Here is a 72,089-nt window from a genome sequence, read left to right as displayed (position 1 = left end):
AGGAAACTGAGGCAGATGGGGGTTAAGAGTCTTGCCCATGGTTATACAACTAGTAAGTGTTTGATGCTGGATTTGAACTCATTTCTTCCTGATTGCATGGGCAATGCTCTATCCACGGTTCCATCTAACTACTTAGGGGATTATGTGAGTAATTTTGTGAAGGTAGAAATGACAAGATTTTGGAGTAGATTGATATGTGAGGTGAGACTGAGGAGTTGAGGGTGGCACCACGGTTGTGAGTTTGAGTGATTGGGAAGATGGTAATACGCTCCATAGTAATAGGAAAGTTGGGAAGAAGGAAAGGTTTTGGGGAAAAGGTACCGAGCTCTGCTTTAGACACAGTGAGTTTGAGATGCCTATGGGAATCCAATTCAAAATGTCTACATGACAGCTGGAGATCTATGACTATAACTCAGTAGAGAAACTAAGACCATATAAATAGAGCTAAAAATTCTGAATAGAGATGATGATTAAACCCAAGGGAGTTGTAAAGAAAGAATATTGTGAAAAGTGACGAAGACCCAGGACAGAACCTTTAGGGACACCCGTGGTTGGTAGGCACAGTATGAGTGGAGAGCCAGCATAAGTCCAACACTCTCAGTCCCCTGCTCATGAAGCCCATTGAAGGCAGGGGTGTTCTGTTTTTATCTTTGTATGTCTAGCACCTAGCTTAAAACCCATACATAGTTGTTGGTTGTCCTTTGTTTTCTAAGAGGATCAGTGACATCATAGAGTGATGCCTTGATTCATGTGTGGATTTAATTGAGGCAGAGTTGCATAAAGTCATCAGCCTCAATCTCTCTTCTACAGTCATCAAAGTCTAGTGGCAAGACAAAATCAAGATGACTGGCAATGGCCTATGCAGTGGATGACCTCGGCATCCTCGATGTCTGACTAAGCTCTAAGGGCTTCACAGCACCTGCTTCGGCTACCTCCATGGCCATTAGAACAAATTGTTCTTATCCACCCAGTCTCCAGGGAGAAGTTGTCGTATACTTGGGGCAGATGTTCCCCTAGCTCACCAAACAGGTTGGAAACCCATTAGTTACCTTCAACCTGGTTTAGCTCATCTGCCAAGATGGTTTACCATGCACATGCTAAAGCTTCTTGGACCCCCAGGCAGGAGTTGGGTGGCAGGTAGACACCAAAGGTAGATGAAAGGGCTCCCGCAAGGTCATACTACAGAGGTGCTAGTCCTGTCTGTTGAATGAATGAATGAATGATGATGAGGCAAGACCCAAACGTACAGTGGCTAGCATGCAGCCAGTTGATTAGATCAGGTAAATGGGAGCACCAGAATGAAGCGAATGTGGGTAAGGGAAGCAAAAGCTTCCATAGGGGCACTGCTGATGCCCTGAATGGAACTCTCTTCGGTGTAGCTCTGGAACCAGAGTTTTCCATTGTTGGTTTATGACTCTCTTAACTCACTTGCTGTGATAATGCAGCTGCTCTCCAGTAATAAAACCGTCAAGCACTGAGTCTTAGCGGGGAGCTGAGTGAGGAGCAAGGAGAGTGCAGGTACACACACACACACACACACACACACACACACACAACTTGTTTGGTCTCTAAATAATGGTTTTAATGTGAATCCAATTTGTTTATGCATACTTCATCCATGTTATTTGGTTGGTATACATATGCATACATGGTGGGAGGGGTGGGGAAGTAGGGACATATTTTTGGGTAATGCTAGACTAGTCTTTCTCATGAACTTGGGAGCCATAGGATGTGACAAGAGTTAATAAAATTTGATCAGTGACTTTCATTTCTTCCAGCAATAATGATAAGGTTAAGATTTCTCTCTCCTTCCCTTCTCTCTCTCTCTCTCTCTCTCTCTCTCTCTCTCCCCCCTCCCATTTCCCTTTCCTAACCATCTCCCTCATTTACCCCCTCTCTCCCTATCTTCTCTGGTTTCCTTCCCCCATTCCTTTTCTCTCTCTAATCATTTCCTATTTATCATAGCTTTGTATATATTTGTTTGAATGTTATTTCCCCCATTAGATTGCAAGCTCCTTGAGGCCAAGGACCATCTTTTGCCTCCTTTTTGTATCTCCAATGCTTAGCACAGTGCCTGGAACATAGTAGGCACTTAAATATTTGATTGATTAATTTTTCTCCCTCTCTCTCCCCTTTTATTTCTCCCTTGCTTCTTCTGTCTCTTCCTCCTTTACTTTGTAAGGACTCTTTCACTGGAATTGAGCAATGACATTATTCCCACCTACCAGAATTTAAGAGGTTAGTCTGCTTTATACCCCAACTGATGGGATTTAGTCCCTGGATATCTTGGTGGCACAGTGCATAGAGTGATGGATCTGGAGTTAGGAAGACCTGAGTTCAAATCCAGCCTCAGACATTTACTAGTTGTATGACCCTGGACAAATCTCTTAACCCTGTTTGCCTCCGTTTCCTTATCTACAAAATGAACTTGAAAAGGAAATAGCCAACACTCTAACATCTTCACCAAGAAACCCCCAAAGTGGGTCACAAAGAGTTGGAAACAAGTCTACATGATGAAATAACAACAAAAATCAGACTCCAGAGAGCCAAAGGAGAAAGGATCTTTTAATTCCCTGACTCACAGGGCCAGAAGAATTAAACTCCTGCTTTAAAAACAAGGTGGAGACAAGTAAATTGCCAAGACCACCCAAAGTAATTTCTTCCCTCAAACCCTAAATGATCTGCGGGCTTTCTAACTTGGCTTTGATACATGTACCCAGCTTTGGCTTCTCCCAGTAATATGTCAGCTATTGACTTTGATCTTTGGCTCATGGCCTTGTGATTGTGAGTGCATGCTGTGGGGTGTTGAGCTTGTGTGGGCTCAGAATCCCTCCTTGCTGCTGCCATATACAGAATTGGTCCCTTCCCTAGTCTGATACCTTGGTTGTCCCCAGTACACAGCTGGAGTCAAGTACAGAATCAAGTTACCTGTTCCTGGCTCTTGGCTACCCCCAAGTGTTCACTTCCCATATTACCCCACCTGGGCCACAGATGATTCCACCCCACCCCCCCTCCCCCCGCCATTTTGCTCAGGAGTGATGCTGAACCAAGAACATCCTGGTAAGGCAATCTTACTACCACTGAGGTGGCTAAACAGTATGGGCCCCTCCCAAATCTAGCACTATAGCAAGTCGCCTGTGCCTTAGTCTGATCATTCGTTTTCTTCCTTTGATAGATTTTTCTTTTTCTTCATAAGCTGTAAGTAGGGTTTTTAATGAATAGATCAAGAGATAGACTGGAAGAATGGAAAGAACATTGGAATGGGAGGTTCAGTCCTGTCTTCATTGCCTGCTAGATGTGGTTATAAGTCCTTAGAAAATGTCAAGGGCTGGTTATGGTGGCCCGTGTCTTTAGTACCTGCTCCCAGAGAGGCTGAGGCTGCTGATTGCTTAAATTTGGGAGTTATGAGCCTTAATAGGGCTAATGCCAATCAGATATTCTAAGTCTGAGACTAATATAGAGAACTTCCTAAGAATGCAGAGCCACTAAGCTCTCTGAAGAAGGAGGAACTGGCCCAGGTTGGATCAGGTCAAAGACAGCTAAGAAGTATTTATAAAATGTCTATTATGTGTCAGGAACTGCACTAAGCACTTTCCAAATCTTATCTCAGTTGATCCTCACAAAAACCCTGTGAGGGTTTTTATAGATGAGGAAAATGAGGTATGTAAAGGTTAAGTGACTCGTCCAGGGTCACCCAGTGAAGAAATATCTAAGGCTGGATTTGAATTTGGGTCTTCCTGACTCCAGGTCCAGTTCTCTGTCCACTGTGCTGTCTCAGGGCTTCGAGGCTGATGAGCAATGCAATCGGTCCACGAGGTGCATTTCCAGTCCGGGCCAGATAAGAAGACTCATTCTCAAAAATCTGCAAACCAAACCAAAACAAAGTTTTAAAAAATTGCAAAAAACATTTTATATTTTGACAGCATTTTAATGTTTACAAAATACTACTCGTGAAATAGGTCATATAATATATTTGTTGCTATTCTTTTCAGATGAGGAAATTGTGGCTCAGAAAGGCCCCAGTGATAGGGATTAGGGGTCCAGAGGTGGAGAGGACCTAAGCAGCCCCTAATCACACGCAAGATCGTAGAAGGATATAGCTCCGAAGACCCGGCTTCAAATCCTACCCTTGAAACTAAATGTATTACTTGGGGAAAATCACTTAATTTCTCTGAGTCACAAGTTTCCTTACCTGTAAAATAATAATAGGGCATACCAGGAAGGATGGAGGAACATCATTATAAATCTAGAGCTAAAAGGAATCTCAGAGGCCATCTAATCCATCCTCTTCTTCCCTACAGATGAGGAAACTGGGTTTGATTTAAGTGACTTGCCCAAGGTAGCACAGCTACTAAATGTCTGAGGCTGGATTTGAACCCAGATCCAGAGACGTTGTTCTTCCCGCTCAGCGTACTATCCTGTCAGTGTTTGAACTGAGTTTGTTCTTGTTGTTCAGTCGTGTCCAAATCTTTGTGATCCCATTTGAGGTTTTCTTGGCAAAGACATTGGAGTAGTGCACTATTTCCTTCTCCAGTTCCTTTTACAGATGAGAAAACTGAGGCAAACAGGGTTAAGTGACTTGCCCAGGGTCATACAGCTAGCGAGTGTCTGAGTCTGGATTTGGACCAGAACGATAAAGGCTTCTTGATTTCAGGCCCAGCACTCTATCCACGGTGCCATCCAGCTGCCCCCGTCAGAACTGAGACTGGATCTCAAATCCCTTGACACTATGTCTGGGGCTCTTTCCCCACCAAAGCTTTGTGAGGAGGGCAGCACGGATATTTGCTGGCTTATGTTACAGAAGTCATCAAATGAGGTCTTCTGACTCCTGGTTAAATATTCTACTCTGCTTCCCTTAGGTTCTACAGCCTACAGTGTCCTCTTGTTATGAGCTGTTGTCATATGTTAATAGCTTTAACACATATATGTGTGTGTGTGTGTGTGTGTGTGTGTGTGTGTGTGTGTGTGCATATGTATGTATGTATACACACATATACATATATGTTGTATGTGTGGGTATATAAGTGTATGTGTATATGCATATACGAGAGAGAGAGAGAGAGAGAGATACTGCACTTCAAGTTTTGCAAAGCACTTAATGAATATTTTAATATTTCCTTATTTGATTCTCACAACAAGCCTCGGAGCTAGGTCCTATCATTATTTCTGTTTTATAGATAATGAAACTGAGGCAGGCAGAAGTTAAGAAACTTGCCCAGGGTCACACAATTAGTTAAGTGCCTGAGGCAAGATTTGAACTTCAGTTTTCCTTGGTCTAAGCCTAGCTCTCTATCTACTGCCCCACCAGGCTGCCATGTTCAGTCCCAAACACAACTGGATTCAGTTTCCAATTTTTATATAGTTAAAAAGCAAAGTAACTTATGTACTAAAAGGTACTTGTTATTTCTTTTAAGCATGACTCTTTTCTGTTCTACTTACTCAACTGTGTCAGGTGGCACCTAGAGCAAATAAACTATTTTTGATAGATTCTTATTTTTTCTGCAATAGATTCTTCTTATACATGCAAGATAATGTTGGGAGCGAGCCCTCCTTACCGCTTGAATCCAGTCATCCTTGACTGTAAGTGGCCAGTTATGCCACAGGCAGTGGAGGGCAGTGGGGAAAAAGCTGGCTTTGGAACCCAGGGACTTTGGGTCAACTCCCTTAATGAACTTGGACAAGTTACTTAACCTTTGTGGTACCTGGTTTTCATTTATAACATATAAAGGATCGCCTCTTTGTTCTGCAGGGCTTCTTAAACTTTTTCAACTAGGAACCTTTTTTCAAATTTCCATAGCATTCCTCAGTGTTACGTGGCCTGAGGGCACGTACTGTGCAAAGTGCTCATGCTTTGTGTTCAGAACCAAGGCTGCAGTGAAGTTACAGGATTCGTCACTGGCAAGTGCTGCCAGAAACACCTTGGATTCATTACGTGTTTGATTTTGAATTAATTTTCCGTTGTTGCCAAATTTTTTTGTTTCACTGTTTTGTTTTACTGTTGCCAAATTTTTCATGACCCCATATGGGGTCGTGACTCACAGTTTAAGAAACACTGCTACAGCACTGATTCTTTGTATGTGCTAGCTTGCCTGGGATTGGAGCCAGAATGACTTGGGTTCAAATCCCACCTCTGACCCAGTCAGTGCGACCTTGGTCAAGTCATTTGCCGCAGGCAATATTCTAGGCTTTACTACTAACATACATGGGCCAGTTGTATTTAGGAGTAGGGGGAGCTTTTACAGCAGGAGATCCCCATGCATATGGAATCACAAAACCTTCTTTAATGTGTTTATTATTTCTTCCCTCTGTGAAAGTTTCTAACTGAATGGTTCTTTTCTTAATGTCCTAGATGCCTGAGGTAGATGAAAACTCTTGCCTGCTGCCACCTTGTGACTCTTTGTGAATAGATCCAAACCTTAGCAGAAAGTAGATTTCTGTCTGTAAAAGCACCTGCAGTTGGGCTCCAGGTGAAGCGTGGTCGTTATGCTGATACCTGGCTAAGAAACTTCAAACTTTCTCCTAAACCATCCAGGTGAGAGGCAGCAGATGGAGGGTCCTTTTGTTATAGGGCTTTTGTCATATGTTAATTAAATGCAGTAGCTAAAAAAAATAAATGTGAGATGTCTAAATTTAGAGACTTTTCCTTTCCAATGTTCATATGGACTCTTTGGGCCCCTCCTGTGAGAACCTTCAGAAGTCTTATTGGTGTGATCAGTCACAATCAGACATACTATACATTGACCCCTAACATTGTGATGTCATTTTGGTCAACTTTGGTTATGAAGGAAAACAACAAACTCTTAAGAATATCTAGATTTAGTTTCCTCATTTGTGAAATTAGAGGGTAGGATGAGATAGCCCTTGTGTTCCAAACAGATGGGCTTGGGGGCAAGAAGACCTGAGTTCAGATATCACCTCTGATATATATTAATGATATGACTTTGGGCCAGTCACTTACTGGAAATCAACATAAAGATGCACCTTCTAACAACTATGGCCAGGAATGGAACAGTTGCCTGGAAAAGCTGTGAGTTAGTTTCATATGTAATCCTTATTTTTCTTTGTACATCAGAATTTTTGCTGATGACAAGTCAATAAAAAAGAAAAAAATGTAAGAAATATGAGTTCAATAAGAAATATAGTAGGGAGACAATTCAGCATTTATGAAATGCCTCATATGTGCAAGGACCTCTAGGAGATTTTGTGAGGGATTCAGAAATGAATCACCAAATCTGAAGAGGCCTTAGTAGGCATCCAGTCCAACTCATACATGAAAGGAACCCCACTATAGCATTTACCTGTCAAGTGATCATTCAGCATCTGCTTGCAGACTTTCAAGGACAGGGTACTCATGAACCTCTCAAAACAGCCCATTTCATTTTGAGATAGTTCCAAGTTGTTAGGAATGACCTCAAGGCTCAATTGACCCGTAACAATTTCGGCCCATGATTCCTGGTTCTACCCTCTGGGGTCAAATAGAACAAGCCTAATCTCTCTTCTGAATGACCACCCTCCAAATGCTTGAACACAATTATCATGTCCCCCCTGAGTCTTTTATTTGCCTAGCTAAAGATCCCTTATTCTTTTAACCAAAGGGAGGTATAGCCTCTGCCTTTAAGGCATCTGAATCAATAGATTCAATGCACATGCTCAAGGCCTCACCAGCCCATGGGAGTTTTAAGTTCCAACCCTCCAAGCCTTACCCAAACCTGCTTTAATTTGCCTCCACCAACTTCATTGCCCACCATGAGCTACACAAGGCAGGGAACAGATGGTGGCTATGCTGCCACAGAAGACCCTGAACCTTTGAGGCAGTTTCTAGTTTAACATGATGTCCGAGTGGCCTTTGGAGCCCGGTGCCAGGCTTTTCCTCCTTTTCTGTATCCTCCAGGGGCCTGCCAGCTGTGACCCAAAATGTATGCTTCCTCTGCCCCCAGGGAGGAGGCCCTCGAAAGGTCTTTGAGTCCATGATAGGGGGACTTCATTGGTAACCAGGTGCCTGTGTTCTTTCAATCTCCTTTGGAAAAGTGCTCCCCCTCCTTTTTCCTCCTGTTTCTTAGAAGATGTAATAATGCCTTCCAGTTTGATCTCATCTCTCTAAGACTGAATGGTTAAAAGAAATAAGAGCAATTCCTTCTTTCATCTTACATTTGTCCCACTGCCAACTCCTTCCCTAGGTCTTTGATGTGTGGCAGCTGCTATGGCTAAAGACCAAAAAACCAGGAAAAACAATTAGCAGATCCATGAAGCCTGGCTTTGTTTCTACCTCTATTAAGAGATGATGTGGGGGTATCGGATAGGATAGGGTGTCTAACTTGGCGTCTGGGAGACCTGGCTTTGAATCTGGCCTTTGACACCAGCTGTGCGACTCTAGGCAAGGCGCTTAACATTTCTGACTTCCTCAGACTTCCTCATCTGTACAAAATAATAACGTCTCCATCACAATGTGGTGATGAGGCTCAAGTGAGATGCAGCACCGCATGTAAAATGTGGTCTCAATGTCGGTCATTATCATTGCGAAGGCTGGTTATTATTAATGGAAGCAAGACCTCAGGGACTGATGGCACTCACCAAAAAAGCTTGATGCATAAAAGGTCAAGCTTACTTGTGGATATTCAAATGCATTCTTATTTAATGTCATAATGGCTTTGGAAGATGAATCTTGGCAGAATGAGTAGAGTGTTGGAATTGGAATCAGGAAGGCCTGGTTCAAATCCTATCTCTGACGTTTATTAGCTGTGTGACCATAGACAAAGTCTCTTAAACTCTTGCAACCTCAGGCAACTCTCTAAGACTCAGCTAAGTTATAGAAGGGCCGCAATCTGCATTGGTAGAGAGAGATCCTAAAACAATAAAATCACTGGCCTACATTGAAGGGAAAGGAATAAGCATTTATGTAATTCTTACTATGTGCTGGACACTATGCCAAGCATTTTACAATGATTATCTCATTCAATCCTCACAACAACTCTGCTAACATAGATGCTATTATTCCTGTTTTACAGTTGAATAAACTGAGGTAAACATAGGTTAAGTGACTTTCCCAGGGTCACACAGCTAATAAATGTCTGAGGCTAGATTTGAATTCAGGTCTTCCTGATCCCAGAGCCAGATCTCAAGGCCCCATTCCACCACCACCTGCCTCACAGCCATCTAGCAAGTGGCAGGGTTGGATTTGAAATGAGGCCCTCTGACACCTGTGATGATGTGCCTATGATTATGGTATTCTGCTGGAACCTATTAATATACTGTACAATTTGCACTTTAATTTGCGTCTCTTTGGAACTCCTCCACTTACTCCAGAAAGCTATAGTTGATGCTAATTTGAGGGGCAAACTGGGAAATAGGCTGCTGACCTATTGTTCTACAGGCTTAGGCTGAAAGAGAGGGGGAGGATATTGACTCCTCTCCTGGAAAGCGAATGGAATTTTTTTTTTTTCCATTTGCAGTCAGGAGACAACAAGGGATTATAACTAGGTGTCATTTGAGTGCAGAAATTGCTGTGCTGGGTGCTTTTTATTTTATTTTTAAATAAATAAATATTTATTTTTAAATATTTAAATATTCATTTTATTATTTATTATATAATATATAAGTATATTACATATTTATGTTTATTATTATTTTAAAATATTTAATAAATATTTTTAAATAAATGTTTTATTTTCCCCAATTACATGTAAAAACAATTTCAACATTTCTTTTTTTTAAAATTTTGAGTTCCAAATTCTCTTCCTCCCCCACCCCAGTCGAGAAGGTAAGCAATTTGACTTTGGTAATACATGTGTAGTCACACAAAACACATTTCCATGTAGGTCATTCTGTGAAAGGAAAGAAAACACAGGGAAAAAAAACCCAAGAAAAATAAAGAAAGTAAAGAAAAAGTATCTTTGATTTGCATTAAGGCTCTACCAGTTCTTTCTCTAGAGATGGACAGCACCTATCATCGTAAGTCCTATAGAACTGGCTTAGATCATTATATTGCTGAGAACAGCTAAGTTATTCAGTGTTCAACTCTGCTGTTACTGTGTATAATGTTTTCCTGGTTCTGCTCATTTCACTTTGCATCAATTCATGTAAGTCTTTTTTTTTTCTGAGAGCATCTTGCTCATCTTTTCTTAAAGCACAATAGAATTCCATCACAATCATATGCAACAACTTGTTCAGCCATTCCCCAGTTGATGGATGTCCCCTCAATTTCCAATTCTTTGCCACCACTAAAAAAACTGCTATAAATATTTTTATACACATAGGCCTTTTTCCTTTTTGTTTTTTATATCTTTGGGATACAGATCTAGTAGTGGTATTGCTTGGTCAAAGGGGATGTATGGCTTTATAGTGCTTTGGGCGTAGTTCCAAAGTGCTCTCCAGAATGACTGAATCAGTATACAACTTCACCAATAGTACATTAGTATTTTAATTTTCCCACATTCCCTCCAACATTTGTCATTTTCCTTTTCTGTCATATTAGCCAATCTGACACATGAGTTCAGAGTTGTTTTAATTTGCATTTCTCTCATCAATAGTTATTTAGAGTATTTTTTCATATGACCATAGATAGTTTTGATTACTTTGTCTGAAAACTGCCAGTTCATATCCTTTGACCATTTATCAATTGAGGCATGGCTCTTATTTCTATAAATTTGACTCAGTTTTTTTATATGTTTGAGAAATGAAGTCTTTATCAGAGAAACATAGTAAAAAAATGTTTTTCATGATAATGATTACCATTCTATTTTCCCTTTGTCCTTTTCTCTCTCTCCCTTTACCCTGTCTATTCTCTCTCTCTCTCTCTCTCTCTCTCTCTCTCTCTCTCTCTCCCCACATCAAATATAGGTGTTTATTGAGGGTAACATAACACACCAAGCAGGTTCTTCCTCCCCTTAAGGGAGACCCCAGATTGAGGGGGGGTGGCAGCACCCTAAGGGAGGCAGCCCCCCAAGAAAGATAGCTGCTTAAGGGGGACACTCCCTCCCACATAAGGGGGATGCCTGCTAAGGGGGATGCCCTCCACTATCCTGTCCACTCTCAAAAGTTTTTTTCTGACTTTTACCTCCCTGAAAATGCCTTCCTTTCTATCAGCCCACCCTTCTCTTATCCCCTTCCCTTCCTACTTTGCTCTATGTTAAGATAGATTTCTATACCCAACTGAGTGTGTATATTATTTCCTCTTTGAGCCAATCCTGATGAGAGTAAGATTCATGCGCTCCCCTGACCACTTCCCCCATTTTCCCCTCCACTGTAAAATCTCTTTCAGACTTCCTTTATGTCAGATAATTTATCCCATTCTACCTCTCCCTTTCCCCTTCTCTTAGTGCATTCTTCTTTCTCATCCCTTAATTTAATTTTTTAAGATAATTATACCATCACATTCAACCCATACCTCTGATTTCTATGTATACTCCTTCTAATCCCTTACAATTTCTCTTTCCTGTTTACCTTTTTATGCTATATTTGCATCTTGTATTTGAAAATCAAATTTTCTATTCAGCTCTTGTCTTTTCATCAGGAATACTTGAAAATGATTCTTGGTGGTCATCCTCGCTATTTTGCCCTCCAGAATATCATATTCCAAGCTCTTTGATTCATTAATATAGAAACTGCTAAATCTCATGTTATCCTGATTGTGATACCATGATATTTGAATTGTTTCTTTTTGGCTTTTCTCCTTGATCTGGGAGGTCTGGAATTTGACTATATCATTCCTTGGAGTTTTCATTTTGGGATCTCTTTTAGGAGATGATCAGTGGATTTTTTCAATTTCTATTTTACTCTTTGGTTCTAGAATATCAGGGAAGTTTTCCGTGATAATTTCTTGAAAGATGATGCTAACCTCTTTTTTTTTATTATGACTTTTAGGTAGCTCGATAATTCTTAAATTAACTCTTCTGGATCTATTTTCTAGGTCAGTTGTTTTTACAATGAGGTGTTTCACATTTTCTTCTATTTTTTAATTCTTTTGATTTTGTTTGTTTGTTTCTTGATGTTTCATAAAGTCATTAGCTTCCATTTTCCCAATTCCAACTTTTAAGAAGTTATTTTCTTCAGTGAGCTTTTGTATCTTTTACCATTTGGCCAATTCTACTTTTAAAGGAGTTCTCTTCAGGGAATTTTTATATATCTTTGTCCATTTGGCCAATTCTGCTTCCCAAGGCATTGTTTTCTTCATTTGATTTTTGTGTCTGTTTTTACCATTTGGCCTATTCTGTTTTTTAAAGTATTATTTTCTTCGGTATTTATTTATGCCTCCTTTACTAATCTGTTGACTCTTTTTTCATGATTTTCTTGCACCACTCTCATTTCTCTTCCCAATTTTTCTTCTACCTCTCTTATTTGTTTTTTTTTAAAAATCCTTTTTGTGCTCTTCATATTTTTCTTTGAGGCTTTGAATGCAGGAATTTTGACTTTGTAGTCTTCTTCTGAGGGTGTGTTTTGATCTTCTTTGTTACCACAGTAACTTTCTATGGTCAGAATGTTTTTCTGTTGTTTGCTCATTTTCCAGTCTATCTCTTGACTTTTAACTCTATGTTAAAGTGTAACTCTGCTTTTCAAGTGGAAGGGGCACTGTCCCAAGCTTCATGGTTTTTGTGTAGCTGTTTTCAGGGGTAATTCTGGGGACCTGTAAGTTTTTATTTCTTCCAAGGTGGTAAGATCTAGGCAGGGGTGGGGAACCTGAAGCCTGAAGGCCACATATGGCCTTCTAGATCATCAAGTGCAGCCCTTTGATTGAATCCAAACTTCACAGAACAAATACCCTTAATAAAAGGATTTGTTCTGTAAAATTTGGATTCAGTCAAAAGGCTTCGCTTAAGGACCTAGAAGCCAAATGTGGCCTTGAGGCTGCAGGTTCCCCACTCCTGATTCTAGGGAAAGGTGTATTTCTCCTGTACCATGCACTGGTTTGTGAGTGTCCACAAGCACTCTTTTCTATCCCATAAGTATGACCAGGGTCCCTGCTTCCCTACTGCCTCAAGCTCTGCTGTGCTAGTGCTCTTCTTTGCACTGAGACCAATACCCAGGACTGCAATTCAGATCTAAGTATAGGCAATGAAACAGAGTCCTGCCCCTGGTGCCAGCAAAGGGAACCCTGTAAATCTCCTTTTGATCCATTGCCCGATCCCCTTACTGCCTGTGGGCTGAGAGATCTGGGAAGCAGCTACTATTGCTGCTGATTCATTGGCTCTCCAGGCTCTCAGCTCCTGGTTTGCTGGAGCCTGGTCTATGCTGTGTCAGACTGTACTCCACTCTCAACCTGGTGCAACAGACCTTTCCTGCCAACCTTCTAAGTTGTTTTGGGCTGGAAAATTGTTTCACTCTGTCTTTTTCTGGGTTCTGCTGCTCTAGAATTTGTTTAGAATCATTATTGAGAGGTAGTTGGAGGGCTTTGGGGAAAGCTCAGGCAAGTCCTTGACTTTACTCTGCCATCTTGGCTCCACCTCCCAAAACTACAGCTTTTAAATCAGACATGGTCCCTGTCTTCAGAGTAGTTTCATAGAGGGTTGTGGCAGGGCACATAGTAACTGCCTCTTGGCTTTGTCAGGACAGGATGCAGAGAAACCCTGTGGATCTTTCTCCTTGCTCATGTGGAAGAAAGCTGAGGGGCAGAGATAGCCGAGTAGAGCTGCAATTCCACGGAGAAATTCTTTCAGACACAGTGTATGAAAGAGGGCAGACTTCTGTGTCTGTGCTTCTGGAAACTGAAGAATCCTTAGGTTAGGCAGAAAAATAGTAGAAAGTAGGATTTTGATGCCAAGTTAAAATGCAGGGTGAGTTGAAAGAGTTGGCATTCTATCAAGAGATTACAAAGATAAAAGCCAAGATGAGCTACTAGAGGAACAGGAGAAATCTCTAAGAAAAAAATAGTTAAGGTTGGAGCTAAAACATTAAATATGATGTATTCCACCCCCATCCCCTTTTTGCAGCTAAAGGAAATGATGGGCAAGTCCCCTCAGTCCTCTGGGCCTCCGTTTTTGCTTTGGAAACTTTAAAGCTCTTCATAGATATATTATTACTATTACTATTATTATTATTGTTATCCTGTCTCAGACACTAGCTATGTGACCAAAAGCAAGCCATTTGACATTTAATGCCTTAGTTTTCTCATCTATAAAACAAGAGATTATTATGTTTGTAGTCACTCAACAAACATTAATTAATTCGAGAATTTTTTTCTAATTCCAGACCTAAATTCCTCCTGTCACAGTCTTAGACTATTTCATACTTCCTAAAATTGAAGGAAACTTTCTCCAATTTAAATGTTGTTCTCAAATTGTCATTGTCACCTACTGCTTAGATGATTTTTGTTCATATAAACAAGATTGCATTTATTTTTTGCAGAAGCAATGGGAATAAAAGGTCTTTTAGAACAAAGCATGTAATTACTTACCTACGTTTCTCAGGGACCATTTAAGTGCCCACTATGTGCCAGGTAATGTGCTAAGTACTGCGATACCCCTCCCCCCCAAAGGGCAGAAGACAGTTCTTGCTTTCAAGGAGCTCACAATGAACACAAAGTTGGTGTATGAAAAGCAATTTATAAATCTAAAAGTGTCATAGAAACATGAGTTATTATTTGCACAGCTTCCCCCATAGGGTTGTGCTTTAAAAAAGTGGTTTATATAAATTTTAAAGTGCTTTAGATGTCAGGATGGGCTAGGAGCCAGAAGACATGGGTTCAAATTCGGTCTCTGAAACTCACTAGTGATGTGACCCTGTATAAATCACTTCATTTTTTTTTCAGACTATTCCTTAGGATTCACTTATTAAGACATCAATTGTTGCAATCTGAATCAGTGGAGGGAGTTTCAAAGCAAAGGGTTTTTTATACTCAAATATTCAGATAGGTTTGTGATCACAACTCATCTATACCTGCCTATCTTGCATGACTCTTACACATGACATCCCTTAAATTCAATATGGAGGGGTCACCTAATGTGCTGAGGGTTATCCTTGCTTTGTTTTAACATTGCAAGGATGACAAAGAAGCATGTGGGATATCCATCAGTTATCTCTCTGTCTTGCCGTTTGTCCAGACCATCTTTTACTTTTTTACCCATATATTCTGTGATGACACATTTCACTCCAGAGGCAGCTTGGTGGTTCAGTGAATGGGTCCTAGTAGAATGCTGAGTCAGAAGTCAGGAAGATATGAGTTCAAATCTTGCCTCAGATACTAGTTGTGTGACCCTGGGCAAGCCACTTAACCTCTGACCATCTCAGTTTCCATGTCTGTCAAAGGGGGGCAGTAGTAATAACATCTATCTCACAGGGTTGTTGTAAGGATCAAGAGAGGTGATATTTGTAAAGCACATAGTAGGTGTTTATTAAATGCTTGTTTCCTTCTTTCCTTGCTTCTCTTTTTACAGGTCTATATTTTGCTGGCAAAATCCCAGCTCCTTCGTGAATTAATGTAAAGTGATGTAAGAATGTGAGTTATTATTAGTTTTCTTTAACGTTCACGAAGTTGAACTATTTTAATAAAGAGACATATTTTTGTTCAAAGTGTAGTGGAAAACTTAAATTCTCTGATTTCTGCAAGCTTGGTGGGCCCAGGGCGGGCAGTACAAACCGGATCTCCTGCCACCTAGTGGCAGAATTTTAATATTGTCAATGTGTTTCAAAACATCCTTGAAAAACTCAGACTGTACAACAAAATGAGAGTGAGAGGGAGAAGGGAGGGCTTTGTGATGAGAACCTTCAGTACTTAATGGTGCAGTGAGAAGCACAAGGGGGTCTATTTGTTCCAATTAAACTTGGGTTCTAAAGTAGGTTCTGTTATTGGTCCACTGTGAGACCTAGAACATTTTAGTGTGAAGCTTGAGGAAGGAAACATTATTTTCTCTTGGCGACATCAGGAAAGGCATCCTGAGGAATTTTTTCATTTTGAGATAATTCTTCAATCCAGGGAATCGGTCTCTAATGACTGAATTTTGGTGAGGAGAGAATTTTTGGATGGGAGAAAGGACACTGGATTTGAGGTCAGAGGACTTGGATTCTCATTCCTGCTCTGACACTATCTATCTGATGGGATCTTGGGCCAGTTGCTTCCCCTTTCTGGATCTTTGTTTCCTCATCTGTGAAATGGGAGCACTGGACTAGGTGGCTTCTAAGGTTCACCTCTAAATTGATGAAGTTCTGACCATATCACTCTAGGAGAGTTACCAACTTCACTCAGACACATGGTCCTCTTAGACAAATGCCCATAACAACGAGGAAGCTATACACTAAGTTTCCCTCAATATGGCCAGGAATTGGTCTTATCCTGTGCTTTTTCAATCTTTTCATTCAAGAGAAGTCAACCGAGACAACATGGCATAGTTTGGCATTTGTAGTTGTTGTTGTGAAGTGGTTTCAGTCATGTTTGACTCTTCGTCATCCCATTTGGGGTTTTCTTGGCAAAGATACTGGAGTGGTTTGCCATTTCCTCTTCTAGCTCCTTTTACAGATGAGGAAACTGAGCAAACAGGGTTAAGCTACTTGCCCAGGGTCACATAGCTGGTAAATGTCTGAGGCCAGGTTTGAACTCGTGAAGCTGAGTCTTCCTGACTCCATACACTATATACTCTATACACTATGCTACCTCGCTGCCTTTTAGTATGGTATACCACTAACTTGGAAGTTAGATATCACTAGACTGGAAGAATAATACTAACTTATTTTTATCTAATTCAAAAAACATTTATTAAACACCTAAAATGCACCAGACATTATGGCATGAGGCATAGAGAACCGGACCCAAATCTAGAAAAATCCAGGCTCAAGTCTTACCTTTGGCACTTATTGCCTATGTATATCTGGACCAGTCACTTAAAATGCCCAGGGCGACTCTCTAAGACAAGAAGTGACAGAATTATTGCCCATCTGCATTGGTAGAGGGAATTTCCTCCTGAAGAGGTCCTTAAACAGTTAAATCAGCTCCAAACCCCAAATGTTCTTATTCCCTGGGGATGCAAAGACAAAAGTGAAAATACACTTTGCCACTAAGGAGTTTACATGGTCCTGGGGGGATATTGGTAGGGTAGGATATCTACATGTGAAATCTCATTTGAACTTCAATCAATCCCCCCAGGAGGCAGATGCTCTTATCATCATTCCCATTTTGAAGTGGAGGAATAGGCTTAGGAGCTTCAATGATAGCTAATAAGCATCCAAAGAAGAATTTGAACTCAGGTCCAGCATTCTATTCATTGTGCTATGCTGACTCTCAGAAGACCAAGGTTCAGGTCCTGGATCAGATACTCATTGGCTATGTGACCCTGAATGACTTATTCCATCTCTTTGACTCTGTTTCCTCTTCTCTAAAGTGAGGTAATCATGGTTATATTCCCTTCCTCACTGGGTTGTTGTGATGCAAGCACATTATAGGCATGCTACAATAATTGTAGAATGTGTGTGGGGTGGGGAGGAGAGGAAGGCATCATGTTGCAGTAGAAAAAAGTGTTGGGTTTGGAGTCGGAAGAAGCAACCCCTGTCTTGGCCATTCAGTCACCATGTGACCTTGGGCAAGTCACTTAACATTTGAGTTCAAATCCTGCTTCAGATACCTCTGGCTGTGTGACCCTAGGTAAGTCACTTAATTTCTGTCTACCTCAGTTTCCTTATCTGTAAAATGGGGATAATAACTGCATCTACCTCCCAGAATTGTTGTGAGGATCAAATGAGATGAATTTTATAAAGCTCTTTGCCAACCTCAAAGCACAATATAAATGCTTTCTATAAATACATATAATACATATTATATTTATACGAATATAAAGAACTCTCTTGATATCTATATTAATATTAGCATTTGCATTCATATTCTCTCTGACACCAGGGCTATGACTAGGGGCCTGCACTGAACCACATGCTCCTTGGGTTCTTCCCTTTTTGGGCCCCAGGTTCCTTATCTATAAAATGAGAAGGTTGGACAACATGTCCTCTAAGATCCTTTCCAGGCTTAGGTCTTTTATAATAGCACTTTTGCATTTGAAGTGAAACACCTGCATGCCTGAGAAAGCCATCTGGCTGAAGACCTTTCTTTAGAGGACTCTTCATGGCTCCTGCCTAGTTGGAGTTTGACTGAATGTGTTGGAGGACTAGAGGAGACCTTAACAGTACTCACAAAGTATCCATTATGGTTAATGTCATGACAGGCTTGTTTGTCAGTTGGAGACTATACTCCATCATGGCCTTTTCACGACAAAGGCTTTCTAGATAGAATAATAATCATTGATCTGCTTCCCCTCCCAACCTCCACCTTGAAGGCAGGCAGCTGCTAGTGATTCATTCCCTTGCTCCAGGATTTTGAAAAATGGCTTCATTTTAAAGGAGGCATAGAGGAGTATTCTCAAGTTAAATGGAACTGATTACTTATTCCCCATTCATTTTCCATCTCCCTTCCTCCTCTTTCCCCAAATTTGGCTTCCAGTCTCACTTGACTGAAGCTGGAAAAATTGTAACGTTCCAAGGTCACCAGTAACTTCTTAATTGCGAAATCCAAAAGGCTTTTTCCTTACCTATCGCTCTTGGGCTCTCTTCAGCTTTTGGTCCTGTTGATTCATCCTTTCTTCATCAGCAGCAGTATCAATCATAGCTGCATTTATAGAGTGCTTTAAGGTTTGTAAGACACTTTATTTTTTTTCACAGAACTCAAGAAAAGTTTTATTTACAAACTCATAACAGAACCAATGGCAAATAACATCACCTGCCAACAACCTTCTTTCCCAAAGCCTGTAGAGGCTCAGTTACATGTGAAGCATGGGTGAAGAAGCAGTTTGTCTGAAAAAGATCTGGGAATCTTAATGAATCAATAATTCATTTATTAAGTATTTACTATGTTCTAGTCTCTGTGCTAATTGCCAGTTGTTGGGGATACCAAAAACAAAAACAAAAATAGGCTTTGCCTTCAGGAAGCTTACATTCTTTTTAAAACGTTCTACTCTATTTTTATTTATTTTATTAAATATTTCCTGATCACATTTTTATCTTGTTCCTGCAGCACTCAAGTGTTGCAAGATCCTGGGTAGTTGGCAGACTCCACGTTTGGTTTTTTCTTTTTTTTTAGATTTTTATTCATTTTGAACTTAAATGCAAAAAGACAAAAAAGGAAACAGTTCTATGTACATAGCACAACATAAGAAGAGGATTCAATATAAAACCATGAATTTTCATTTCACACTATTTACTTTTTTTTAAAAAACTATGTAATTAATACTACACATTATTTTCAAAGCTGCCCTGCTTTTCTATTCTCCCTTCTAAGTTTCTGTAAAGACAAACTGCTTACACTCTGATACAGGGTGATGATTGGTGTTCCTTCTGAACCCAATTACCATTAGAGATCCTAGTGGGAGTTAAGTTAGATATAAAGTTGGGGAGCAGTTCTGTTACGTATTGATAATTTTAAAAGCAGAATGGAAAGGAAGGGGAAGAGAAATCTACAGGGAGAGGGGAGAAGGGAGAGGAAGGTTAAGGGAAATGATATTACATAATTGGGGTCTGTAAGTAGAATTCTCTACAGAAAAGGAGGAAGGGGTGGGAGAGTGCGTGCTACTTGAACTTTTCATCAGAATTAGTTGAGTAAGGGAAGAATACAAAGAAATACATTTTTCTCAACTTGAAAATGGGAAGGAAAGAGGAGAAGGGGGAATTAGAGGGAGGAAAGATTAAGCAAAGCAAATTTTAACTAAGGATATACAAAACTATTTATAGCTCTTTTTTCAGTGGCAAAGAATTGGAAACTGAGGGGAAGCCAACTGGCTGTGAAATGGCTGAACAAGTTATGACATTTAAATGTTATAGAATAGTATTGTGCTCTAAGAATGATGAAGGAGACAATTTCAGAGAAGCCTGGGAAGACTTCTATAAACTGATTCAGACTGAAGTAAATAGAACCAGGAGAGCAATTTATACAAATACAAAAATATTGTATTTAAAGACAAACAACTTTGAATGACTTAGGAACTCTGATCAGCACAATTCAAGAGGACTAATGATGTAACATGCTACTTATCTCCTGGTAGGTAAAAAACTTAGAGTACAAAATGAGACATTTTTAATTTTTGGACATGACCAAATATGGAAATTTGTTTTGCTTGATTTAACTTTTTTTAACAGACGTTTCATTTTTCCCTTCTTCCTCAGTTAAAGGGGCAGAGAGTGGGAGGGAGAAGAAATGAATTTTTGCTGATTAATTTTATAAAAGAAAGTATAGAGCTATGTGTTTTTTCTTAGTGACTGCTTTGTATCTCAAAAGTTTTGCTATGTTGTCTCATTTTTGATGAAATTAGGGCATCTACCCAAATTTAGAATTGTGTTACAAATAATGCTTTTGATTGAATATATATTTTATTGCTTTATTATCAGTAAAGAATATGTTTTAAAAAAAAGACAGGGTTTATATCCTTGCTACCCAACATGCTAGCTGTAAATTGCTCCCGTTCTCTCATTCTCAATATGTGAATCTTTAAAATGGAGACAATGTTTATACTTTCTGCCTTACAGGACTGTTGTGAGTATCAAGAGAGAAGATGGATGGAAAGCACAATGTAAATTATTTAATTTTTCATCATATTTGTCTTATCTCACAATGAAATTCTGAGTTCCCTGACAATAAGGACGGTGTCTTATTCTTCCCTTTTAACATTTAGCTCAGGGCCTTGTCTATAGCAGCTGCTAATTCCCATGATGTCTTGCAGTTTCAATTAATTCATTCCAAAAATGTGTATTAAATGAGGCAATATTGAGATAAATGAGATGGATTCCATACCAGCAAAGAGCTGACAATCTGTTGGGGAATAAGCCATAACTAATATGGTGTAGATGACAAGTGTATGAAAAATAAAGACAAAATGGCATGAGAAATCAGAAGAGTCATTTCTGGCCAGGGAATCTGAGAAAGATTCGTGAAGGAGATAGCTTTGGATCTGGGTCTTTGAAGGCTGGCTAGGGCTTCAATTGGCAGATATGTATGGGAGGGGAATTTAAGACATTGGTAACAGTATGAGCAAAAGTGTGTTATTGTTATTTAGTTATTTAAGTTTATGTCTGACCCTTTGTGATCCCTTTTGGGGTTTTCTTGGTAAAGATTCTGGAGTTGCTTGCAATTTCCTTCTCCAGCTCATTTTACAGATGAGGAAACTGAGGCAAACAGGGTTAAGTAGCTTTCCCAGGATCACACAGTAAGTGACGGAGGCCAGATTTGAATTCAGGTCTCCATAGCTCCAGGCTCAGTGCTCTGTCTACTGTGCCACCCAGCTTCCTTTGAGCAAAAGTATAAAGACAGGAAAATGGAACACGTTCAGGTCAGTAATGATTTTTAACTGTAGCCCAGGGCCCATGATGGAGAGCATCTGGGGACCAAAGATCAGAAGGATGAGTTGGAAGAGTCTCTTGAGGGTCCACCTTCACAGGCTTCAATCCATGATTTGTTAAGGGCCTACTGTATATGGCGGTACCATAAGAGGTGTTAAGGGATGGGGCTAGTTCTACAGGCTGGGAGCGTCATTAGGCATGCTCAGAGGCCTGGCTTCAGGGGTGCTGAGAGGCTAGCCAATCCCCAGATACCAAACAAGAATTACTTATTATGGAACACCTACTGCTGGATGGGCATTTTCCTCCCTGAGTTGCCAGCAGCAGCTAGGTGGCTCAGGGGGTAGAGTTCTGTGCCTGGAGTCAAGAAGATTTAAGTTCTTCTCTACCTTCGGACATTTACTGGGTGTGTGACGCTGCATAAGTCACTTAACCTCTATTTCTGCCTCAGTTTTCTCAGCTGTAAAAATGAGGATAGCACCTGCCTCACAGAGTTATTGTGAGAATCAAATGAGATATTTGTAAAGCACTTAGTAGAATGCCTGGCAAACAGTAAGCACTCAATACATGCTGATTCCCTTCCCTCTTCCCTAAAGTGTCTCAGACACAGATTGTTCACTTATGATAACATGGTATAGTATAAAGAATACTGGATTGTGAGTGAGAGGATCTGTATTCGAATCACCTATGTGACCATTGCTTCTCTGGGTCTTTAGACTTGATGACCTTTCATGAGGGTCTTTCTAGTTCTAAATCCTGATTTTATGATCCGGAAGCAGGGAGCATGGGGGAGCTGCTGGAGGAGAGCTGACCTGGGTGTGATTTCCCAATCTCAGTAAGTGGTGGTACTCAGGGAGCAGATGGGACCTTGGGATGAAGATTTAGATCTAGGAGGGTCAGGAGAGCAGTGATTGATGACAAAGAGGTAGGACTAGAGGTGGTGAAGACCTCAAGCAGGTTTTTGGACTTCGGTTACATCATCGGTAAATTAAGGAGTTAATACTAGGAGGTGCCCTCAATGCCTCCTCCAGCTCTAACATTCCATGATTCTCTGCCAGACTTTGTCAATGGTCTCAATTTTGCTTTGGGTTGGCGCCAATCAGATAACTTTCTAGAGGTCGTTGTATTTGTGGAGTCCAAGAAGAGACTAGACTTACAGGCTCAGTTTTTAAAGGAGAAGAGTCTCCAAGGATGGATTGGAGGTATGAAGTCACCACAAGAAGGGGTTGAGCATCGTAGAATCACATAATTTCAGAGGTGGAAAGGAGCCAAGATTTCTCCTAGTCCAACTTACTAGGGCCCCCTACAACATGCCTGACAAGTGGTCATCAAGCTTTCAATGAAGTCCTCTATCAAAGGAGAACCCACTACCTCCCAAGGCAATCGATTCCATTCCCACCCCCACCCCAGTCTTAATAGCATTTTGTTTTATTTTATTTACCAATCTTACATGTAAAGATAATTTTTAACATTCATTTAAAAAATGAGTTCCAAACTATCTCCCTACCTCATCACTCTCTCCCTAAGATGGTAAGCAATTTGATATAGGTTATGAATGCACAATCATATAAAACATTTCCATGTTAGTCATGTTGTGAAAGAAGAAACAGACCCAAAGAAAAGAACCACGTGGTTCCACTTTTTGACAGTTCTAAATCTTAGGGAGTGTTTTCTGACATCAAGACTAAATACGTCTTTTTTTAAAAAAATTTGCATTCATTGCTCCTTGTTCCAGGAAGAACAAATCTTCCAGGTGACAGGCCTTTTGAAACTTTAACATGGCTACCATGTCCTGCCTAACCTCTTTGCCCCCCTCCAAGTCTTATCTCCTTAAGACTACATATTCCCTGTTCTTTCAACTAAAAACACACAGCAGGAATGTGAGGCTGGTCACCATTTCATCACTCTCCTGTGGAAACACTCTCATTTAGCAATATCCTTCCAAAACGGTCATCCCCCAAAGTGAACGCAATACTGGGATGGGATCTGACAAAGTCAAAGTACAGAGACACTTTCGGGCTATTGTTGACTCTACTGGAACTCTATCCTGCTCCATTTTTGTTTCATGTGTTCCTTCCCTGTGCAAATATTCCTAGAACATTTTTTCTTTCTAGATCTCTTGATTATATTTCAAATCTGGCCTCAGATACTTTCTAGCTGTGTGACCATGGGTAAGTCACTTGACCTCTGCCTAACTCAGTTTCCTCATCTGTAAAGTGGGGATACCAACAGCACCTCCCTCCCAAGAGTTGCTGTGAGAATAAAATGAAATAATATTTGTATTGTGCCTTGTAAACTTTAAAGCACTATATAAATGCTATTCATTATTATTGTTAATTATTATTATTATTAATCTGTGCATACGACATGTTTCCCCTTCACCATGTAGAATGTAATGTCCTTGAGTCAGGGACAATGCAATGTTTCATCTTTGTATTCCCAGCACATAATATATTGACTTACATAATGGTTAGGAAAAGTTTGTTGAATTAAATTGCATAGTGCTAGACTGATAGAATTTGATAATTGATTGGATGTGAAGGGAGAAAGATGAGTCAAAGATGATATTAAGTTTTCTAGTCTGGGTGCCTGGGAGAATTGTCGTGTTGTTAATAGAGAAGCCTGGAAGAAGAGCTAGATTCTGGGGAAAAGATAATAGGTTCAGAGGATCAGAGATGCTCAGAGGAGGGAGGGATCACGGAGGCCATCTGGTCTAGCAGAGTGTCTTGCAAAAAATATGTACCTAATCAATACTCACCGAATTGAATTGAACCCACACCTGAACCAGGATTCCCTCCGTAGAGCTTCCAAGAATCTCACTGCTTCCTAAGGCAGCTGATTCCACTTTGGACGGTTCTACTTGTGAGGAAACGGTTTCTTTTTTTCCAGTCTGAATCTGCTTCTCTATGGTTTCTGGCTATGACTTCTAGAGAGAAACATCTACCAAGTAGGGTTGTTGTGAAAACAAGATGACGTGATAGTTGTAAAGTGTTTAGCATGAAACCTGGTACCCAGTAGGTGTTTGTTCCCTTTCCCTGATCCTGGCATTCAAGGCCCTAGATAATCTGGTCCAGCCTACCTCTCTGGCCTTATCTCACCCTACCCCCTTTCATATAGTCTATGTTTGGTCAAATGGGCAGACTCCATCTCCTGTTCTCATTCTGCCTTTTTTTTATTTCTATGCCTTGCATCATAGGACAGCTAGGTGGCACAGTACATGGAGTACCATGCCCAGAATCAGAAAGACTCCTCTTCTTGAGTTCAAACCCCACCTCAGACACTTATTAGCTGTGTGACGCCGGAGTAAGCCACTTAATCCTATTTGCCTCAGTTTCCTCATTTCCTAAAATGAGCTGGAGAAAGAAATGGCAAACCACTCTAGTATCTTTGCCAAGAAAACTCCAAATGAGGTCACAAAGAGTCAGACATGACTGAAAAATGAGTGAACTGAACTCGGATCACAGCCTCCCCTCACCTCCCTCTGTCTTTTGAAGCCCCTATATCTTTCAAAGACCAAACCAGATGCCAACTTCACCTTGAAGCCTTCCCTTCCCACACTAGGCAGGTAGGTGGTGCAGGGAATCTAGGGTGGGATCTGGAGTCAGGAAGACCTGAGTTTGAATCCTGCCTTAGACACTTTATAGACACCTGGATAAGTATCGTAACCACTCTCAATCTCAGTTTTCTCGTCTGTAAAATTGGGATGATAATAAAACCTACTTGCTAAGATTATTGTGAGGATCAAATGAGATAAGTTATAAAGCGCTGTATAAATGTTTATAATTATGTGGGAGCACTTAGTCTGAGCTTCTCTTTGTACTTGTCTCACTCTTCCTTATGTAATAGCTGTTAGTGGGCTCATCAGCTCCCAAACCCCCTCCCCCATCTCTCTGGCATTAGACTATAAGTTCCTTGAGGGCAAAAAAGAAAGAAGGAAACAAGCATTACTTAAACACTTACTGTGGGCCAGGCACTGTGCTAAGTACTGGAGATAGAAATGGAAGCAAAAAGATAGTCCCTGTCCTCAGGGAGCTTATATTCTAATGAGAGGAAGACAATTCATAAGAAGGAGTTGAAAAGTAGGGGGAAAGAGGCATGGATAAATGGCTATGAAGTATGAAAACCTGCAACAGGTTGGAGAGGGGAATGAAGGCCAGCCTGGGCCCCTCCACAAAATGTAGACCCCAAGAAGAAATCACCAGTAGAAGAAGTGGTCCTTACAGAGAAATATTTCAGATTTAGAAAGTGGTTAGCATGTTCCAGTGTAGAGGCCTCAGGCACTGAGGATGGGACAGTGGCACAGGCATGGTTTTGGAGTTCAGAAGCTAAGAAATAGGGCCAGCAGGGGAATGTGTATTATCTTTCTTTATCTCCCTAGCACCTAGTATAGTGACTTTCAAAACACCATAGATACTTAATACATGCTTCTGGAATGGAATTGAAATGGAGTGAATTTCTCTTGACATTTGTTGGAAATCTCTACCATTTTTCTTTTTTTACATTTTTTCTTTTGTTTGATGGGGGAAGGCAAGGCAATTGGGGTTAAGTGACTTGCTGAAGGTCACACAGCTAGTGTGTCAAGTGTCTGAAGCTAGATTTGAATTCAGGTGCTCCTGACTCCAGGGCTGGTGCTCTACTTACTGTGCCACCTGGCTGCCCCTCTACCACTTTTTCAATTAAGTAACGCATGTGTATATATTTTATCTTTATTCAAAGATGGCCATGTTGGTAGTGCTCCTTACTGTGTGTGTTAGAATGATTGATGCTCAGGGCTGTTTCTTGGCCATAATGCATGTTGAATCTATCTCATGTATCCCATGATCCCAGACCTCAGGAGCATACCCAATATGGCCCCTGCCTTTGGGGCTTGAAGAAAGATTCCCTTGACATCCCCTGTATCTGGAATCTATAAACAACTGCTCTAAAGAGCAGAGCGAACATCGAGTCCTCCGTGTGCCATTAACTTGCATATGGGGCATGTACTGGGAATAATTTTATAAGCCATAGTTAGACTTTCCATCTGAATAAGTGCAAGGCCTGACGGGGAGCAAATTGGCATTCTGTTGCAAACAATTGAACTTTGGTGCTGAGTTCTTCCATGTACAAATTCAATTATGTATCAAGGGAGATGTGGTATTAAGGTCATATTGATTGCCTTACTTAGTACTGTTGTGAGGAGAAACTTCTCTCTGAGCATCAAAATTGTGTTCTTGTTAGAGGGACCAATGGGATAGAGAAATGGGTTTTAAAAGACAAAATCAATAACGAAAAGGCCAACATTCAATTGCAACAGAACCTCTTTGATGGACTTCTTTGGAATTTACATTCTAATAGACAATTTGTAAAATATTCTACTAGATTTCAAACTCCTTGAGGGCAGAAACTGTGTTTTCATTTTTGTATTTTCAGCATCTGCACATGGTAGCTACTTATTAAATGATTTTTGGATTGCATTGAATTTAGCACCCAGGTTGCTTCTTCATTAAAAAAAAATTCAATTGGGGCAGCTAGGTGGCGCAGTGAGTATGGAGTCAGGAGGATCTGAGTTCAAATCCGGCCTCAGACACTTGTACTAGCTGTGTGACCTTGGGCAAGTTACTTAACCCCAATTGCCCTGCCAAAAAGCAAAAAAAAAAAAAATCAATGAATGTTGAGTGGCTACTGTGTATAAGGCACTGTTTAGGCACAGAGGGAAAGAGAAAAAGAAAAAGTCTTTTTTTTTCTCACAAGGCTTGCTTTTTACATTAATGAAGCAGTTATTAGTTTTGGATTCGGGATGTTTTGCTTTTAACTACAATTCCCTCCCTTATTCACCTTTAGACATAGGAAAGCAGTAAGGAAAGAAAAGTAATAAAACATCTCCACTTTAAGAAATAGAGTGGAAATCATTAGGACATTGAGATTACTTTCCTAATAACGTTATATATTTCTAATAATTCCTAATTTTTATATTCCTAGTAATTAGGAATTGGATATTCCCATACTATCCTTAAGGGCTTGACTCATAAGTAGAAACAATTAGCCACTGTTTGCATCAAACTTGGGAAAGAATGTAATCATCCCTTTTACATTGTGCAGGGTTTAGGGGCCCAGTGCCCCCATGATCTGGAAAATCTGTGTAAAAGTTTTTGGCCTTCCCTTCATACCAGAGAAGAAGTCTGAATTTTTTTCTTTTGCTTTTTATGAGGTGTTTACAGTATCTTATTGTAAAATTTGGGTTAAGTATTCTGTGTCATCTGTTGGCCTTTGCAGGTCATCTGCAACTTCCACAAAACTTTCCCATAATTCCCATTTAGTTTCTTATGCTGACCTGCAATGTATTCAAACCACAATGGAGAAAGTCATGATGTGGAAGGGATGACTGTATAGTAAAAAAAGACTTAAAGAATCCTTTTTAGGACTCATCCCAGCCCACAAAGTGTTAGAAACATATGTCATTCCCCAACATCATAGACTTGATTCAGAGTATGGGTTCTCTTCATCCTTAGAATTGGAAGGGTCCTTAGATGATGTCTGGTTCAATGCCCTGCAATCCCATCTTTGCCCAACTGAGGAGGGAGTTATTTAATCATCTAAGCTTTTCTTGAATATCTTTCTATCTAAGAAGGTTAAAAATTCCCATTTTGGGATAGCTCAGGAGCTCTAAGTGTTAGGAAATTCTTTAGAATGAGCTGAAATCTATCTCTTTTCTTCCTTCCCCTTTACTTTAGTTTTACCCATTGAAGCCACACTGACTAAGAGGGCTTTCTTTCCCACATGAAACTTTTCCAATGTTTAAAAACATTGATACTGAATCCAGGAAATTTTCTTTTCTGTAATTCCTCACCTTCCTCTATAAAAGATTCTTCCATACTTCCCTGAGTTTCTTGTTCTTCTGATGATATTATTAAAACAGCTAAGCCTCTGGCAGCTATATTGGAAGGATCCAGCCTTGAACCTTTGGCCTCATCAAACTTAATTGAGTTGCTGAAGCACCATCTTCTATTCCTTGATCTAGACTGTGAGAAATGTGGTTTTGGGGATCACTGGACTTCCCCAAATTGTGAGAAACATGGTTTTGGGGATCACTGGACTTTCTAGGCAGGGCCAAAGTCCTGAGGAAGAACCCTGTGATAATCCCTAAGGAAGGCTGTGCAGACCACAGGACTCCCCAGAGGAAGACCAAGTGGTAGCCTCCCTCCCTTAATCTGTGGGGATCACAGGGCCTCCTAGGGGTCAGACCTTAAGGAGGACCCAAGTGATGGCCCCTTAGAGTGGCAGTAAGATCACAAGGCTCCCGAGACAGGGCTGGAAGTCCCAAGTGATGTCCCCTTAAGAAGGCTATGCAGACCACAGTGTTCCCCAGGGAAATCCTGAGTGATTGCCCTCTTAATACTGCAGTGGGGATCACAGGACTCCCCAAGGCAGGATCAGGAAGTAAGCCCAAGATGAGTTTCCACTGCTCATTGCTTTCCTTTCTTTAACCTTAGGAAAATCCATGTGATTTGCCCATTCTCACCCAAAGAACTCAGGACCAGAGTGGGCAGAGGAAGGCATTTATTATGCTCCTTGAGAGAGCAGGTATAGCGCTCACTGGAACACTCACACTGATACAGCTGCAGGAGCAGATTTGGGTGGGGGGGTGGGTAAACCATTCCCTCCACTCCTGCTAGAGTTATGGTTAGTTTACATTCTTTACCTTTTACGTAGTTTTCCTAGGTTATACAGTTTATATAGGTAGGATAATAAGGATACAGAAGCAAAAGTGAAGTTAATTAGATTTTCCTCATCTTAGTTTAGGATTAATCTACATTCTTTTACTTTCCCTACCTTCCCTCTTTAACATATGCAAATTATGCAAATCAGTAGGCCTGGACTCTTGACCAAGACCAGACCCGAGATAAGCTTGAACTGGTTCAACAGGTTTGGTCTCTCTAATTCCCCTGACTGCCTTCTCAAAAAGCATGCGCATGCATACAAGCCTCTGACCTCTCACCTGACTGACCTTGAGGCCTGATTTCTGCTAAAGCTGGGGTCGGGGAGAGGGGGAAGTATACCTTTAGTTTGGTGGAAACAAAACTCCTCCTCCCATTTCTTACATAGGCTTTCCCTAATTTCTCCACTGATCGCTAAGTTCAAGCTTGAGACACTGTGCTGGTAAGCAAAATGGGCTCCTTAGAACTTAGTTCAACAAGTGCCCTTGAATAGTTTGGCTTTTGTTCCATTTGAGTAATTCATTGAGCCTTACTAGGTGCTAAGCCCCAGGCCCAAACTGCTGCTATTAGGTGTAAAACCTTAGTGGGTATGGATTGGCAACTAAAGTGGGGCCCAAGGTGGTGCTAACTTCAGGGAGGGCCTAGTTTACATGTCTGGGAGAGCAGAGGCTCTTAGACCACGTGGGTTTAAGTCCGCCTCTTTGTGATGATTCTAGGTCATGTGGGTGAGTCGCATGTGTGACTCACCCCTGACGCTAGAAAGATATAAAAACCAGGGGTTGGCTGTCTGTTCTTTGGAGCTCTCTTATCCACAGCAGTGGTGGCACGTGACTGGGCCAGCCCTTGTTCTGAGCTCCCAGGCTGAACCTAGATGTTGGTAACTACGAATTGTATTGGGTCTGTCTGTTTGTAAATTGTTTAAGGGCTCTCGAGATGGTGTTGATGAGGAAACTCCAGGCTGCTGTAGCTAAGGAGCGCTCCAGCTTGTAAACCTGGATGCTGAGACTTTGTTGAACTCTGGTAACTATGTATTGGGATTTGAATCAGACAAGGTCTGTCTGTTGATGTTTGTAATTTATTCGTATTTTATTCTGAAGTTCAGGGTGCTGGCTTTTTCCTCTGAACTAAGTGAGTGATATTTGTATGCTGAATTAAAGTAAGCTTGTCAACCCCTTCACCTTGCTTTCCTTATTAAAGCAGATCAAAAGAACCTGTGCTTTCCCAGTGTGCCAGCAGCTTTCTGGGTGCTGGCTGTGGGTGGATCTTACACCCCCACAGAAGCTGCTAGCCAGATTGTGGAAACAGACACTGACCTATCTGAACCCCAGGAATCCCTTCCTAAGCTTTGTTTGGTTCCCAGGTTTCAGAAATATGCTTCACCAGATTTCGAATGTCCTACCCTCCTTCTTCTGACATTGCTGCGATAACTAATTACCTAACCTAGCACCTATCTGCTTTTTCTTTCCCTTTTTCTCTCTCATCTCTCCTCACTTAGATACTGGGAATGGGCTTTTCTATGGTTTACTTACAAGAGAAAAGAGACTACGGTTAGATAGCTTCCACATCTTAGGGGTTAGGGGTGCAATGCCTCCCCCCGCCCGTCTGGAAAATCTGCATAAAATTTCTTGGTCCTCCCTTTGTACCAGAGAAGTCTGAATTTTTTCTTTTTCTTTTCTGGGGTGTTTACAATACCTTATCGTAGAGTTTGGGTTAAGTATTTGGTCATAGGCTCTATGTCTGTGTTGTCTGTGGTTTCTATAAAACTCCCCCCAAATTCCCACTTAATTTCTTATATCCACTTGCAATACATCTAAATGGATGGGGAAAGTCATGATGTGGAAGGGGACTGTGTATACAAAATCAAGAATTTGTAAATACCTCACATGGGGAAAAGGTAATTACAAGTATAAATAAAAGAACTACCTAGTTCCTGTAGGGATGGAACTTAAATTTTTCTTATTATAACTTCCCAAGTCTCATGGCCAACTGTTTTCTTCTGTCCCAGCATAAGATGAAAGAAAAATTCTTCTCATCCCATAATATTCCTTGCAAAATGGAATGCCCCACCCCTATCTTTGAATGGGTCTGAGATCATTGGTCCATTCTACAATTGTAGACTTAATCTCAGCCAGTCAGGAGGTTTCCCATCATTCTAGCCATTTCTTGCCTTGTCCTTCATGCTCTGGCTTAACTACAGTGACTTCCATCTCCGAGAAGTGTGAAATTGGGGTGGAATAATTCCATGCTACTGAACTACTGTGCTAAAAGAAACGACGACCTCGATGATCTTAGAAAAACACAGAGAGACTTGCATGAACTAACGAAGAGTTAAAGGAGCAGAACCAAGAGAACGTTGTATACAGAAATAGCAGTATTGTTTTAAGAACAACTTTTTCTTCATTTTGACTATTAAAAATCCCCAAAATAACTATAAAAGACATGAAGAAAGATGCTATCTGCATCCAGAGAACCGATAAATAGAAGTATGTGTAGAATAATGTCACATGTATACCTATTTGTGTCTAATGGTAGCCATCTCTAGGGGAAGGAAGAAAAATATGAAATTTACACGATAACTTTATTACATATTTAAAAGGAATAGCAAGTTGTACATAATAGATTTGCAGTTTCATGTGCAATCATCTTTTTTTATTATATTATGTTATAGAAATGCTCATTTTATTCCATAAATTAAAAATAAAATAAAATTTCTGGCTTTATCTTTGCAAGTTGCAGGGTTGAGAAAGACAATTGCTTCTTCCCTTGTTCCCTATGCTATGGAAATTGATTCATTCAATCGATTTCCAGATACCTGGGTTACTTGACAGCCTGCTCTCCTTAACAGGTTATTATGTCTTGCTCTCTTCATTGTCACTATGTTTCTTTTCCATGTCTCCATTCTGGGTCCTCTGCTCTCACTTGATGAAACTTTCCTGCTTGCCTAGTGGGCATGGTCCCAATTGTGCCTTTGCTGTCTACCTTCCCCTCCCATGTATCAAAGAGAAATACAAGCCCAGCCAGGCACAGCTCTTATCACTTTAAAAAATAGAATACAAAACCACTCCCCAAAGCATACAAAGACAAGCTATTTTTTCCACATCTTCACAGTCCTCAGACCTGGTTCCATACTCCAGACTGGTTTGACATATTTGAGTCATAGAACTGTAGAAGGGACCTTTGAGACCATCTAGTTCAACCCTGAGAGTCTTTTTGTCACTACCAAGGATTTATGGAGCTCCAAATCTGCCTTTATCATACCATGACTGGTCAATGACAACAGTCTAAAAATATTAGCAAACACATTTCTGTACATTATGAGGAGAAAAGAGGTTTGTCGGTTTGTCAGTAGGACAGAAGTGAAAGAGATAAATGATTCAAAGATTCTTCTGCAATGAAGTTGGTTGTCTGTACATTCCTAGAAATGCAAAGGGAAAAAGAAATATATTCCTTAGTCATAAGCATGCGTCTTGAAATTAATAATAGCTAGCATTTAGATACCACTTTTAAGTTTGCAAAGAGCTTTAAACATTATCTCATTTGTTCTTCGTGACAACCTGAGAGGTAAGTGCTATTATTATCATCCCTATTTTACAGATGAGAAAACTGAGGCTCAAAGAGATTAAGTGAATTGCTCAGAGTCCCGCAGTCAGTATCTGAGGCTGGATCTGAACTCAAATTTTACTGACTTCAAGACCAGCACTCTATCTACCATGCCACCTAGGTACCTGACTATAGTTTTTGAATTTATTTACTGCTGTAATCTAGCCTCTCTGGTTTGCATGAAGAGTTAGATTTTGGTATTGTGCAAGTACAAGGAAATAGCAAAAAAATATCATTGTGCATGATTTTTGTGCATGCAGTGCCAAAGCCGAGGGGATTTGCTGCTGACAGGTACAGCATTTCTATAATGCTTCAAGGTTAGCAAAATGCTCTAACACGTCTCATTTAAGCCTCATAAAAACCTGGTGAGGTAGCTAGTTTCTCAGGGTATTGTCACCCCCATTTAATAAAGGAGGAAACTGAGTCTCAAAGGGTGATTTAAGTGATTTGTTTGTGGTGACATAGCTAGCAAGTATCAGAGATGGGATTCAAACTCACGAAAGAGCACTGGTTTTTTGGAGTCAGAAGATCTGGGTTTAATTCCCACATTTGATATTGAGTATAACCTTCAGTAAAGTAAATTTAACCTTCTTGAGCCTCAATTTCTTCAACTGTAAAAATGAGAGGTTGGACTAGAAGGCCTCTGAGGTCTTTTCTATCTCTTAAATTTAAGATTGGATGACTCAAAATCTAGCATTATTCTCTAAATCCCAGGGTCAGAGATTTTCTACAGTTCATTTACACATAAAAATCATTGGAACTTCAGGCCAACAGGTTATGCTAACAGATAGTCTGGGCCAGTGGCAACTACTTTCTTGCCCGATACCCTACTATAGAGGCCTGCGGCATATGAAGGCCACTCACAGAGCCTGGAAACAGCGTCATCCTTAGTCATATACTAGCTCAGACTGGGACTGGGGGCCAGTAGATCGGAGGATACTGACAGGCAATTTGGGAAGTTCATAACCTCAGGTGATTCTAAGAGAAGCACCAGGTCCAGAAGGCCAGTGACTAAGCTTACTTATGGCACTATAGAAAGGAAAAAAAAAACTTCCTCAGGTAGTTGAACTATAGTTGTTGTTGGACAGCATTTGTACTTTGTACGTTACTGCAACAGATGCTACTATGATGTATATGACTTAGATGTTTGAAATGAAAATGCTTTTATTGTCATGTTAAACAGTGCTATAAGTGCTAGCATGCAATGTCATGCATGTGTTGTGATATGTGCGTGGAATGTATTTCTGCATGTGCACTGTGGATTTGGTCACTATACAACTCAGTTATGCAATATCACCTGTTCAGTATTGCCTTGAGGTATATTATAATTTAATACATTCCATATTGTCCTATATGCTGTTGATTCTATGACATATGCATTATGTTTGTACCATGCTCTAATGCTAGTTGAATGCACTTCTAGTGTGACTGCCATTATTAGGTACCTACATGTACGTTATGTTATTTAATGTAGCTTGAATGATATTGTTCAGGTTTTAGACACTTCTGCAAAGTCTTTGTCCAATGCTTCATGGTGGTGAGGAAATAACTTTCCATAGGCAAATAAAGGTATTGAGACCCACTTGTGGTGTCCACACGTCACCCAACTTTTCCCTGTAACTCCAAAAGCTGTAGCATTTGCAGCAGCTACATCCTGGTGAAACCATCTTGGCAGATGGGCTAAACCAGGTTGAGGGTAACTGACAGGCCACTGGTGAGTTAGAGGGATGCCTACCCCAAACATGTGAAGATTTTGCCAGTGGAACAGGCAGTTTAAAACAATTTGCTCCAATGGCCATCAAGGTGGCTGAAGCAGGTGGTGTGGAGCTCTTAGAGCTTCGTCAGACATTGAAGATGCCAAAGACATCCACTGCATCCCAGGCCATTGCCAGTCATCCTGACTTTTGTCTTGCCACTGGACTTCAATAAATCTGGAAGAGACTGAGGCTGATGACTTTTTGCAACTCTGCCTCACGTAAATCAATTCATGGGCAAGTCAAGATATCATTCGTCATGATGTCATTGGTCTTCCTCAAAAACAAGGGACAAACAACAACAGAGTTGATTTTTATCATGTGTTCAAAGGCAATAAGGGCTTTATTTCATGGGACATTTGGTTATCTCTTACTTATGCTTATGGCAAATACTTGCAAAGAGACCACCATGAATCTAATGGAAGCTATTGTACTAATACCTGTTGCAGGTGATGAAAAAATAAAGAAATCCTATGAAGAACTGGTTAAGACCCTTCAAATTATATCATTTCCCCCCACCTATTGGTTCTAGGTCTTCTTTTCTTTCCTACATTCACTCCATTGGTGACTTTTCAGCTCTCCTGAATTTAATCATTATCCCAATGAGATCAAAGAAAGAGGAAAAGGACTCAGATGTACAAAAATATTTATAGCAGTTCTTTATGTGGTGGCAAAGAATGGAAAATGGAAGGGTGCCTATCAGTTGAAGAACGGCTATCCAAATTGTGGCATATGAAGGTGAGAAACTAATACAGTGCTGTAAAAAATGATGAAGAGGATGGCTTTGGAGAAAACTGGGAAGACTGGTATGACGTGATCTAAAGTCAACAGAACCAGGAGAACAATCTATACAATAAAAACAATATTGTAAAGACAAACAATTTTGAAAAACTTAGGAACTCAGATTAATACAATGACCACTCATGGATCCAGAAGGCTCATGATGAAACATGCTACCCACCTCCAGAAAGAGAGGTGATGGATTCAGAGTGCAGAATGAGGCATATTTGTTTTTTGGTTTTTTTTTTGGACATGGCTAATGTGGGAATTTGATTTTCTTGACAATACACATTTGTAATGGGTTTTGTTTTTTTTTTCTTTTTCAATGGGTGGGGGAGAGGGAGAGAATTTAGAACTGAAAGTAAAATAAAATTTTAAAAAAGAACAAAGAAAGATCATCTCAATGCTGATGACTCAGGATCTATATGTTGAATGCCAATCTGTCCACCGAATTTCAATCCTTCAACACCAAATGCTTGTTGGACATTTTGGAAAGAAGGTGCTGCAGTTTGAGATAACTCATCCTATCCAAAATGGACCTCTTTATCTTTCCCTCCAAACTACCCCTTCCTCTGAACTTTCCCATTTCTGTTAAGGGAAACACCACATTTCAGTTAACTAGGCTTGTAAACTTGGAGCTCTTGACGCCTCACTCTTACTCATCCCATATATTAGTTACCCAATCTTGTCCTTTTTAGCTCCAAAACATGTCTTGACTACATCACCACTCACATTGTCACCATCCTACCTCAGACCCTCATCATCTTTCACTGGACTATAGCAATAGCCTCTTACTTGACTTTCCTGCCTCAAATTTCTCCTCATTCCAATCCAGCCACCACACAGCTGCCAAAGTGACTGTTTAATGCCTTCTTCAATAAATAGTGGCTCCCTATTACCTCCAGGATCCAATGTGAACTCCTCTATTTGGTTTTTGAAGACCTTTACAACCTGACCCCAAACTACATTTCCAGCCTTATTACACATCATTCCCTCCATGTACATCATTCCCCTAGGGTACAGGCAAACTGGCCTTCCTACTATCATTACATCTCCATGCCTAGAATGCACTCCATCTACCTCCACCTCTTTGAAACCCTAGTGTCCTTCAAGACTTAGCTCATATCCCCTTCTCCATGAAAGTTCCATTAGATTGAGAGCTCCCTGAGGGCAAGGATTGCTTTTTGCTTTTTTTTAATCTCCAGCACTTAGCACATAGCAGATATTTAAATGTTATATTGGCTGTCTGATTAACTTCCAGCTATTAGAGACTATCCCTCTCCCTGGCCCCCAACAAGATTATCTTGTAGGTATTTTGTATATTTCTAACTATGTTCTTATGTTCTCCCCCTACCTCCCCTTAGATTATAAGCTCCTTGAGGGCAGGCACTGTTTCCTTTCTATCTTGGTATCCCCATAGCTAGCATCTAACTGGCACTTCATAAATGCTTGTTAATTAATTCTTGATTGATTGCCTTGAAAAAACTTGGTTTTCATTTAGTATCCATTGAATTGAATTAGTTAAACCAAAGGAATTTACTAGATATATAGGCACATTGTCTCTCACAAAAGTTAATATCCTTTCCAGGTCCTAGAACAGAGATCTGCACATAGTAGATGTCCAATGAATATATTTTTATGTAAATTTTTTGAAGTTATGTTGTTTGAATTGATGAAGGAATAACACACAGAGTATGTAGGTTTAAACTGGTAACCTCTTAGGATCCTTCCAACTTTGGAATTTTATTATCCTATTAAATCTTAAGTATGCCTCATCCTTTCTATTGGCCAAATTTAAGGATTAGAGATTATTTTCAAGAGTTGGGGAAATAGCACGAATACTGGGGGAAAGAGTTGTCTCATTGGGGGATCATTGTTTTAGGTGACATATTTTTATTTATGGCTTTTCCCTGAACACAGTGTTCCCTTTTTCTTCTAAGTGCCTCTTCACTGGTTTTCTCCATATGCTTCTCTTATCATCTTTGCCTTTTAGAATCCTTAGCTCATCTCAAGTACCACCTCTCTAATAGGAGAAAGGAATCAGCTTTTATATGGTGCCTATTTTGCCAGGCTCTGTACTAAGCACTTTACATTATCTTGTCTGATGCTCACAATAACCTTGGGAGATAGATGCTAGTCTCATACCCATTTTATAAATGAGAAAATTGGGGCAAACAGAGCTGAAATGATTTGTCCAGAATCATATAACTAGTAAGTGTCTAAGGTCATATTTGAACTCATGTCTTCCTGGCTTTCTGGTCCTATGCCTTCTCAGAAGGCCATAGGCCTTTCTGGTCCTATGCCTTCTCAGTTGTTAGTGCTACTCCACCAAAATTATTCATTTTGTATAGTCTTTGTATTTACTTATATATGTGCATCTTGTATCCCTCAGTAGGACCTGAGCTCCTTGAGGATAATGACTGTTTTGTGTCCCCAGCGCCTAGTGCAGAACCTGGAATAGAGTAGGCACTTATTGAATTAAATCGTTATGCTATTTTCTTTTTCAAAAGTTAACATGTATCAAGCTGAACATAATTAATTTTTTTATTTTTACTTTGTATATTAGTCTTGTATGTACATAGTTGTTTACATGCTGTCTCTCCCATTGGAATGTGAGCTCTCAACAGGCAAAGACCATATTTTTACCTTTCTTTGTATCCCTAGAACTTAGAGAGAGCTTAATAAGTGCTTATTGACTTGACAAAACATATAAATAAAAGTCTAACCCAAAGTGACAAAGTTATTCCATCAAAGTGTGAATTTGGCTTGAGTGGTTATCTAAGGACAGTTATTTCCAGCCTGATGCTGGAGGGGATATCAGTGAGGAATGTGGGCAGACGCAGACAGCAGAAGACAAAACAAGGTGACTTGTTAATTTCTCATTTCAATAAAAATGTAATCCCAGAACTATATGGGATATCTTATGGACGTATCTCAAGGGGAAATGCTGATGAAAGAACATTGTCCATGAGGATAGGTACCATATGTACCTGTACATCCTTGTATCTTCCCCAGCACTAAACAATGTTTTCCATTCCAATTCCTATTCCTATCTTTTCTGTTTGAACTGGTTAGCTCTGATTCCTGCTCACAATCTCTGGAGGCTCCTTTTCAGACAGAAAGTTTTAATACCTTCAAAATCTTGTTCAGGAGGTCATAATCCTTAGCAATGCTTTCTAGGTTTCCTCAGGTTATATCATCTGTCCCTACATGAATCAATAGTAAGTGGGTGGTGGGCAACAGAAATGAAAATTCTTGGCATGGTTCTGTCACATCCTGAATACATCCCAGGAGGACACTACCCCTCCTTATCATTCCTGTCAGGTCAACAGCATGTCTGCCTCAGCAAGGGGTCACTAACCTTTATGATTTCCTTTCTTCTTATTGTGACCAATATTAGATAGTTTCTGTCCTGGTGATAGCTTTGAATTTTCACCATTACCTTCTCTGGAAGGCAAGAAGCTACCTTCCCCTTATCCAGCTCCACCCTTTATGAGAAGGACTCTTGTATATTTCCATATGTTCAGTGGTCCTTTTTCTTTCTTACATTTTTCTGCCTCGACATAAATTACGATTTCTTTCTGCTTTGGATTCTTTTTTTCCTTTTCTATTTTCCCTTTAAAGTACTTTGATTCTTTCAAAGTACTCCTGGAAAGAAGAGACATTTTCCTGCAGCCCTCTAATATTTTGTTTTGTGGACCTCATAGTATCTCAAAGAAAGATACATAACTGGGAATTGTATATGCATTGCAGGTGGATGATAGGACATTGGCAGGACATGTGGTAAGAGCTCACCATAACACAACCTCTGAAAGGCTCTGAGAAATTCCCTTTACCTCTATACTTACTGGAATAAGGAACCTCAATTTGCTGTTAGAATTGCTTTTAGTCACCTCTTGTGGCTAACTCTTTTGACTGAAATACTTGTACATTGCCTGTTGGCTTTGATGATGGAACTCCTGAATCTATGGTGAGTTTTCCCATCTTTGGTGGGGGCGGATTTCTCTTATTTTTCTCCTTATGTTACTTGCTCTTTCACTTACATGTGTTCGATCCCAAGTTAGAATACTTCTGACAAAGCCTTCATATAAATAGAGGACACTCTTAATCATCATCTTCCAGAATGTCTCACACGGAACTAGCTTGCAGCCATTTCCCATCTCTTCAGAGAACCACAGAGTTTGAGAGTTGGAAAGAACCTCAGCAATCATCTAGTGAACTTATATACAAAAGGAATCCCTATTGTAATGTATCTGACAAGTAGTCCTCCAGCCTCTGCTTCAAGATCTCCATGGTCAAGGAGCTTGCCACTTCTCAAAGCAGCCTATTCCCTTCTTGGACAGCTCCAATTTCCAGGAATTTTTTCCTACCATCAAACCTAATTTAGCTCCTTTACAGTTTCCACTCATTTCTACTGTTTCTGCTGTATGGAGCCAAACAGAATAAATCTGATACCTTTTTTATATCAAAGCCCTTCAGATGTCCTTCAACTTTACTCCTTTCGTTGCTGAAGAAACTTCATATGTCATTTACCCACACGTTGCTTATTTTGTTGCATAATCCTTTATGACTAAATTTTTGTGATTCTGTAATTATGATGCCTAAAGCCTGAGAAGCATATAATGAGAATATTAGCTGCACCTTAAAGATGAGAAAACATACATAAGTTATATAAGATGTAAGTGAATGAACTTATTCAATATCATGCAGCTGATGGTTAGTGTTCAAGACTTGGACCTGGGTTTTCTGAGCTCTCAATATTAGACCACAAAGGGCATTCTTTTGGTTAATACCACTTGAATGCATGGTATGATGAGTCAAAGAACTATGAAGTCCACAAAACTAAATAAAGCAAAATAGTATATGACCTGGGGTAAAGATGGGGAGGGCAAAATAACAGGAAAGTCAGACAACAGATACTTTCTTAGTTTTCAAGTGGGTAGGCTGGGGAAAGGTGGGTGGAGGAGGAGAGACTCATATTATTAATGCAGGGCTTTACAGATAGGTTATTCAAGATTTTTAAGCCTTACAGTGACTCTTGGTGAATTTTATTAAAACTTACAAATATAGCACAAGCTAATTTCTGTCCCCTTTCCCCCAGAGGGGAAAAGCCTGGGGAAAGGAGGGGAAGGAGGAAGAGGCTCAGACCTTGTAAAGAATTGATAGACTGGAAAAAGATCCTCTGTTAAATGCTTGGCAAAGGGGTTGTAGTTTGACACCTCATCATGCTCCATCATTCCCGTTATTTCCCAATGTCTGAGGCAGGGGCTGTTCTGACTCTCTGAGGGCTGGCAGGACGAGGCACACTGAGACAACAGTCCAAGATTTAGGATAGAGCTTCTTTGTTTGGTCCTCCAGGGAGCCACAGCAGATGTTTTTGATGAAACATGACTTTGACAAAGGAGAAGTAGCTCTTCTGAGTACTTCAAAGGCTGTCCTTGGGGAGGTCCAGGGACAGTCTGATTACGACCCCATTGTTTCAAGTATAAATTGTGCTCCCTTCTCTACCCTACTCCAAATTTGACTTCTAGAAAACCTGAAAGCAGCCCGAAATCATAATCCAATTTGCTTTTAGTAACAGCCTCTAGCCTTCTGGGGTAAGAGAGAGCTGTTGAGAGAGGAATTAGATATCAGTTCCGGCATCTAGTCTAACATCTAGTCTCATTTTACAGATGAAGACACTGAGTCCCACAGATAATGGAGTGACTTGCCTATTGTCAAAGAAATAGTTAGCAGCAAATCAGGGATTTAAAGCTGCTCTGGCACCAAGCCCAATGCTCTTTTCACAACCCTACAAGCCTTTTATTACTTTCTCCAACCATCTAATCACTAAAATTTTACAGTAAATATCTATTTTAATAAATTTTTGGGACTTGCAGTGATATAGGTTATAAGCATCAGAGGCTGGATTTGAACCCAGGTTTTCCCAGAATTCTCTCCATTATGCCACACTGCTTCTCCATTGACATAGTTACATATTCTTTGGTGCATTCTTCTTTTTAATTTTCTTCCCTTCAAAAAGACTTCATTTTAATGGGATAGCCTTTATTTTGGGGCAACACATTTTGCCCAATATGGTGCTGAGTAGGTAGTCTTCTTTTTTTATCCTGAGTCAAGGCTGTATTATGAAGTTATTTTATAGGGAAATCATTGAGGCAATGGAAAGGTTACAATTTACTTGAGGGTCTCCAGACCATGAGGAGAGGCAGCTTTGGGAGGTAATAAGAGTAGTTCCCATTTCTATAGTACTTTTAGATTTATGAGCACCTTCCTCACAATAACATGACTTATTCAGGGGTGGGGAACTTTTGGCCTGGAGGCCACATGTGGCCTTCTGAAAAGGGCCTTAGGTGTGGTTGAATCCAAGTTTTATAGTTATTAAGAGAATTTGTTCTGTGAAATTTGGATTCAGTCAAAGGGTGTACTTGAAGACCTAGAGGGCCACATGTGGTCTTGAGGCTGCAGGTTTCCCACCCCTGAGTTAGGTCATTTAAGTTTAATCACATTTTGTGGATAGAGAAACTGAGACACTTGTGGCTAAAAGAACTTGCCCAAGATCAGTAGCAGACCCAGGACTCCAATATGGAACTCACCAGGGGTCATTATTAGTTCCAGATTTTATTTCATCTTAATGAGTTAATTAATCCTAGAAGTCACTAGGGTCTATAAAAATGAGGGTACTGGACTAGATTACCTTTTTTAATGTCATGGTCCTTTTGGGCAGTCTTGTGAATGGCTCTGAGTCCAGAGTAAGAAACTAGGTGGTGAAATGGATAGTATGCTAGGCCTGAAGTCAGGAAGACAAGAGTTCAAATCCGCCCTCAGACACTTACTAACTCTGTGACCCTGGGCAAGTCACTTAGTCACTGTCTGGGTCATTTTCCTTAACCTTAACCGTAAAATGAAGATAAGAATAGCACCTACCTTTCAGGGTTGTTGTGAGGATCCAATGAGACAATATTGGTAAAGTGCTCAGCACTGGACAATTGCCTGTTTCCTTCCTTCTCAGAATAATATTTTTAAATGCCTAGAATTACCAAAGAAAATAATTATATTGAAACACAGTTTTAGAAATATTTTTAAAATAAATTCACTGATCCCAAGTTAGGAACCCTTACAGGAGGAGACTCAAAGGAGGTTGGGGATTCTATGAAGTGCGGGTGAGGAGGGAGGGTATTCCTGGAATGGAAGGTGGGGAGCACAAAGGTGCAGAGATAGCGGCTGGAAGGAGGGATGGTGGTATCTTATCCTGTACATAAGAGAGAGATTGTGGGTGAGTTTGGAGGGAAAGACAATGAGTTTGTCCAAATATATGTTTGGCTTGAGATGTATACCAGATGACTGCTTTGAAATATCCAATATGCCACTTGTAATGTGGGACTGGAGTTGAGGAGATGAATTGGGGCTGGAGATATTCATATACACACACATGTGTGTATGCACACATAAAGACATAAATATACATGTGTATATCGATATACACACATACGTACATGCGTGAATATGTCTGAATCATCTGCACAGAGCTGATAAATGTATACAACTCTATGTATAAAAGCACATACATATGTAAAAACACATATCTATATATATGTACATATATCTGAGTCATCTGCACAGAGATGATTTTGTATATACACATACATGTATATATGTAAATATACAAACACGGGTATACACACCTATGTGTGTACATATTTGAGAATCATCTGCTTAGAGATCTTAATTTTATATATATATATATATACACACACACACAGTGTACACATAATATGTGGATATACATATATGTGTATCTATTGATATACATGCATGCATACATAGATAGGTGTACCAATGAGTACATATTTGTGTATGTGTGTACCAGAGAACCATCTGCATAGAGATGATAATTTAAACTGTAAGTTGTGGTTGCATTTTGGACTTCAGCAAATCTACGTAGAGATGATGATTGAATCCACGTCATGTGAGATGATAATGAGTAGGGGTGGATATATAGATCTGGGGGTCATTTGCAATCGATCAATCAATAAACATTAAGTGCCTACTATGTGCCAGGCACTGCTCTAAAAGAGGCAAAAGACAATCCTTGACCTCAAGGAGTTGACAATGTAACAAGGGAGAAAACAAAAAAACGTATGAGGATATACAGTAGATAACTAATAGAAGGAAGGCACCAAAAAGAGGGTTTCTGAAGCTTCCTGTAGAAGGCGGGATTTTGGTTAGGACTTAAAGTTAGCCAGGGAGGTCAGTAGTTAGAGAGGAGGAGGGAGAACATTTCAGGTGTTGGGGAGGGGAAGGGGGGGGGGAATAGAGCCAGAGAGGATGCTGGGAGCTGAGAAATGGAGCATCTTGTTTGTGGGACAGCCAGGAGGCCAGTCTAACAGGAATGAAGAGTACATGTTGAGGAATAAGGTGTAAGAAGACTGGAAAATCTGCATAGTGATAGCTGAACTCTGGGAGCTGTAGGCTCCATGAGCGCAAAGATGTCTTTTTTACCTAAAAATGTCACCTCCCTCAGCAGCTGGTATGATATTCTCCACTTAACAAGTATAGGCACTTAGCAATCAGTCAGTCAATTGACAAGCACCTGATATTGAACTAAATGATAGCAGACAGGTGGTAAGGGATAGGCTACAGGCGAACAAGGGTCTTAGGCTCATGGATATAAAGTGAGAGGGGTCCTTAAAGTCATGGAATCCAACCCCCTTCTTGTAAAAATGAAAGAATTGAGTCTCACAGAGGTTGAATGACTTGCTCAAGGTCATTCAGTGAATTAGTAACAGAGTCAGAATTTAAACTCAAAGGTTAGCACACTTTCCATTATACCACCAAAATAGCCCTCACTGGCCACCAATCTTCTATGTGTATTGACCAAATGCAAGGACACACACACATGTATGCACACATAAATACACATACACATATGTATGTGTGTATATATACACACATGTATGTATGTACACAATATACACATATACACACACATATATGGAGACAGAAAGAGAGAGAGCTTTGCAAAATTTAAAGCTATATAAATGCTAGCTATTTTTTAAAAAGTTCCCTCACTAGAATATAAGCTCCTTGAGGGTTAGGACTGTTTTTTCTTTTGAATTTGTGTCTCTACAACTTAATGCAGTGCTTAGCACATGGTAAACACTTAATAAATGTTTTTTATTCATTCATTCATTCATTTATTCAAGTAATCAATATTGAATGCAGAGATTTCTGATAGGGTCTCCTTAGCATTTTTGTTGTGACAGATTACAATCTGTACAAAGAAGCTGGCCTGTTTCCACATTGGCTAGTCTATCTACAAACTGTCAGAAAAAATCCACTGAGGTTCCTTCCAAAACCTCAATATGAACCTTAAAAACTATGTACTGAAATTAAAAAGGGAAAGATCAGCTATTACATTAAACAACAAATAAGTTACCCTGATTTCATTGTTTCTTATACTCAAAGCAAACAATTTTTTCCTGCCTTAAAAATGAACTAATTATCTTGTTTCATCTTTAGAGGGTGATGAATTGGGAAAATTCCATTAGATTCAGTAATAATAATAACTGTTGTTCAATCATTTCAGTTGTGTCTGACTCTTTGTGACCCCATTTGGGGTTTTCTTGGCAAAGAAATTAGAGCTGTTTATCATTTCCATTTTACAGACGAAGAAACTGGGGTAAAGTGGGTTAAGTGACTTGCCCAAAGTCATACAGCTAGTAAGTGTCTAAGGCCATATTTGAACTCATGTCTTCCTGACTCCAGGCCTGGCACTCTATTCATGATACCACCTACTTGTCACAGATTAACAATAATAATAATAATTAATGATAATAATGATAATAGCTAACATTTATTAAGTGCCTACTGTGTGTCAGGTACTGTGCTAAATGCTTTACAAATATTATTTCATTGGATCCTCAAAATAATTTTGGGAGGTAGGTGCTATTATTATCCTCATATTACTTGTTGAGGAAACAGGCAGACAGGGGCAAAATGAGTTGCCCCAGGGTTTGTGATTCTGCTGTCTGGGGCCAAATGGAACAAATGGTTATTTCTCTAAATGACAGTCCTTCAAATACATAAAGATATCTACCATGATACCTCTGTGTCTTCTCTTTTCTGGGCTTAAACATGGCCAGTTCCTTCAACTGATCCTTATATGACAAGAACTCAAGGCCCTTCATCATCCTGATTGCCCTTTTCTGAACATTTTCCAGGTTATCAATGATCTTAAGCAATGGTGTCCAGAATTAAACATAGTATTCTAGATTAGGTCTGATAGGCCTGATGATTCTTTTTTTTTGCTGTATTTTCAAAATTCTGACCTTAACATCAATTAAAATGAGCATGTCTGTATATAAAGAATAGGAAAAAATAAAGAGTAAATGTACATGGAACTGCCCATCTCTATTATGTACATCTTGGTTTATATAATAAATTCAACTGTAAATTGCAAAACTGTCTGGTTTGAAGTCAGCTGGTTGGCGGTACATGAACTTTAAGGAGAGTATGGTGAGGGAAGGAACCTTAGCGGTTCTGAAAATCGTGTCCTCTGGGAGAAAATAGGAATCATCGTCACTGTTCTGCTATGTGTATCAATTGTTTCAGGTGAAGAACTTCACAAATAGAATATTGTCTTCCTAAATGAGTCTCTTGGGGGGAAATGTCTTCTTTGAATCAGTTGCTACATTGGAAAATCAGGAACTTTTGAATGTTAGGGAAAAAAAGTAGTGGGCTTAGATGTGTGTTGACATTTGATGATTCTAGTCCTGTAGTTAATGAGTTACCCTTTCGGTAATCTGGGGCCTCCTTACTGTTCTTCACACAGGATGCTTCATTTCCAGACTCAGCGTTTTCTCTTGTCTTTCATGCCTGGAAGGCTCCCCCTCCTCCTCTCTCTCTTGCCTTCCCTGGCTTCCTTCAAGCTTCAGCTAAAATCCAACCTTTATAAGAAGCCTTTTTGGTCCCCCTTTAAAAAGTCTTCCCTCTACAATTACCTTTGGTTTGCTGTGTATATATGGTTATTCCTTCCATGTCATGACTTTCCCCATTGTGGTTTCGATATATCCCCGGTCAGCATAAGAAATTAAATGGGAATTTGGGGGGAGTTTTGCGGAAATTGCAAAAGACATGCTAAGGCCAGAAGAGGACACAGAAAAAGTTTAGAAACTCAGAAATGCACAAAATATATGATAATACCAAGCCAGATTTTACAATAGAGTACTATGAACACCCCATACAATAGAAAAAGAAAAAATTCAGACTTCTTCTATTGTATGAAGGGAGGGCCAAAAACTATTACATGGATTTTCCAGACCGAGGGGGTGCCAGGCCCCAGACTCCTGAGATGTGGAAGGGATAATTGCATCCTGTTTGTACGTAGTTATTTGCACGTTTTCTCTCCCATTAGCTTGTGAACTCCTTAGGGGCAGGGAATGTCTTTTGCCTTTCTTTGTATCCCCATCACTTAGGCACATAATAAACACTTAGTAAATGCCTATTGACTAACTGTCAGATTGAGAGGTAGGCAGTTTGTAGAGAAATAAAGATTAATAAAGGTGAAATTAATTCAGAAGATCTGAGTTCAAATTATACTTCTGCCTCTTACCACTTCTATGGCCTTAGGTGTACCACTAATTCTTCTGGGACTTAGTTTCCTCTCTGCAAAATGATGAGGAAAACCAATGTTATTGGTGCTCTTTTCTTTCTCTCCCTCTAACCCCAAACTCTTATTACCACTTGCTAGCAAACTTATCTTCCCCAATAGAAGCCCTCCCTTAAAACAAATAACCAAATCCAGCAAAGCAAATTAACCATAACTTTTTTTGTAATTAAATAGTATTTTATTTTTTCCAATTATGTGTAAAGACAATTTTCAACATTCATTTTTATAAGATTTTGAGTTCCGAATTTTTCTCCATCTACTCCCCGCTCCCCAAGATGTCAATCTGATACAGGTTATACATGCGCAATCGTTAAACATATTTCCACGTTAGTCATGTTATGAAAGAAGAAACAGAACAAAAGAAAAAAACTATGAAAAAACAAAGCAAGTGAAAAAATTATGCTTCCATCATCATCCAGACTCCATTGGTTCTTTCTCTGAAGGTGGATAGCATTTTCCATCATGGGTCTTTTGGAATTGTCTTGGATTAGGCCTGTACAACATACATCCCTTGGGCTGTAAGTGTGAGGGCTGTAAGTGGCCCACACTGTTGTGTAGGCCTGTCTTGGATCATGGTATTGCTGAGAATAGCTAGGTCTATCAAAGTTGATCATCGCACAATATTGATTTTACTGTGTTCAATGTTCTTCTGGTTCTGCTCACTTCACTCATCATCTGTTCATGTAAGTCTTTCCAGGTTTTTCTGAAGTCAGGCTGTTCATCATTTCTTATAGCACAACACAGGGTGTTCCTAAAGCCTGGACACATGCATTGAGTTCACGTGAATCTTGCAAAACGCATCAACCTTTGCATCACAAATGATAGAAATCATATTGAAGATGTTATTTTGTTAATATTCCTATTAAATAAAAATTTCATTCATTTCATTTCTTGAAAATATGCATTTTTGCCTGTGTGTCCAGACTTTAGGAACACCCTGTAGTATTCCATTACATCCATAAACCACAGCCTGTTCAGTCATTCCCCAAGTGATAGGCATCCCCTCAATTTCCAGATTATCCATATCTTGACAATGTGTGTGTCCCATGCTATATCCCTAGTCCCTCATCTCTTTGCCAAGAGATGGGAGGCCTGTTTCCTCTAAAGAACCTGATGAAAGCTCTAAAGTTTTTCAGGGTCATTTTCCTTTACAATATCATGGTCATCCTTTAAGTTGTTCTCATTTCACATTCCTTGGGTATGGGCATCTAGGTGGCACAGTGGGTAGGGTGCTGGGCCTGGAGTAAGAAAGATTCATCTTCCTGAGTTCAAATTTGGCCTCTGATACTTACAAACTGTGTGACCCTGGGCAAGTCACTCACTTTAGTTTCCTCATCTGTAAAGTGAGCTGGACAAGGAAATGCCAAACCACTCTAGCATCTTTGCCCAGAAAACCCCAAATGGGGCATGAAGAATAAAAAAATAAGTGAATAAATCTTTGTATATACGTTACTTCAATTTGTATAAGTCTTCCCAAGTTTCTCTGAATTCTTCATATTTGTAATTTCTTGCAGTGCAATAATATGTCATTAATTCACATGCCACTTATTGTTCAGCCATTACTTAATTTACTTAATTTGCTTGCTACAAAAAGTGCCACTATAGATATTTTAGTACTTAGGTCAGTCAATAAACATTTACTAAGATCCTGTTCCTATGTGCAAGGATTGATCTAAGCACTAGGGATACAAAAAAGGCAAAAGACAATCCCCGCCCTCAAGGTGCTCATAATCTAATAGAGGAGGAGACAACATGCAAGCAACTATGTACAAACCAACAATGTACAAGATAAATCAGAAATAACCAACAAGAGGGAGGCATTAGAATTAAGGGGGATCAGAAGGTGGGAACTTTAGCTGGGGCTTGAAGGAAGCCAGGGAAACCAGGAGGTAGAGGTTATAAGGGAGAACATTTCAGACATGAAAGGACAATCAGTGAAAATGCTCTCGGCTGAAGGGGGAGTGGGTGGGAGGAAGTGAGAGCACGTGTCGCATCATGGACGATAACTAAGTCACAAGCCTGGGTAACTTTGAGGTTGGTGATACCCTCAATAGTAATAGAGAAGTTGGGTGTGGGGACAGTTGGGGTGAAAATAATGAATTCAGTTTTGGATATACTGAGTTTAAGATGCCTATGAGACATCTAGTTGTAGATGTGCATTAGGAAGTTAGAGCAGCAAGTCTGGAGCTTAGGAGAAAGTTTGGGGTTGGCTAAGCAGATCTGAAAATCATCAGCATAGAGTTAATAATTAAATGCATGGGGCATATATGGACACTTTTCCTCTGCTTTGACCTCTTTGGAGTCCAGGGTTATTAGGGACATCACTGGGTCAAAGATTCCTCCAGGCATCTACTGAATTATTTGTTAAATTGAATTGGCTCCACATAGGTAGAGGTAAAAACACACCAACATTTTCTTGGAAATATAATCTGTTATGTTTCTCTCTCTTCCCTCCTCTCTCCCTCTCTCTCCTCTGTCTCCTCCCCCCCACTCTAGCCCTCTGTCACTCTCACTCTCTTTTCTTCTCTCTCTCTGTATATTTGTATGCATGTAAATATAAATGTAAACTAATTACAGTTTATAATCTTTAGAAGTATTGATTATTTTGGTAGTCCCATGTACTAAATTTAATAATCTTTAGGACGGTAATTGACAGGTGGAGATGCCTGGCTTTTCATGTGAACTTTTCCCAGAATTAATGCTGTTCTTCCAATGAATTTCACTTTCTCTGTAGCTCAGCCTGTGTTAAATCAGCTGCCTCGAGAGATAGACTAATTGAATCAGGGACCCTTAGTAGGTGAGTAAAATGCTCTTCCAGTAGGGTCCTTATAAGATTCGATTTTTGGAACATTATTATGATTTCCTTCTCATGTAATCTTATACTTAATGCTGAGAAGGATTTAAGGGGTCTATACTCCTTTTTACTGCATAGCAGGAAATTTCCATTTTGAAATATAAGAATATCATGCTTAGGCTAGTTTTAACACCTCAGAGGGGAAAACTAACCTTAATTTTCAGGGAAATTCAATTGCCTAACCACAGACAATGCAGGGGAAATGTTTGTATCTGGTGAATAACAAAGAAAAATGAATTTAAGTGGTGCCATAAAATGTCTTACCACCAAGGAAATTACTTCAGAGACAAGTTTGATACTTTCCATCTGGAGTTAGTAACGTCAACATCAATTACCTGGAATATTTGAAGGAATAATAAACCCGGTGTAGCATTCAAAGCTCCCTACCTGAAATCTTTCTTTTCTGACCTTGTTTTTATTCCCCTCTAATACATATTTTCCATGGTAACTAATTCAATTTGCTCTTCATATTTCTTATCTGTAACCAAGACTGCAGGGTGTGGGAGTAGATGTTTCTGGATAACTATGGGAAGAGAGTGTGCCCCCTGAGGATGTCAGTGCCTATGGGCAAATCTAAGTCCTTGCTATTCTTGTTAAGGTCTGAGTAAGGAAGAGGGTAGGGAAACTAAATGGCACCATAGTGCACAGAGTGCCAGACCTGGAGTTAGGAAGACTTCTCTTCCCGAGTTCAAATCCGGCCTCAGATACTTACTAGCTGTGTGATCCTGGGCAAGTCGCTTAATCCTGTTTGCTTCAGTTTCCTCATTTGTAAAATGATCTGGAGAAGAAAATGGCAAACCATTTAAGTATCTCTGCTAAAAAAAACCTCCGAAAAGGGGTCATGAAGAGTCAGACTGAACAACAATAACAAAATATATTCATTCTCTGATTGCTATTATCCAACTTGGCCTATACCTACTGATTCACTTACAACACATTTACATTTGGTGTTATTAATTGGGTCCTCCCTGCTGCTTGTCAGTTCTTATAGACTCCTCGCACCATTTCCTACTACTTCTATTCTACTCTTTTTCTTTTCCCTCAGAAGTTTAAAGAGAATGTTTTGACTTCTCAAATCAAGGAGGCTCACCTCTCTTTCTCCATTCCCTGAAACATCTCAGGGCCATTTTCCTCCCATCGGGTCAATTCAGTTTAATTCAACATTTACTATGTATTTACCATGTGTAAATCTCTGAAGATACACAGAGAGGAACCAAATAGCCTGTGACCTCAAAGAGTTCACATTCTTTTTTTGGGCTGAGGGAGAAAGAATACAACATGTACATCAGAGATATCAGACTTAACCTGACCACCCAATACAACATAGATAGTATTAATTTGTGGTCTTCTAAGTCAATATGTGGCTCTCATGTATCTGTTCCTACTTGAGTTTGACACCAATGATGTACATATGTAAATTGGAACAAATTGTTCTCATCCACCCATTCCACTGGGGGAAGTCTTCATAGGCTTGGGCTAGACATTTTTCCAACTGTGGGTTGCCCTCATCCTGCTCTAACCCATTTACCGAGATGATTTTACTAGAATGTGGCTGCTGCATATGCTATAGCTTCTTGGAGCCACAGGTGGTGGCTGAAGCAGGTGCTGTGGAGCACTTAGAGCTTGGTCAAAGATGCCAAGGTCATCTACTGCATCCCAGGTATAAGACAGGTAATCATACACAAGGGCTGCTGGCTCAGGTTCACTCTTGATCTAGTTAGACAGAAAGGATAGGAAGACAGCTTTAGAGGGGTTAATAATCTTACTTTATTTTAAACTGGGAAAGAGTATGGCAGAAACTGGGCATAGACCAATGTCTGATACCATATGCTAGAATAAAGTCCAAACGGGTACATGATCTAGGTATAAAGGCTGATACTATGAACAAATTTAGGGAGCAAGTAATGTATCTTTGCTTAATGGGAAGATCTTTCCCATCCATTAATAGGCCCATGTAACCTGCTTAAGTCACATGGAAGCCTAAGTCACACGATTCTGAGTCACATGAGCCTGGGTCACAAGGGTTGTGATGCCCTCTGACCCTGAAGAAGTATATATATACTTGGAGGTTAGCATTTTGCTTTGGGGCTCACTCATGGGAAGAGTGTTTGTGTGGTGTAGCCAGATGAGACTCTGGGTAGCTGTTAAGGAGTCCCCCCTTCCCCCGGCTTTGAAAAACCCAGGTGTTGGTGCTTCTCTTCTGGTAGCTATGTATGTATTGCTATGGTCAGACAGTTAAAAGTCCTGTCTGTTGGTCTTTTCTGTTTGTATTTGCTCTGTTTATATAATTTCTGTTTGTATTTTCTCTGCAGTTCAGGGTGCTGACTTTTCCCCTGAACCAAGGGAATGATGTCTATCTATCTATCTATCTGTCTGTCTATCTATATCCATATCCATATCCATATCCATATCCATATCTATATCTATATATCTACCCATATGTTTGATTAAAGTAAGATTGTTCACCCCTTTAGAGTTGCTTTCCTTTAGAAAAGCAGATCAAAGAATCTGTGCTAGCAGCCCTCCTGTGTGCCGGTGTTATTGATCTTATAACCCCATAGCAGCTGCAAGTAACATTGTTGTTACAGCAAGGAATAGTTCACCTATCAGATTTATGGAGAATGGAGGAATTTATAGCCAAACAAGACATAGAGAACATTATGAGATGCAAATGGATAATTCTGATTATATTAGATTGAAAAGTTTTTGCACAAAGCCAATGCAACCAAGATTAGGAGGGAACCAGAAAACTGGGAAAGAATTTTCATTAGAGTCTCTGATAAAGGCCTCATTTCTAAGATATATAGAGATCTGAGTCAAATTTATAAGAATACAAGTCATTCCCCAGTTAATAAATGGTCAAAGGATATGGATAGGCAGTTTTCAGAGGAAGAAATTAAAGCTATCTATAGTCATATGAAAAATGCTCTAAATTACTATTGATTAGAGAGATTCAAATCAAAACAACTCTGAGGTACCACATCACACCTATCAGACTGGCTAACATGACAAAAGAGGAAAATGATAAATGTTGGAGAAGATGTGGGAAAGTTGGAACACTAATTCATCGTTGTTGGAGCTGTAAGCTGATGCAACCATTCTGGAGAGCAATTTGTAACTATGCCCAAAGAGCTATAAAAATGTGCATATCTTTTGACCCAGCAATATCACTCCTTGGGCTGTATCCCAAAGAGATCATAAAAATGGGAAAAGGACCCACAAGTACAAAAATATTTATAGCAGCTCTTTTGATGGTGGCCAAGAACTGGAAATAGAGGGGATGCCCACCAATTGTGGAATGGCTGAACAAGCTGTGGTGTATGAATGTAATGGAATACTATTGTGCTATGAGAAATGATGAGCAAGCAGACTTTGGGAAAACCTGGAAAGACTTAAATGAACTGATGCTGAGTGAAGTGAGCAGAACCAGAACATTGTACACAGTAACAGCCACAGTGTGCAAGGACGGATTTTGATAGACTTAGCCCTTCTCAGTAACGCAAGGACCTAAAACTTTTCCAAAGGACTCATGATGGAAAATGCCATCTACATCTAGAGAAAGAACTATGGAGTCAGAATGCAGAGTGAAGCAGATTCTTTGCTCTTTTGTTTTGTTTTGTTTTGTTTTCTTTCTCATGGCTCTATGGGACTGTATGTGTAGAGCCCATATCAGATTGCATGCGATCTTGGGGAGGGAGTGGGGAGGAGAGGGGAGGGAAGGGGAGAAAACTAAAAAACTTATGGAAGTGAATATTGAAAACTGAAAATAAATAAATTAAATATTAAAAAAGAAAAGAGATTCAAAATGTAAATGGAAGAGTATCTATTTTAGTATAAAGGTGATAAGGGACACCTGGAATTTATTGACCACTGGAGAGATTTTGTTATATCTGTTCTTTAGGAGAACCACTTGGGTAGCTACTAGGAAGCTATGAGATAGGAGGGACTTGAAGCAAGAAGAACAGGTATTATGGTTATCTAGAACAAAGGTGATGATTACTTCATCTAGAATGATGACTGACTGAGTGAAGAAAAGGGGACAGATTCTAGAGACTTTGTGATGGGATGAATAACATGATTTAGCACCTAAGTGGATGTGTACTATAGGAAACTTGAAGTGGAAAATGACACCAATTTGGACAGTGGGTAACTATAAGCATAAAATATAGAATATATATTTGGTGTATGTACATGAGTGTGTGTATGTATATTTTGTTTTTTTTCCTGCTTGCCAGTAATAAAGCTCTTGTTTGTAATAAAAAAGAATATATGTATTTAAATAAATAAAAATTAATTTTTAAAACAAAATAATAAAGTATTTGACAAAGTCTCATATAAAGAAAAATCTTACTTTATTCTTGTCTAATCTTCTCAAGAGGGTTGCTGATAATGGGAGCACCAACTCCTACAGCATTCCCTGATCACCCTTCTTGCAAGGGCTGGTGTGGGGGGGGGCGGCAACTACCCCTATGTCTCGATTGGACTCAGTCAAGACAGGCACAGCTTGTGTACTCCCCTAAATCCCCTCAAGCCTCAATGGGGGCCAGTTGAGGCAAACACAGATTCCCCCCCAAGCCTTGATGGGGGCTGATCAAGGCACACATTGCATTCCTGCTTGTGCATTCAACCCTAAGGGTTTCCTATTCACTGACCAGTGCCCACCTGCTTTATGGGGCAACAGACAAAGAAGGCATATTGCCAGCAATATCCTTACAAGTTTACATTATCTCACCATGATATCTCACTGCACAGTCACAGTGGATATTTACAATTTTAAGTGAAGACGTTTATATTACTTATCATTATATAATACTGCACAAACATAGTGGAGATGTTTACAAATCATGAGCCTTGGAAATGGAGATTGTTATAGCCATGGATCCTGAGAAACCAAACTCTAAGAAAGATTAACAGAAATCCACCTTACACACACTAAAATCCACCTTACTTACACCGGGCCATCACTAGTAGTTGCCTTGTCATTTGTCTTTGCACTGGACTTTGATGACTCTGGAAGAGAGAGTGAAGCTGAGAACTTTATGCAACTCTGCCTCACTTAAATCCAATTCATATACAAGTCAAGACATCACCCCATGATGTCACTGGTCCTCTCTGAAAATAAAAGAGGAATAACAACAACATACGAAAATATATTGCAAAGAAAATTCAGGAGAGAGAGCACAAACAATGGGGGGGCTGGGGTGGGGAGGGGAGATCAGGAAAGGCCTTAGGAAGGAAAGAGGAGGACACAAGGACACCTGACCTGAGGTTTAATGGAAGGCAAGCATTCAGAGAGAAAGAGATGGGGATGGAATGCATGCCAAGCATCTAAGCAATAAGGAGGTGGGTTGGGAAGGTATGATGGTAAATGCAAATCCAGAACGGTGGGAGGTGAAGTACTGAGTTTAAAGAACAGCTTTTGGTCTAGTTTAGAATTCACAAAAGGACTGTTTTAGGAAAGGGAGGATAAGTAGGTGGGAAACAGGCCTTAAATGCCAGGCTAAGAAGTTTGTGTTTTATCTATCCCATGGGTAATTGGGGAACCAGGGAAAGTTTTTGAGGAAGAAAGCGACTTGATTTGACCTGTTCCTTATGGCAATGCAAGGCTATGTGCAGAACTGATTAGAGACAAAACCAGGAGGCAGAATACCAATTAGAGGCTCAAATGAGATCATATCTATTGCTACATAAATTTGATGGAATATTATTCTGCCATAAGAAATAATGAGGGGAATGGTTTCAGAAAAAACCTGGGAAGACTCATATGAACTGATACAAAGTCCAGCATGCAGAACCAGGAGACCATCGTACACAGCAACAGCAATATTGTATCATGATCAACTGGGAAAGAGAAAGACTTAGCTATTCTAATCAATACGATGATCCAAGACAGCTAATGTTGATCTTCTGCAAGAAGTCATTGAACACAAAATCTCAGAATCATAGTGTTAGATGAACTCAGTAACCATTTAGTCCCACCTGTGACTGAATAATAATTCCATAACATCACACAGTTGACAAAAGGTCAAACATATTCTGATTAAAAGATCTCTAGAAAGGAGGAACCTACTATTTTCCCAGGTTTCACTTTAGCATATCTCTAATTTTTAGAAAGATTTTCCCAGACTGGCCCATTTATGTGGCCTTGAGTGAGTCATCTCACCTTTGTGGACGTCAGTTTCTTCATCTTTAGAATGAGAAGGGAGGAGGTGGCATCAAATGGGTATTAGTTGTCATTGAAGCTCTTGGCCAAAGAAATCAATTCTCTCTCCCATCAATCAAGAACCACTCAGCTGACGCCTCCTATGAATTGTCTAATGGTTAGACTAACTGCTGGAACCTAAGCAACTTTGAAGCCCTCATGCACTGTCTTCAATTCTCCTCCTTAAGCTCCTAAGTCAGGTTTTTTTCTACCTACCAGTTCTTCCTAGTTCTCATACATTAAATGAGAGTCTCCTGACTCTTGTTTCACTTACAAATTCACAACTCCCCAAACTTTTCCTATCAAATCAATAGTCCTTTAAAAAGATCATATTTCAGTCTCCAAGTGTTTATATGATTTCTTTTTTCATTGTTGTTGAAGTTTTACTCTCAGTCAAAAAAAAAAAAAACAAAACACAACAAAACAAAGTTACTTACAAATGAACTAATACCCATCATGCTTGTAGCTCTGAAGGCTTCACCATGAACATCCATCACTGATACATCACCTAGAAACTGTGTTCCTATACATTCATTTAGCTAGTTTTTAACAAATGAAAGATCTTTCCCTGCCTAGTTAAAACATTATTATTCCTACACAAGTGAGCCATCATCTTACATTATTCACAAAGGGATTTAAATCTTTATATCATATACCACAGATATTTTTGTCCAAATATTATTTGAAATCTGTTTCTTCATACACACACACACACACACACACACACACACATGCACATACACTACTTGTGTACTTTTGTTACTCTTTAACTATCAATCATCTTTAACAGCCAAGACTTCTTATACCATTTAATAATTAACATAAATCTTTTCCTTTACAGAAAAATGTTTTCTGCCCTTTTCATCTCCAAATTTCGGTGTACCTTACACTAAGAATGTTTCTGGTTGGTTGGTTTGTTGTTGTCCTTTGTTCTCAAAGAAGACCAAAATGACATCACTATGCTTGAGTCAAAATTTCAATGTGTCCAGCTTTGGCTGATCAGATCAATACAAGCTCAGAATGCTCTACCACAGCTGGGCACAAATAGTCCATGTAACATTTGGGGTGGATATTCTAAATTTGTGCAACCTGTGTTTCCTTTGAGCTGTTTCAATTCTACTTTGCTTATAGAGCACAGCACCTTCTTTGATGCGGGAATGCCATGCTGAGTGGTCCTTTGACAGAGTCTCCCACATGACACAATCTTTTCCAAAGTTCTTGAGAGAGAACTTGAGAGTGTCCTTGTATCACTTCTTCTGACCACTATATGAACACCTTCCCTGTGTGAGTTCATCATAAAATAATCTTTTTGTCTTTGTTTCTTTATTTAATATTTTTTAGTTTTCAACATTGATTTCCACAAGATTTTGAGTTATGAATTTTCTCCCCATTTCTAGCCTCCTACCACCCCAAGATGGCATATTTTCTGATTTCCCCTTTCCCCAGTTGGCCCTCCATTCTGTAACCCCACTCCTCACCCCTTATCCCCTTTCCCCTTACTTTCTTGTAGGGCGAGGTAGATTTCTATATCCTGTTGCTTATATATCTTATTTCCCAGTTGCATATAAAAAACAACTTTTTTTGAGCATTTGTTTTTAGAACTTTGAGTTCCAAATTTTCTCCCTTCTTTCCTCCCCACCCACCCTCCTTGAGAAAGCAAGCAGTTCAACATAGGCCACACATGTATCATTATGCAAAACACTTCTGTAACAGTCATGTTGTGAAAGACTAACTATATTTCCTTCCATCCTATCCTGTCCCCCTTTATTCAATTTTTCCCCTTGACCCTGCCCCTTTTCAAAAGTGTTTGCTTTTGATTACATCCTTCCTGCTATGCTCTCCCTTCAATCATCCCCTCTTTTATCCCCTTCCTCCCTACTTTCCTGTAGGGTAAGATACCCAGTTGAGTGTGTATGTTATTCCCTCCTTAAGTCAAATCTGATGAGAGCAAGATTTACTCATTCCCTTTCACCTGCCCCCCTTCCCTTCCAATAGAACTGTTTTTTCTTGTCATTTTTATGTGAGATAATTTACTCCATTCTATCTCTCCCTTTCTTCTTCTCTCAATGTATTTCTCTCTCACCCCTTAATTGTATTTATTTATTTATTTTAAGATATCATCCCTTCATATTCAACTCGCCCTGTGCCTTTTGTGTGTGTGTGTGTGTGTGTGTGATATATATGTATATTCCTTTCAACTACCCTGATACTTAGAAAGGTTTCATGAGTTACAAATATCATCTTTCCAGGTAGAAATGTAAACAAAACAGTTCAACTTTAGTAAATCCCTTATGAGTTCTCTTTCCTGTTTACTTTCTCATGCTTCTCTTGATTCTTGTGATTGAAAGTCAAATTTTCTATTCAGCTCTGGTCTTTTCTTCAAGAATGCTTGAAAGTCCTCTATTTTATTGAAAATCCATATTTTGTCTTGAAGTATTATAATCAGTTTTGCTGGGCACGTTATTCTTTGTTTTATTCCTAGTTCCTTTGACCTCCAGAATATCATATTCCAAGCCCTTCAATACCTTAATGTAGAAGCTGCTAGATCTTGTGTTATCCTGATTGTGGATTGTGGATACTCAAATTGTTTCTTTCTGCTGCTTGCAGTATTTTCTCCTTGACCTGGGAATTCTGGAATTTGGCTATAATATTCCTAGGAGTTTTCTTTTTGGGATCTTTTTCAAGAGGCAATTGGTAGATTCTTTCAATTTCTATTTTAATCTAGAGTATCAGGGCAGTTTTCCTTGATAATTTTTTGAAAGATGATATCTAGGCTCTTTTTTGATCTTGGCTTTCAGGTAGTCCAATAATTTTTAAATTATCTCTCCTGGAGAGATATCTCCAGTGAGATATTTCACATTAACTTCCATTTTTTCATTCTTTTGGTTCTGTTTTTATAATTTCTTGATTTATCATAAAGCTTGCACTTGCTCCAATCTAATTTTTAAGGTAGTATTTTTTTCGGTGGTCTTTTGGACCTCCTTTTCCATTTGGCTAATTCTGCCTTTTAAGGCATTCTTCTCCTCGTTGGCTTTTTGGAGCTCTTTTGCCATTTGGGTTAGTCTATTTTTTTTAGTCTATTTTTAAGGTGTTATTTTCTTCAGTATTTTTTGGGTCTCCTTTAGCAAGTCATTGACTTATTTTTCATGATTTTCTTGCATCACTCTCATTTCTCTTCCCAGTTTTTCCTTTCCTTCTCTTACTTGCCTTTCCAAATCCTTTTTTGAGCTCTTCCATGGCCTGAGACCAATTAGTATTTTTCTTGGAGGCTTTTGATGTAGGCTCTTTGACTTTGTTAACTTGTTCTGGCTGTATGTTTTGATCTTGTTTGTCACCGAAAAAAGATGCAATAGTCTGAGTCTTTTGCTGCTTGCTCATGTTTCCACCCAACTACTTGACCCTTGAGGTTTTTGTCAGGGTATGATTGCTTTCAGAATGATGAGTGCTTTGTTTCAAGCTTCAGGGGCATTGTACTGCTGTTTTCAGAGCTACTTCTACACAGCAAACTCTGCCACATCAGCACTCTTCCTCCACCAAGAACCATCAACCAGGACCTCATCCCAGATCCAAGCAGGGTAAAACAAGAGAATCCTTCCTCTGCACCATCAAAGTGCTCCCTGCACTCCCGCTCTGATCTGCTGCTTAATTCTTCACACTGGGTAGGCCTGGGGCCAGAAGCAACCACAGCTGGAGCTCTGGAAGTAGCTGCAAGTGCTTCCTGCTGCTGCAGCTCCCATGCTGCCCCACCTCCACTGCCCTGGGGCTGACCTCGCACTCCTCTCACCAAGATCCAGCAGTTTTCCCACTGACCTGCCAAGTTGTCTTTGGTGTTTGTGGGTTGAGAAGTCTGGTAACTGCTACAGTTCAGTAATTCATGGTCCTCAGGCCTGGTCTGCCCAAATCTCCTCAGTGCCTGGTCTGTCAGACCTTCTGTTAAACCACTTAATTCAAACCTTTGGTCTACACTCACAGAAAGAGAGCCTGGAAGATGGAATAACTAAGCATTCACACTTTGCCCTCCTATGACTCCCCATTGCTCTAATATTCATGGTTTAGGACAAAGAAATTTTGTTTCAAGAACTCCTTTTTAAATTAGATTCATGAATTTTTAAATTAATTCTTCCTAATCAATTTACTAGTCGTCGGTGGCTCTGTCTCCCTGTTAACATGGGCTCAAGAAGGTTTTCAGATATCAGTAGTTCAGTATAAGAAAACACAGGGCTCAAAACAAGAAAATAAAGCAAGCCAACTTTATTGAGGCTTCCTCTGGCCTTCTAGCAAGTCAGTGAGATTACTGTATTCCTTAGAACACCCCAAATGATGTGTATTTATTTTCTACACCTCTTGTATGTAAAATTACCTGTAAATGAGTTGAACCCCCATAGAAGAATGTAAGTGCCTTGCCATAGACCCCTAAGTTTCAGGTCCTAAGTTGCAACAATAGGTGTCGAATTAGTGAATTAGTTGAATTAGTGATTCAGTGAGGAATTAGGTGGCCAGGTAGGGTCTAGTTGGGCCTGCCTATGTTAAATAACTCCTCCTCTCTTAAAAATCTCTTAGAACGACTGCTTTCTTGTAAGATATAAAAGTATTAGCATGTAGTTGGCATGTATTGGTGTGTTGCTTGCTTTCATGGCAAAGTGTTAATGTGTCATTGGTATGTAACTGGCACGTAGTTGGCATGTTGCAGTTTTCTTGGTAAAGTGTGGGAGTGTAGTTGTCATGTAATTGTATAATTGGTATGTTGTGGTTTTCATGACAAAGCATTATTCTATTGGCATGTGATTGGCATGTGGCTGGTGTATAATTGGCATGGGGTCTTCATGTCAAAGTATTAGATGTACTGGGCATGTTGTGGTTCTTTGGGTAGAATGTTAGCATGTTGTTGGTGTGTTGCAGTTTTCGCATTAAAGTGTTTGCATGTAATTGGTATCTAGTTGGTGTGTTGTGGTTTTCATGTTAAAGTGTTCACATATAATTGGCTGTAGTTGATGTGTTGTGGTTTTTGCATCAAAGTGTTAGTATGTTGTTGGTGTGTAGATAGTGTGTAATTATTTTGTTGTGGTTTTCACAGCAAAGTGTTAGCCTGTAGTTGGAATGTTGAGGTTTTCAAAGTAAAGTGTTATAATGTTATTGGCATGTTTAGAGTGTTTCTGGCTTCACCTAAAGTGTTAATGTGTAATTGGCATGTTATTGGCTCTGAAACTGGTGTTGGTGTGTAATTGGCGTGTTGGAGTATTGGGAAAAAACATGCCACCATCATGTAAAAGCCAACAAGACTCCAATAACCTGCCAAAAATGTCAAAGCCAACAAAACACCAAATAAAACACCATGCTTTTAATACTTTACTGTCAAAATTAGTAACACACCAATTACATTCAGTACTAGAACATGTATTTAGTATTTATCTGTATTTTGATGGATAGTGGGGAGATGGGAATTACAGAAGTACAAAAGTACAAAAAATCCATCCCGTACAGTATCCTAAGCCTAGCCCTTTGAGGTAGCAGTGGGCAACACATTATAACTCAGGTGGGTACTTTTTTTAAGCTGGAGTTTTTTATATATAAGAGGTCAACAGTGACAGGTTGTCCAGCAGAATGCTTCTGGCCAGAGGCCCATCGCTGTGATTGGTAGACATGGGGAATTTAGACATCAAGAGGATTGAGACATCAGTGGCCTAATTAGGACATTGATGTGCTGGCTATCTGGGTAGCTGTGACTGATTAATGCAAGCCTTTTTTAAAAAAAAAAATTCTATATCTTGCAAAAAAGCAGCAGTTGTTCTCAATCAGAGACCTTGGGTGAAACGACCCTGTGAGACATCCAGTCACATCCAAGCTAAAATGCAACATCTGCAGAAGACTGTCACAGAGACTCTCCACTTGACATTTGAGGATAAATCTAGAACAAAGATAATGCAGCTCATCTGAATCCCATTTTGTTAGCCCCTTTCCCGGTAACCGTCTAAATGAGACCTAAGGTATAAATTCTCCAGCTGCCAAGTGCTTAGTAGATTACTACTCCTAGGCATTGGGAAGAGCTAAACAATATTTTGTAGAGTGAGAAAAGACCTACAAATAACTTTTTCAATATAGAGGATCCTGGCTTTTGAGCCAAAGGAGCAGATTCTCTGGCACATGTTACCAGGATTGAAAGACCTTGAATATGGTACCAGTGATGGGCTATGCTTCTGTCATCTGAGAACCTGCGTCACCAAGCTCATTACTCACTTGCTACAGGGGAGTGGATTTTTCATCCAAAACAAATCTTTTTTTTTGAGTGGAGAAAGCAAGGCAATTGGGGTTAAGTGATTTGCCCAAAACCACAGAGCTAGTGAGTATGTCATGTGTCTGAGACTGGATTTAAACTCAGGTCCTCCTGACTCCAGGGCTGGTGCTCTACTCACCAAAACAAATCTTAAAGATCATATCCCAAGTAAGTTGTAACTTGTGTCAGTGGAGGGAGTACCTACACCAGTGAAAGTATAGATCTCTGAAGGATATATATACACACACACTCACGCACACACACACACACACATACATATGTGTGTATGTATGTATGTATAGGTTGTCGAATCTGTGGTGAAAGTAGCACATTCTCTGTACTATGACTTCTATTGCTCATCTCTCAACCAAACTTGCACAAAATAGAAGCTAGAGAAATAGAGAGGGGGGATAGATCTGAGAGGTATGGTAGAGTTGGAAGCAACAAAGGACTCAAGATGAAAAATGCTATCCACTTCTAGAGGGAAAACTAATGATCTCTGATTGAAGCAGAAAGTGCCAACTGGCATTGGCAGGAGTTTCTTTACCAATGAAACCACAAATCTATTCTTGATCCCTATAGAAATGCCATATATATGTCCACTCAATGAAATACTTTCCAGGGAATAAATGTTCATATAAATGGAAAATATTCATATAAAAATATTCGTATATAACAACTAACAAATGTAGTCAAGAATCCAGGCCTCTTTGGCCTATACAATGTCAAACATCTAGGATATTGACTATATCTTTAGGCTTTCATCTAAGTCAACTTCAACAAATGCACTTCACCAGTACAAGACAGGAATGGTATGGGTTTTCCTTCAAAAAAGATCTAAGATTTCAATGGACAGAAAGTACAGTATGAGTCAACAATTCAACGTGGAGCATTAAGAGGAGCATTTATTGTTGTTGCTCAGTTGTGTCTGAATGTTTGTGACTCATTTGGGGTTTCTTTGGCAAAGATATTGGAGTGGTTTACCATTTCCTTCTCCAGCTCATTTTTACAGATAAGGAAACTGAGGGAAACAGGGTTAAGTGACTTGTCCAGGGTCACATAACTAGTAAGTGTCTGAGGCTGGATTTGAACTTAGTTTCTATTGATTCCATGGCCTATCCACTAGTCTATTCATTGTGCCACCTAGCTGCCCCAAGAGGAGCATAGTGTCAAGAACTAGGGAAGAAATATTCCTGCTGCATTTTTCCCTATTCAAACCACATGTGGAATTCTGTATTTAGCATAGAGAACACATTTTAAGAAAGACAATGATAAGATAGAGACTGTGCAGAAGAGGACAACCAGGCTTTTGAGGAGATTGCATGATCACAAGATTTTAAGCTGAAAGGGACCATGGAAGTGATGTGGCCCAACCTTCTTTTTTTATAGTAAATGAAGAAATGAAGAAAGTAAGGCCTGGAGAAACTAAATGATTGGTCCAAGGTCACTTGGTAGTAATGGCAGAGGCAGGATTCAAATATGTGTCCTCTGATGACAAATCCAGGACCCTTTTTACTTTGCCATATCAAGAGTGGAAGTCACATTGTCGTTAAAGCGACCAGGGACACATATTAGAAGAGAGAAGGCAAGTATTTGAAAGGCCATTGTATGGAAGAAGAAATAGTCATTCCATCAACAAGCATTTATTAATCTATATGCCAGGCACTTTGTTAAGTGCTAAGTGTACAAAGAAAGTATACAAAGAAAAAGAGTTCCTGAACTCAAGGAATTTACTTTCTAAGGTGAGAGACAATATGTAAATAAATAGGTGCACACAAGATTCATACAGCATAAAGGGAGGCCTGTAGACTTGTTCTACTTGGTCCTACACTGTAGACCTTGGAACAAAAGATGTAATTTGCAGAGGGGCAGAGTAGATTGGGCTGCCTTAGTAGATAGAAGCTTGACCCTCATTGTTGGTCTAACAAAGTTACAAAGACCAAGAATTTGCATATGTAGCAATTAAGAAATTAGACTTTGGTAGTCACTCGGCAAATATATATTATATATGTTGTTATATAGCATTATGTATATAATGCTATAGTAGTTATTGAGTGAAATACCAAGAAGTACAGTGCTAGGTACTTGATCTCTACCAAATTTGTGGTCTAAGAGAGTTAGATACACAATATGTCTATTTTAATGACAAAATATCATAAAAGCAAATAATAGGAAAAAAAACAATAAAGGTTTAAGGGCAAATGACCATGGAAAAGCAAGCAACTTAAGGTGAGCAAGAACAAAGAATTTATAACCACGTAGCTCAGTTGGCTAGTGCAGAATGTGAATAGGTTCATGATTCAGTCCTTTGATGAGCCAGTCAAATAAGTCATTGGTCGTAAACAGATCCTGGCTAGTCTTCTTGCAAATTGCAGGACTTGGGTCACAAGGAAGGCCCAGCAAGAAAGAATGGGTTGACTGCTACAGGTCTATCACTGCTATTAGAAAAGCACATCAAAAGGAATGTGTTATTGATGTTGTGTCAATCACTACAACCCCCACATATGAAAGAGGAAAAGATAAAGAGAACACATTCCCAGTCCTAGCCCCTTTTTTAATGGTCACACTTAATTCCCTGTTGGAGGAAGACATCTTGATGCTGGTGGTAGTGCTGCTCCTGCTGCTGCTGGTGCTTCTGGTATTGCTGCTGGTGGCCTGTTGCTGGCTTTCACTGTAAAGTGTTGGCCTGTAATTGGCATGCAATTGGTGTGTTGTTGTCTTTCAGGTAAAGTGTTGGCATGTTGGAATGAAATTGCTGTTCTGCTGGTGGTGCGTAGAATGCTGGGTCTGGGGTCAGGAAGACTCATCTTTCTGAGTTTAAATCTGGCTTTAGACATTTATTAGTGGTATGACCCAGGGCAAGTCACTGGAATTGAACTCGGGTTTTCCTCACTCCAGGTTGAATGCTCTATCTACTGTGCTACCTAACTGTCCCCACTTCTTTCTAGCTACCTATAATTATGTTCATGTCTACCAGTTTTTAAAAAGCCTTCCCTTCACTTGTTCAGCCAGAGTCCCATCCCTGTTCATTGCAGTAACTCAGAAGAAATTTGCAAGTGTTTTTACTTCCTCCCCACTTGCTCTTCTGCAATAACTTTTGACCCTTCCACTTCATAGTGACTATTAGCTGAGCCAACTTGGAAATGAACAGGAAACTACCCACATGTCTGGGAGCTTTGAAAACGGCTGTAAAACCCTTCTAGTTATCTGCTGACATAGGATTCCTGTCTTGATAATAATGTAGCAATCATCTTTAGCTAAAAATATACACCTATGTTTCATGGAGGAACAAACAGTGACTGATGTTTCAGAGAAAGAAATTCAGGAAGTTTGCATCATCCTTGGGTTCTTAGTAGCCAGTTCCATGGTATACACTACACAGACTATGTGGTAATCCCCCAGATCCCCATTCTCTTCAATAGTATCAGTCACTTTTTAAAGCCAATGAATGGATAGAACAGATAGTGTTTGCTTTACTCAGCAGATCCAAAATGTTTGACTGCTGTGGTCATGACCACCAGCACATCTTCATTCAACTGTTTAAAATCAATCAATCAACATATCTAGGAATCTTAACATGCATTTATTAAGCACTAACAATGTGCCAGGCACTGTGCTAAGCTCTGTAAATAGAAAACAGAAGCAAAAAAGAGAAAGAAAAGAAAAGAAACAGAGTCCCTGTTTTCAAGGAGCTTACATTCTAATGAGAAGAAGACAACACAAAGGAAACAGAAAACTTGGGGTGGGGAGAGAGAAGGTACCCACACTGGGGCATGATGGAGAAAGAAATTGGGAAAGTCAAGAGTGGGACCTGGAGATGAATGAAGGAACGAGTTGGACTCTTCTCAGGCTGGACTGATCCCTTCAAGAAAAATTGACCAGTCAGAGGAAAGGGACTGGGGATGGATGTATTCTCTAGGGTGAGGATGCTGCTGGGAAGTGGTGACATTTCCAGTAGTCTCATCTTCCTAGATGAAGAAGGTTCTGGGAAATGGTAGAGAAAGAAGTCCGGGGAAGTCAGTATTGGAGCCTGGAGAGAACTGAAGAAGAATGAAGCATGTACTATGTGCCAGGCACTGTTAGGTGCTGGGGATACAAAAGTGAGACAGGTCCTGATCTCAAGGAGTTTATATTTTAACAAGGGGGTATGGTACCTGGTATATACTGGACTGTGGGGTGGTTAGAAAGAAGAAACATTCAAGTAAGATGGGCTCTGGGCAAAACAATTGGGAGTTTTTATTTGATGTCTTCTCAACTCTTTTTTTCTGTGCCCTTCTCTTTTCTTCTGGCAACTTCTCCCTGGTCTCTTGTAATGCTGCCTTCTGGCTGCTCAATATCCCCTCTATGAGACTGTACCCAAGATTCCCCTGCTCCAAAATTACTTTTCCTTCACTCTTCTTCTTCCTTCTCATCAAACAACTGCCCATTCTTCCTCATAAAGGTTTTATGATGGAAGTAATTTCATTAAGCTAGTTCATATTAAGGTGTAAAGGACCAATGGTTCCTAGTATTCCTAGACCTTTTAAATTTTTCTTTAAAAAAATATCCTACTTTATCTGTAGAGAAGTAGTCAGTCAGTCAACATGCATTTATTAAGCGTTAACTGTGTACCACGTAAGGTACTAAGTATTGAGGTTACAAAGAAAGTTCTTATTCTCAAGGGGCCTACAGTCTAATGAAGGTGACGACATGCAGACAACTATATACATGTAAGAGATATACAATGTAAATGGGAAGTGTTCTTAGAGCAAAGGCATTAGCAGTGGTATGATCATGAGGTATACTTTTTGGAGAAGGTGGGATTTGAAATGAGTCTTAATGGAAGCTAGGAAGTGAAAGAGATCTATTAGTGTTATTTAAAGAGGTCTGGCCAACCATTCTTACCCTCCTTCAAAAAAAAACCTTCCCAACTTATTTGCTAATTCAACAAAAATTTTAAAGCACCTATTATGTACTGTAGCACATTGTTCTAGGAATTGGGGTTATAAAGCCAACATGAAAAATAGTCCCTGTCATCAAGGAGCTTATATTCTCAGGGCGGGGAGGTGTTTGGGGTTGTAAAGGAATACAATGCATTGATAAGTAGGCACAAGATAATTTCGAAGCTGGGAGGAGTTCTAAAAACTAGCAGGATGTTAAATCAAATCTATTCCTAACAGGTGTCAACAAGCAACAGAGCAGGACCAAGTCTCCATTTCTCTACTGTATCCACCAGGTCGAAGGTATCTGGTAGGGTGTGGCCATATGAGACCATTCCCTCCCACTAGTCAGGTCCAGGTACACTTATTTCTCCTCCCGGCCAGAGATTCCTACTCTCAGTTCACTGACCTCAACTGCATCCCTTCAACAAGCAGGGGAAGGGAAGAAATAAGTGAGAACATGAGACCTGACAACCCTAGCCTTGTCCTGAAATAGCATTCTGACTCATCTTTAAATTAAGACAAAGGTAGAAAAAAAGGTATGGACCCAGTTTCATTTTGTTTTAGGCAGAGTTTATAAAATTGATTAATAAATAGCAAAACTATAAAATTCTCTCACAGTTGATTCTAACCCTAGATGTCCCACAGGGCTCTGACCTGAGCCGTCTTCTCTTCTTTCTCTACACTACTTCACTTGGTGATATCATAAGCTTTCATGGATTTAATTACAATCTTTATGCTGATGAATCCCAAATCTACCTATCATGCCCCAATCGCTCTGCTGACCTCTAATCTTGCAACTCCAACTGTTTTTTAGACATCTTCATCTTGAACTGGAAAGCCAGTAGACATCTTAAACTCAACATGTTCAAAAGTGAACCTATTATCTATTCCTCTAACCCCTATCCCACTCATAACTCCCTTGTTACTGTGGAGGATAACACCATATGCCTAATCCCTCAGGCTTCCAACCTAAGTATCATCCTCTATTCTTCACTATTTCTCCTGCCCACATCGCCAATATCCAGTCTTTTGCCAAGGTCTGTCAATCTCACTTTTGTAACATCTCTCAAATACTCCCTCTCACCTCTGACACTGACTCTGGTGCAGGCTAACATCACCTCATGCCAGGATTACTGCAGTAGCCTGCTAGTGGGTCTGTCTGCCTCAAGTCTCTCCCTTCTCCCCTCTCTAATCCAGTCTCCATTCAGCCACCAAATTGATTTTCCTCAAGAGCAGCTCTGACCATATCGCTCCTCTACTCAATAAACTCCAGTGGCTTTTTTATCACCTAAAAAAAATCAAATATGAAATCCTCTGTTTGGCATTCAAAAGTCCTTCATAATCTAGCTCCCTCCTAGCTTTCCAGTTTTCTTACACCCTACTCCTCACCACATACTCTTCAATAGAGTGACATTGGCCTCCTGACTATTCTTCAAACAGGATTTTCTATCTTTCAGCTCCACGTATTTTCACTGGCTGTTCCCTAAACTTGGACTGCTCTCCTTCTTCATGTTTGCCTACTGGCTCCCGTCACTTCCTTTAAGTCCCAACTACAATCCCATCTTCTACAGGAAGACTTTCTCAATCCTTCTTAATGTTAGTGCCTTCCCTCTTTCATTTTTTCCTATTAGATCTTTATATAGCTTGTATTTGTGTGTGTATACTATCTATCTATCTATCTGTCTGTCTTCATTTGCTTGCTGTCTCCTTCATTAGATCATGAAGTCCCTGAGAGTAAGGACTGTCTTTCGCCTCTTTTTGTATCCCTAGTACTTAGCATGGTGCCCAACACACAGTAGACTTTAAATAAATGTTTATTGCCGACTGGCTCAGCCTCCAGCCAGAAATCCTAGTGTTCTGGAGAGAAGTCAAACCCTCTGCCCTAATATTGTACTACGTTCTGGTCACTGGAATCATCCATTGACTTCCTCCTCCTCTTCTCTCCCCCCCCCACCATAATATTCTTTATTCATTAGCTATGATTGATATTGGTTTTTTATATAACAAAATCTAGAAAGAGAAATAAAAGAAATTATATAGACAGCATCTATTAGCAAGAAGCATTAGAGAAATTGGAGAAGTTAAACCTTTTGTGGCTGTGAAAAGGGATTGTCAAAATCAACAGTCTTTAGTTCTGCAATCCTTTCGTAAAATGCAGAGGCTTCTTTATCTCTTTTAACCACCATCATTGTGCCATCTCCTCACAACTGATGCCACCAGCTATACTCTCAGCCACCATCCATACCCCAGCACTTCCTCAATCTCCTGCCTTCTTCCTCTTCTGACCTAGACTCCAGACTCAGTTCTTTTAAGCCTCCTAGCAAGTTAGGGGGAGAAAAAGGCTAATGAGAACTCTCATTAGCCTCTCATGGTAAGGAAAGGATGTTGTATGGCATTGCAATCCTTGGAATTCATTGTTAGGCTTCAGACATTTTTTCTAGCACAACAGGGAAACTCTGAACACCTGGTTAGACTACGGATAAGGAAAAAATTGGAACAGCCAAGGAGCTGGAGGAAGGGGTGAGAACAACACTTTGAGGAACCCTCTCTGGTCACAAACCAGCAGGCAAGAGGGAAAATTAGGGAGGCTCTTTTTTAAAAAAAAATTTAATTTACAGAATAAAAGAAGCATTTCTATAACATAGTACAATAGAAATGATGATTGCAAATGAAACTGCAAACTTACTATACACAATTTGCTACTCTTCTCAAATATACAATAAAATTATCATGTAAGTTTCTTTTTTTTCTTCCCTACTCCATCCCACCCTAGAGATGGCTACCATTAGATACAAATAGATGTGTGTATGTATGCTAAATTATTCTATCTATACTTCTATCTATGCATCAAATAAGGAAATATTACCCCAATAAACCACAGGCATGAGGAGACAAATAAGAACAAACTGTCCAGGTCTCTATTCCTTGGAGACAGGAAAGTGAGATCAGACTTGTACTCCCTCAGGTCCACGTCCTAGGAAGAAACTGTCTATCTTCATCCAAAGCTTTACCAGTGAAACACATCAATTTGGAAGGAGGGAAATCTGATGCCCTTTAAATGAAGAGATCCATCTCCCTTCTTATAGTCCACAGTATTGAGTTAAGAGCATCCTCTCTCCTGCCCATGATGATACAGGAAGCCTCCTCCTTAATCCTGTAACCCATTGAGTAGTATTCCAGACATGGAAGAAGATAGGTGCAGGAAGGAGGAGGTCATTCTATCACCACCTCCACATTCAATATGCTAAAGGTATCAGGCATAAGCTAGGACATTCCTAAGAACTGGAAGAACTAATGACACAGTTACAAGATATAAGTTGTCAACCAAGACATTGACATGGAAAGTGGGTAGTTAGAGACATCTCCTAACACTTTCCCCATTGATGGATTGATGAAATCCACGGAAAATCATTTATCAAGAGTTTACTGTGTTCCAGTCACACCGTGCTAAATGCTGGGGATGTAAAAGAGAAATGGTCCCTGCCTTTAAGAAGTTAACATTTTAATAGAGGAAGATAATACACATAGAGGAATGGTGGCCAGGGAAAAAACTTTTGTCTGGGGAATCACAAAGGCAATGAATTGATGTATAAGATGGTCAACTGATCAGAAGCAATTCTATTGCTGATTTGATTACTGGGTCCAGAAAGTAAAAACCTCATTACCGAGAATAAGAGGAGTTGAGGACACCTAGAATAGTAGTGGGTACACAAATATGGGAAGCATTTTATATTTTCCCTCCACAAGGTTCTATGTGGATGACTCATCATGTGGGTGGGGAGGAGTTGATCCTGGCTTCTCAAAAATAATGCTATTCTCTGGAAGATCCTACAAAGCTAAAACATCACCACCACCACTACCACCACCACCAACACACAATAACAACACCTGGGTGAAGGCCTACTTCCTCAGGGCCTGCAGTTTATTGCCAGTAGGTTGGCTGATAGGTGACGAATTTGTTGCCCATGGTGACTATGAAACAGAAATTATTGAACTTATTCATCACGAGGAATTATAGGTTATTTATTCACTTTGCCAATCATAAAACAGAAATTATTTAATGCATTGTCTGGAAAGCAAGTGTCTACTGTGCCAAAGGATTTAATTCCAGGATTCCTTTAACCAGAGAATCTCCCTAGGACATTTAATTGCTCCAAAGAGATCAATAGCTGATTTAATCTGATCAAACCATGGGAAAAAAATGTTCTGTCTTGTGAAATATGCTATCACCTCAAAGCAAATATTTGTGAGCAGCACGGAGACTATAGGAGCCATGTTTCATAGTGAATAGAGTCTGAACCTGGAATCTGGAAAAACTGAATTCAGATCATACCTCAGACCCTTATTAGCTGTGTGATCGCAGGCAAATCACTTAACCTCTGTCTGCTACATATGCTTTATATCTAAAATGAGATAAAAATCATGAAGTAACATGTGTAAAATAGTTGTCAGACCTTAAAACACCACATAAAAAGTTATTATTATTATCTTTATTAGCTATTATGGAATAGAGAGGTCTTATAGCAGGGGCAGGGAATTACTTTCGTGAGAGACAATGACAAACAAGAAAAATATATATATAAGTAAAAAGCAAATAAATTTAGTTTTTAGTGGCAATGGGCATTGTCTTGGGGGCCAGTCTTGGAGTCAGGAAGACTTCTATCTAACAAAGACAAAAGTATGTTTGTTAATTCAGTGGCATTCAATGAGCCTTGCAACTTATTGCTTAGTCTTTAAAGATATCAAAAATTACTGGCTGGGAAGGGTAGGAGTAACCTTTCTGAAGGAGGGTTGATTAAGAAATTCAGATGTTGGAAGAGAGTTTTAAAATATAATCTGGTCTCTGGCACATACTGGTTGTGTGACCAAGGACCAGTCAATAAATCTTTCAGTGTCTCAGATAGCCATCTAATACTGTAAGTTACAAATGAATTGATGATTTAAAACCTTTATAAAAAGTAAACTAGGGCAAACTTTTTTAAGTCACACATATGTTTCTATGTACACATATACACACGTATATATATATTCTATATTTTGGACAGAAAAAGCA

Source organism: Trichosurus vulpecula, chromosome 1, assembly GCF_011100635.1.
Source record: "Trichosurus vulpecula isolate mTriVul1 chromosome 1, mTriVul1.pri, whole genome shotgun sequence".
NCBI classification, from domain to species: domain Eukaryota; kingdom Metazoa; phylum Chordata; class Mammalia; order Diprotodontia; family Phalangeridae; genus Trichosurus; species Trichosurus vulpecula.
The sequence above is the reverse complement of the archived record's forward strand: the minus strand, read 5'-3'. Positions refer to the sequence as shown.